The following is a 72,089-nucleotide window of genomic DNA, read 5'->3' on the forward strand; positions in this document are numbered from 1 at the left end:
ATTCACGGCGTATTAAGCATGGTGAATGTTCCATATTCTTTCTGTGAATGTGAAAATATGAAGCAAATAATAACTAAGCATCTTAATTTCGATGTTTCTCCCATCTGCTGAATCCAGCTGCTCAGTATAAAAGGAATTTCTTGAGGTTTAACTGCTATGCTGCTGTAAGATAATTGAAAAGCTTTAGCCTGCAAATATGTAAAAACATACAAATATTGAGATCTGTAGCATTGTAGACTTTGAATGCAGCAAAGAAAAATCATTCTCTATTCCTAAAAACAGACACGAAAGAAGTCGAGAAGGGTGTATCTTTTATCCCAACCCCATTCATCCAAAACACAGACGTTTCTTTAATAACCAAAAAAAAAAAAGATGAAGGGATGTGATTTTCCATTAATCAACAATGGCAGAGCAAGCTCATTTGTATTGTTCCAGGGTGCAATTCTGAATTTAGGACATTGTGAAGAAATGACCCCCTTACGCCTGTGAACAGCTTTGAGAGGAAAGGAGGGGGAGGGGCTTGTCAAACCGATGTTGATCGATGATGCTGCCTGAGATTATGAACACAGAATTAGCACATTAGGACTTCTATGATAAATAGACGACCAAGACCAGCTAGTCCCCAAATCACCTCAAAGAGCAGTTTGACTAACTGACTGCACCACCAGTTTAAGCTGATTTCATTGGTCACTTTGCACTTGCATTGAAGCTCCTACTCAGCTGTCTGTCAACAATATGATCTGAATTACAAAATGACAAAATGTAGCGACACAATTTATCTGTTTCAGTAAAATCTAAAGAATTTGTTGATACTCACTCTGAGGCTGTTTTCAAGGCTTTTCTTTACCCCCTTTTGTCATCGGTCATGAGTATTTCCAGCTAGTGTTTGCCAAAGGAATCTGCTCATTACTGAGGCCAACAAATCTCACACAATTCTACATAAGGAAAAACAAACTGATTTGGCTTCTGATAAATTTTGTTAGCTAGAGGGTTCAGGTTAGCGTCCAACTTAGCTGGTTACTAAGCTGGATACAAAGACAGTAGATAGACAGCCACTGTAAAGTCACCCATTCATTTGTGAAGTACCACTACAAACACCTTGCATTGCGTGTTTTTCGTCAACACCATCTTGGTGTATCAAAATCAGATGTGGTGAGCTTATCTGACACTATGTTCACTAGCTTAAGACTCGTGATTAACAAGTCATTTTTCAATGAGCATATCTGAAATAATCATCTTTTCTGACTCTTGGAATGACCGTGATTTACAAAATGGACATAACAAACTGGTTTTATCCAATGACCTGAAACCAGATAATTGTTTATTGAAGTTATAAAGCAAGGGTTTATGTTGCACTGATAGGCCCCTGCTGGCCACTAAAAGGAACCTATTTCTTGCCTTCATTTATCAGACCTGAAAGCTACGTCTACGTATAATTGTAATCTAATAGTATCAAGCATTAGCCAGTGAAGTGGTGAAACTCTTCTGGCTAGAAATGATCATAGGTCAAGGTTGGAGCCAAAACTAGGAACTACATTAAAAGGTCATTCAGTTCATGAGTGGGGTGGCTGTGACACAGGAGGTAGATCAGGTCATCTACTAACCAGAAGGTAGGTGGTCTGCATGCACAGTATACTTTGGCAAGATACTTAACACTGAGTTGCTCCCGATGCATTCATCACAGAGTGTTTGGGTGTGTGTGTGAATGTTAAGAAATAGAAAGCACTTAGATGTAGAAAAATAGTATATATAAAGTGCTTTGAGTGCTATAAGAATCAGCCCATTTACCATGAAGGGAGCTTTGGTGGATTTTAGCGATCAAAACCAATCATGATGTCTTTTTTTCTCGCTAATCTTAGCTTGCCTCCGAACAAAAACCAATTGTTAGCCATTTTACAATGGGTCATATTACATAGCTATGTTGGATGGCTTATCTTACATTTAACTTTATATTTATTTATTTTTACCTTTTCTTTTATAACTGTAACCCCTGATATCTGCTCATTTTCTCATCCACCTTCATGTCAGCTAAACTCCCAACTGCTATCTTTACTCTGATTATGATACGTACAAACATCTCTTTCTCTAATTCTATCGTCTGACAGGTTCTCATTTTCTCAATACTCGCGTATTTTTCTTCTTTAATGAGACTACCGCAAAAACTGATGAATGTCTCCAGCTCCTCTGATGATGGTATTGGCGGTGAATGGAATAATACTCCTTACTTAATTAAACAACAGTAATGCTGTCTATACTACAGCGTGTACAATCACTGTGTACTATACAATCTACTGCTGTTTTCATACATATGGAGTGATGATCAACATTTTACTCACATCAAGTGGACTTTCTGACAGTAACATTAGCTGAATTCTGTGGTTTTTCTGTGGTATATTTTGTAATCTTGCAGTCTTGTGTAATCATGACTCCTTCGTGGAGACATTCTCGTTGTCTTAGCTGTCTTCATTAGTACCCCCTATATAGACTAACAGTTTCCACCTCATGTTAGTTTGTTGTTGTGTTAGTATGCAGTCAAGCTTTTCAGCATTTCTACTGTCCCTTGGATCTTTGTGTTTCTTTGTTTCCTCATATGTCTAATTCTTTCCTTGTGCATGACCTAAAGCACACATAAAGCTCTATAATAATAAACTGGTAGTAATAAAATTTAGTTACGAGTATGATTGCACTTATTATTGATTATTTCAGCGATGTGTGGTTGGCTGCTAATATGAACTTTTTAAAGCATTTTTTGAGTATGTTTGAATATTGGTTAAGATGGTTTTCTCTCCAATATAGGCTATATGATGAATATGGCTTTGTTTCTGTCTACTCTGCTGTCATCAATAGGCCTGCTGTAAACTTACCTGAAACACAGTCCAAAGCAAACACAGAAAAGGCTTTATGAGGGGAGAAGGAGCTATTTCAGTGTGCATAACTGGCTGCACACCTACACCTGATACCGCAGATATTAGGGTGGAAACCTTTCAAAGCATGAACTGGGTGTTTTTCAGCAGTTTCTTTTCATCTGCGTTCAGCTGTAGATATGAATTTATTTGAAAATCTAAACAACCTACGACTTTCTTTTTGTAAATGTATAATCATAATCTCCTATTGACAGTATGTGAATTTTGTCTAAACTAGAGTCTCTTTGTAAAATGAAGCTTAAAGTATTTCCATGGTAGATCTGCTTTCTTTGGCTGACTGCACTGTTGAATCACACAATACTAACCACACTGACTTCTATTACCATTCTCCAGCTTGCTTCTCTTTACTAATTTTGCCCTTTGTTGACAGCTTGAGTGCAGAAAAACCACAATGTTATACATTCACAAAAGGTGTGAAATCTGATATCAATAATAATGTCGACTACATGGATTTATCCGCCTTTTGATGTTTTCGTAGGAGCTGATTCTGATATGGCAGAGGCGTAGAGGAAGAAGACTGAGGAGAGTTATTTAGTGCATGATGTGTTGAATCAGATAGAGAAACTTGTATGAAAAAGCCACTTAGACACCACTGAGCAAACACGCAGTGATCCAGTGTTTGAGCTTGTGGACTAAACGAGCAAACAAATACCATGTTAGCTGAAAACTTTCCAAAGCTACACAACATCACACAATTTTTCTTTATAGCAACAAAAATGCAACTCTTCATTTAGGCTCGCTGAAGATCCATGGAAGCTGCTGCTCTTTTAAGGCAGTGCAGCATTTTGGCCATAACTAAAAAAAGCCAAACAACTAAAATATTCATCGGTATCGTCGTTCATGCATTCATTTATTCATAGAACTTTATTAATCCCGAAGGAAATTCATGCATTATGTAATATAATACATATCAAAACAATGACTCACCTTGAATTTTGGTACAAGTGCCAATGTTTTCATAATAATTATTTTGATAAAATTTCCTTTACTTTGTATTCAGGTGGCTAATATTGTTGTTTCATGTAAAATATATGGATTGTCACAAGATTTGAGGGAGTTATTCATTAAACTGGTTTGGTCACTTTTAGATGTTATAAGAGTAGATTTAGATCTGAGGGATTCTCTTTCCTTTACTCCTCCACTCTGCCATATTGCTGCCCATAGAATTTACTTGCAGGCTATGCTGGCATCAAAATTAATATTATTTACTTAAATAGAGAAAAAAGCAATTCATATTGCCAGCCTGACACTAATAAAATATTTAGAAATTTTTTGAAAACATATTGAAAATCTAGAAAATGATCACCTGTAATGTAAATCTGAAGCGCAGTGCAGTGCATGTATGTGCAGCAAAACTCGCGCTCATAATAAACAATAGGCAGCATGGCCTTTTAGGACTAAAATGACTGTAGGTAATAATGTGTTGAGGGTAAGTGAAGACCTCTGGCACCCAGCGAGACCCCCAGCTCTGCTTCTTCCCTCCCCTTTAGCTGGCCCCTTCTCTCTCTGCAGGCACTGAACAAAGAGAGAACCCAAACAATGGATCACTCTAAGAGTTGAATGGCTTTGCGGGTCAAGCACTAACCCCCTCCCTCTCCCTGTTTGACAGAAACACAACCCACACTTGTTCTGCTGAAGAGAGGCTGACCCTCCCGGCAAAGAAATAATGAACACTGTCTGGGCATTAAACTGATAAAACTACGGGGACTGGAATCAGTTTGGCAGACAAATCACCTCTAATGGCGTGAGGCTGGAGCCTGTCTTCTGTCCTGTCTCTCTCCTCTTCATTACAAGTCTACTGTACACTGTCCAGGCATCCATATAGTCATGTTAAGCTGCTCAACAGAGTTCATAGCTCAGGACGTGACCTTAAAGAGCAGCTGTCCACTCTTTTTCTTCAGGCATCACTCGTTTTTTACATTTACTTCATTTTCTGTTTTCAATCTTGGTTGCTTGTAATGGTGTTGCAAACAAAGAGGCCATCATATGCAGTCAACTGGAAATGTGTTTGGGGAGTTATTTGCTAGGCAAATTGACTGATCAACTGCCACAGAAGCCTCTGTTGATAAATAAAAGCTCCGCCTATCACATCTCTCGCAGCATCAGGGTTCAACCCAGACATTTGCATGTTTCATAGTCAAATTTGTTAAAAATACATTTGCAAATCATTTCTAGAATTTATTGTGCACCTTCTTCCTGGAGTTTCACAGCAGCTGGCAGGTTGTAAATCACATCACAGAAAGATGAAGAATTTCTTTTCAACTGCTTTCCTGTGCATGTCTGAACCATCATGTTCAGTTGTTGTATGGATTTAAAAACACAGTCAGGCATCTGGTGCTGTAAGGTTAAGGAATTGTTTTAATGTTATAAATTATGTGCAAATGCAATTAGATCCAGGTCTGTTCATAGCCCCGGCAAGGTACGATAAGATAAAACTTAATTATCCCCATAGGGACGAGGGGTAAGATCATCATCATTTACTGATGCCTCCCTCCTCCACTTCTTCTTCCTACACTTTAACTTTGCTCCTTTTTAGCTCTCTAACGCCTGTATGGTGTATCAACTGCATTTGAGCTCCTGTCATATTTGTATATGGCAGCCATGACACTTCTGCGGAGCTCAAACGGTGGTTTTAAAGCTCCCTGTCTGCATGGGCAGCTGAGGTCTGGAGGCATCCAAGCTGTTCAGTCTTTCACCTTCGCTCGCAGCCCCTCCCCCAGGTCAGCGGCCATACATTAGATCAAGCTAGGCCTCAAAGGGTCAAGCAACCAGTGCCAATCATTCCACAGTGCACGATACGCAGGAGGGCAAAAAAAACTATAAGCCTTTATAAAAAATATTATCTCTTTATCATTTGGTAGTCAGTATGTTTTCCCTGATATGGTATTTATCCCTTATTTGCATTAATGTCACGAGTTGAGATGCCAAATTTAATCTGCCTTCAAAATCTACTACTAATAAAGAACTGTGGTAGAATTTTAATGTTATATGTGCAATTTCCTGATAAATCTCCCATATAAAAATAGAACTGTTTTTACATGCTGTACAGGTATTTCTGTTTAATGTAAGCAGTTTAAATAATTCATAATGGCTATTTTATACTATTTCCCAATGTTTAATGTAAATTAGCAGTCATTTAAAAGTGTTCAATAAAAATAAAAATAGTAATAGTAATATTAAAATGGCAACAGCAGTGTGACAGACATGTATACACCCTTTTCTTTTTTTAACCCTGTTCTTTCCAAGCTCCTTACAATAATAACAACATAGTGTTTCTGACTGTTCTCTGTGTATCTATGCCTGCATATACTCCAGACTGCACTGTAAGGAAACTCTATGGCTCATTTGCCTCTGCTCCTGCACCCTGAGAATTGACTGTGTAAAAGAATCATCCTCAGCTTGAATCTATTATCACCTGATCCTGTACTGTTGCAAGTCTGCCAGGTCCACGGATAGAACAGTCTCACGTTTAACCCTTTCCTCTCTGCTGGATGGCATTCTCTTTCCCTGACTATTACCAAGAGTAAATGTTTTTCTTCACCCTCTCCAATGAGTAATTTTTGGTGTCGAACTTGTCTCTAACCTTTTCCTACCCCCTTTTGTTTGGCTTTTGTTTGGCAACAGCTGTTATCATGGATTTCTTTTTCTTTTTTTCTTCTTCTTTTTTTTTTTGGTCAGCTGTGATTGCTTCGGGCAAAACAGGAGCAGATGGTGTTTTGCTATGCATGAATGGAGCGTTAGAGGAGTTGGACTGAATAGGCCAAGTTTTGAATGGTGTCTACACAGCACCTGCCTCTTGTAGCAGCAGGGACATCCTAGTGGCATGATCTGTCTTGGCTTTGCTGCCATCGTAAGGGATGAAAGAAAGAAACAGAGGGGGAACCTTGTTGGGTACCGTCCATATTTATTGATTTTCCTGCAAGTCGTGGCATAATGTGGTGTACAGTCAGTTTGAGTTAATTGGATGTGACACAGCATGCACGTGTAATCTATCACTCTAGTCTCCTGGTACACTTTATCAGTTTTGTTGCCATAGAAACATGTTGGCTCTGTAATAGCCTATATTAACAGGCTAAGTAAGTTGCAATAAAAGGCAATTTCAGAGTAGGGATCCTCTGCTGAACACAAAGCCTATAAAATACTGATGAAATAAATCGGAAAGTGGCAGCAGGGGGAGAGCGAGCTGGATTTTTATATTCTTAAACTAAACAAAGTCCAAATAAAAAGAAACTGCTATCATTTCCATGCAATGCAGGGACATCTGTCAACCTCTGGGGCATGATGATCTGTCACAATAAAAAAAAAGAAGCTTTTTCAAATCGCTGACAGCTTGCTGAGCATTTTTTTAGAGCAACTGTATAATTCAACTGAGGATAAATGCTCCAGATGCATTTGGTCTGCAAAAAACTGACAATGCACAATAACAAACTGAGCTAACCATAATAATCTGAAACAAACCAGTCCCTAACTCATATTTTCACTGATGTTACTGTTATAAACAGTTTTTCTTTGGACTTTCGATGTTTATTCCATGACCTTTATTACGTTGACTGTAAGGTAGTAGTGGCTCTCTTATCTGCTTTCCATTTCTGCTTAAGCTACACTCAAATACATGGTGTTTAAACATTGTTTAAACATTAGATAACAGCAGATTGTGATCTGTTTCAATATTCTATTTATTATGATCACATACAGTTAATCATTTACTGTTGTGGGGAAAGAGGATTATTCATTACTAGCACCAAGTCACCAGAGTACAGACCAGTGATGTGCGTTTTTCTTTTGGTGCATGCTAACATGGAGGTATCAGATCTGTGACAGCGTAGCAGTGCACAAGCTGACAGAGGTCACAAGACTGGCAGATCAGACTTACCTTAACAGAATTCAACAAAAGCAGGGGATAAGCCTAATGGCTGAATCACTCGGTCTCCAAGGCAACATCATTGTGCTGAATTCCGTGGATGGAAAATGTGTGTACACATGCATGTTTCTTGTGCAAACGTGTTTGCGAAAGATCAGAAAGATGGAAAGGGAGCAAAAGAGTATAAATCTAAATATTTATTTATTTATTTATTTGTTAAATCCGTTTCCCCTAAAATTCAGAAAAATTTTATTTTTAAATTAAATCAAAGTGCTAAATTAACTGACTAAATCAGAAAGGTTGCAAAGGGTATCATAATATTTACACTAAGCCTATTGAATATTCTATTAACTTTGCTAAGAGTCTTTGTCTGTGGTGCTCCTTCAGTCTGGCAGGTCAAAAGTTCTCTAAACAAGCGTTACCATTGGTCAGGGATGTCAGCAGTCCGGGAGACTAACAGAGCAGCCAGCAGCCCCTTCCAAACAAAGTTCACTATTCATCTCAAAGGTCAATAGTTCTCTCTGTGAAGCTCATCAACGCAAGGTCAAGAATTCTTTAAATGTAGTCAGCCATTTCACTGGAGGTCTGATTCCTCCTAGTAAACAAAGCTTGACATTGGACTTGTAGAGGCAGATGTCTCTGCACTCTATTGGATCAGGTCTTATTAGGGGAAAAAAGGGTTGTTTTTCCTCCTTTTTCTTTAGGAGACAATGTATAGGTTGCCGTATCATAGTGGCAGGTTCTGCATCTGCGACCAGACTGTGCGAGTGACTGCAGCGTGGGTCTTATGGTCAGATGGTCAGTGTCAGCAGGGCTTTTGTTAAGCTCATATTGTATCTGTGCAGTGAACGGGAAAATAACAAAAGAGCCAAATAAATCATTAAAATACAGAATCCCTTAGCTTCCACATCTGACTCCTTAGTCATCCTTGGCACTGTGCCCACCAACTGACCTCAGTGGGGAAGAAGGGGACAATTAGGTCACTTCATGACTGCATTACTCAAATGACATATTAATGTCATACTGCCCTTCATGCATTTCATCAGCCTTAGTTAATGATGAGGACAGGAAGAAAGAACTGCATAAGTTATTGACTGCTTCATTCTATGATCATATCATATTGCACTGAGGAAACAAATGATCTTATGGATACAAGGCTGATGCATAAAGCAGGTGAATACATTTATTTATTCACCTATTCAGATGAAGCCAGCCTTCATGATCCGGGGATGTATAGCAGTGTATTATTCTTGTAAATTATGTGTGTGTGTATAATGGTGTTTTGAAAATATCTGTAACCTTTTTATTGCACAGTCCCATAACTCCAACCCTGGCTATGAGATATTTGTACACACAGTGACCGCAGTACTGAGGGGTTATGGAATAACAAGAAGCTCCATGCATTATTAATGGGCTCTGCTGTGAATCTGTTCAGAATAATAACAGCGATTTCCCAGAGCCTCATTACTGTGTGTTTTTAAAGCATGTGCTTGGTATCCATGGACACCCGCTCTCACATTCTCTTCTTCCCCCTGTATTGAGATTCAGGTCATGCACGGCACTTGCTGTTTTTAATTTTCATTTCATCATAAGCACTTTAAGACTGTTGCCAGTGCTTATTTGCAGTTTTCCTGCAGACCTCTTCACTCAGGCTTCTGACAGGACAGATGCTGCAATTAATCACGGCAGAGAAATGGGCATCATTTCCACACCGAGCTGAAGAACCAATCACCGCAGCAGCAGAGGCAGCAGAGGCAGGCCTCCGCTCCAAATTACAAATGCCTTCCTAAAACTAACTAATTGAAAACAAACCAAAATGTGAAAATTCTATCAAGCCGCTATCACAGAAGCGCAGGAGCGAATTCACTTTCCTAATTTGTAACTAACATTAACCCGTGTTTAAAATGTCTCAGCTGCCATTGGAAGAAATAAAGGCCCCTTCTCTGGGCCAGTGGATTCACAGCCTATTGTGAAGATATGATAATTATTGTTTGCCTGCCTTCCCTCCCCCGCTCACCATATTATTCAAGGGAGCACAGCAAACCCCTGGGGATGTCTTGGAAATGAAGTGATTTTAAAAGGGAGTAAGAAAGAGGCAGAATCCAGTGCACTGGTGTGTGAGAAGGGGACTGTTATTGAGACAAGTACCAGTTACATGCTGACCTCGTCCAGTATCAACACTGTTTTTACACACAGTAACAATGGACTTCCATTCAAATCACTGAGAAACAGCACACAGTATAATAAAGCCAACATGAATGCTCATTTAACCTTGTAAAGTATTGTTCTCATAGATTTACTTCATAGAAAACATACAAATTTATCTTTTTATATCTGGTGAGCGCTATGAATATCTATAACTGCGGTTCTCTTCAATAACTAACAAGGAAATGAAGAAGTTACGAATAGAAATTATGATTAATATAAATTTTGAAAGAAAACAGTTCCTTCAAATAAATATTTGTGATTGAGAGTTTAATTTTCAACAGAGACACAAAGAAATATATAATACTTCATACAAAATTATGGCTACTATCATATTAGTGGTGGAATGTCTCTGGATTCGTCTTCATGGCTGAGCAAAAACTCCAACATTAATTTACTTTTTCTATCTTGAGCAGAAAACAACCTTTTCAGAACTCCATACGGATATGCATCGACTCTATGGACAGTTTTCAAATGCAGTTGGTTTTTAAGCAAAATACAAACAAAATTAATTGCTGCTATTGTAACTCATAAAAAAGTATAAAAGAGCAGAAATGCACTATGTGATATAGCAATCCACAGGTCGTTTAACAATGTTTTAATTAAAGCCTCACATATTAAAACTTTACAACAGGTGATATGAAAAATGTACAACATTTTCTTGTTTCTTTTTTTCCCCCGGGACTTCTGTACAGCTGGCAAAAATACCTCCGATGCCTTTTCAGTTGGCTTTGGCAGTGCAACAAACTGGCTCTGCTAGTTTTCTTTTTTCCATTTTTTTTTTTAAACAATGACAGTATCAAGGAGCAGAGTAAAAATACATCAATCCCCAAACCATCTGCCTTGATCCAGAAATTTGTATTTACCATAAAATATCCCCTTTGTTACACAAAATAAAAACATAATTTAATTGTTAAACATCTGAAGTAAAAACAAATAGATTAAAGAAGACTTTTTTTTGGGAGGGTGCCAGTTACACACTTTTCGGCAAATCATCTGGTAAATTACTGGATAAAGGAGGTCTCGCCTCTTCCCACTCTACAAAACATGTACAGCAGATTACAGCTACAGAGTGATGATGGGATGAAATAAATGATTTATGGCAGTTTCTCTCTCTGTCGTTTCAGTCGTTCATCCACAAATCTGGATCCCAAGACCTGTTATTTTCAGTTGCCCTCATTCTTGAAAAGACACTGTCTGCATTTGTGAAATGTTTTACATTTGTGTTCCAACACCACTGGGCCTCCAACATCCGATGATCTGTAGAGTTACGTCTGCAAGAATGATGGGTGAAAGAGAAAGGTTGGACTAAAGAAAGTTTGCTATATACCGGCCAGTGTGGGAACAAAGACGAATGGTTACTGGTTTCCAGCAAGGATCCTGTGAGTCATTCAGTTCAGGCAAGAGCTGATAAAAATCCTTTTGATGAAACGCATTCAGAGTGTCCTCACACTGCGCTGAACTGACAACTCTGGCCTCATAAATAAAGCTTTATTGTTAAATAAAACAGTGAAAGATTTGCTTCTTTCAACATACTGTGTGTCCAGTCAGTTCAAATTGAAAACTGAAAGACCTCACAAACAAATAAACAATCACTGGGTGCTCGCCCTAAAAGGCTTCCGTCATAGCTTAGCCTATTTTATAGACAAAAACCCAGTTAACATATTAATCCCCTGTACACGCATGTGCATATCTGTCTATAACAATGGACAAGTTCTTTGTATAACATTCTAAATCTTACACACACTTCTTAAGTGCAACTTAGAAAAGCAACATGTTTGATGCTTTTTATTCTATTCCTGTTCTTTTAGATAGGACTTCCATTTGGCTCAGTAAATGCTGACCTGGGATAGGACCTGGGCATGGGCCTGAATTTGGGAAGGATGCGGCTGCTGCTGTGAGGCTGGCTGCGGGCTGCCAAGTGATGCAGAGCCTCCCACTGAATGGGGTGTACCAGGAGAGTGTTGAGGTGGAGAACACTGGGCCTGGTGCTGCTGCTGCTGCTGCTGATGATGATGATGTTGCTGCTGTTGCTGTTGTTGTTGTTGCTGCTGCTGCTGTTGCTGCTGCTGCTGGAGTTGTTGAATTTGCTGCTGATGCAGCTGATGCTGCATCTGCATGTGCTGCAGCTGCATCTGCTGCTGCTGTTGTTGCTGCTGTTGCTGCTGCATGTGGTGCTGCTGCAGCTGTTGCTGGAGATGATGTTGGAAATGCTGATGCTGCATCTGCTGCTGGATTTGCTGGTGATGCATCTGCTGCTGCTGCATCTGATGGTGCTGGAGGTGCTGCTGCATCTGCTGCTGCTGTTGCTGCTGCTGGAGCTGCTGCATTGCATGCTGTTGCACCGGTTGCATGGGTGGGCTCATCTGAGAGACTGCTGTGGACTGGGCACCTGCCACCATGGACCCTCCAGCACCCATCTGGCCGAGCAGCTGTGGAGGCATCCCAGATGACATGTTCTGGTGGGAAACTGTAACAGAGGTCACGATTTGACTGCCCCCTAGTCTCATCTGCAGAGGCTTTGGGGCAATGGCCCGTGGCAGGGCTTGTTGAAGAGCCTGGGAAGCTGATGGCATGGAGGGGTGCTGGTTGAGGGGTGACGGCAGCACCAGGCCAGGGGACAGGCTTGTGGAGGCCAGGGTCTGCTGCACTGAGCGAATTGTCTGGGCTTCAGCTGATTCTGCTGCAGCCTGGATAAGTGAAAAACATAAAAACTTATTACGATTACAGATTTCACCCATTTAAAATCCCACTACCTCCCTTTAAATGGGTAGCATATAGTATCTAGTAACTACTTCAGTCATTATAAGTCCTCCACAACTTCACAGTGCATAATATGACACAATGAACTCAATAATTCACATCACCTTTCTGATAAATTCACACATTTTAAAGGTGAAAAGAAGAAATGGTTTCTCACCTTGGAAACCAGGCTCGCACGGTATGCTGCTAGAGCTTTTAAATATTCTTTCTTAGCAGCTTCTGTTTTGCTTTTGTAAACCTGTGATGACACAAAAATGTGTGTGAACAGAAAATTACAGCTTTTAAAATGGCAAATAATAATAATTTAAGGTAGACTGCATACTACTTTAGAGTGGCGCTAAACTCTGTAGTACCTGCTTCTGTTCCTCTCCAAGACCATCCCACATAGATGCCACAATCTTTGACACTTCTCCAAAGGTGGCATTAGGATTCTGACCCTTGATAGCAGCCTGAGTGTCTCTAAAGAAAAGGGCATAAGCTGACACCGGCTTCTGGGGCTCATTGGGATCCTTCTTCTTCTTCTTTTTCGGGGTCTTAGATTTCTTTGTGGGATCAATGGGGGCTGGTCGTTTCTCCCCAATGACCTGAAATGATGGCAGGGTTAACATAAGGACAATACCAAAATTGCTCTTTAACAGAGTCTACTTTTTACTGCAACCTTTTAATACAGTAATCCAAATCATTAAAAGTTTGCTCACCCTGTTGGCTTCATCCTGCTCATCCTCATTGATGGAGCTGGAGGGTGAGGGTGTTGCAGACTTGCTGGCAGGAGGTGAGGGGGAAGTGTGGGTGATGTTGGGTCCTGCCATGTTTAAGGTTAGCTGTGTGTTGAGCTGGGATTGGTTGATGGTGGTCAGCTGATTTCGTGACATCATACCATTGGGGCTGTTCATGCTGATGATGGACTTCATCACCATGGCTGGGTTGGATGGATATTGACGTAGATGACCCGGGCCAACGTTCTGCAAAGAAATTCACATAATGGCAAACACCACTTGTTAAAATAATTCAATAAAACTGTACTTTTTAAAAATTCATGTTTTTGTTGACTGAGGCCCTTTCTGTTTTTTTCCCTGTACAGACTTCATGCTGCACCTAATTTGTTTCTGCTATCCAGCTTGAATAGCTGCTCAGTGTGACACCATGCTGCCCAAAGCTTGAGAACCTGTATTCCTTTACCACAGCAGAAATGGGGTCATTGGATTCTGTGGGTTGTTATGTAGCAGATTACATGTCATGATGTCCTGGGTCTTAAATGTCTCTATTACAAGACCTGATAAATTATCTCAACACCCGAGGTGCCATCTTTATAAGTCAGTAATAGATGACTACACAGCTTGGTTGATTCATTTCAAAACTCTATTGTATGGAAATCTGTGACACAGCTTTAGACTGCCCAGTCCCTGTAGGGGAACAGTGGACTTCAAATGCCACAGTAATATTACATATATGTGTGTGTGTGTGTGTGTGTGTGTCAGTTTGTATGCACTACTTTATTTAAGGTTATACAACTCCGAAGTTGGCACCTTTCAAAGATCATGCTTCACTGTTAAAGAGTGGAAAAAAAAATACTTGTACAGATCAACTCCATAAATCAGCCAGTTGAAGGAATGAAGCTTAAGAGGTTTGGACAGGTCCCATCCATTCTGCCATCCAGGGTATAATGTAATAACATTTTCTCTTTCACCTTTTCCTAGTAAAACATTCAGTTCTTGAAAGAGTCTTAAAGAAGGTACAGGCGAAGTGTTTGCATTGATTGTGGTGAGGAGGAAATTACGAAGCCTGCCAGCTCTCCAGAGGGAAGACTGATCAGACAGCCAACAGAGCTGACATGGAACAGAGAGGGGATGTGAACACAACAGAAAAGGTGATTTGTTCTCCCTGGGTACATCCATCTGGTATTCAGCAGCACAAACTCAATCTCTCCCAACATCAACACATCATAAACCCACGCACCTGGCTTTATTGAAAGAACCTTATGAATGCCCGTCTTTGAAAACAATATTGTAACACCATTTCAGACAGAAACATATTGGATCTACAATCCATTTCTTTCTCATATGCCATGTCTACTGCTTATCATAAATACAATCTATGAAGTGAAAATGGATTTATATTTACATGAAAGAGCGGGTTTCAACAAAGAGATGAGGAAAAGTTGGGGAAAGAAATTTAAAAACATATTGTTATTGTTCTTCAAATATGGAAATCCTCACAAATAAAAGCTGCAATAAACAAGCCTGCAACCAAATGACTGTGATTTACATATCAGCAACCCACTATGTTCCAAGTGCTATTGTCATCTTCATTACTGGGAACACGATGGCTCACCGTTTGCTCTTTGCTCGCTACGAACATCAAAGATGCACACACTGAGCTCATTAGTCGTGGCCATCTGTATAATAACACTTTTGCCCAATCCTTGTGGTGCAGTTTTGACTTAGAGCAGTGGCTCATTTTGCCGTTTGGGATGTGGTGAATTCTTTGAAATGGCTTCAAATTAAATATAGTGCATTAAAGAAACAAAGAAAAAAATGTTTTAATGATCACCTTTAGACACATCATTATATCACATTCAACACCCTGCTAAATATCTGGTTTTACAACATATTTCTGCAATAACCAGAGTACCAGCAATTTAGCACCTCACTCTACAAAAAAGCAACGGCAGTTGCGTCACTGAAATGCCAGCATTAGAACATCTGATTTGAATAAAAACATAACAGCTAATAAGTTAGTCGAAGAAATCATCTTAAGTAACAGTTGTCTTGATTGCGAATATGAATCTGATACTAGGGAGGTTTATTTATGTCCCTCTGGCTCCTCATTTGCATTTTGATTGCAGCATTGTCTGGAGTCACAGCAGACATCCAACCAGATAGTTTGATAGTCATCGTAAATCTGCAAATAATTCTTTATCTTGGGTACACAGTGGCCAGATGTGCCCTCCTCAATCAGATTTGTGCGTTTCTAGGTGTGCTCCTATCTGTGTGTTTGCACATCAAACACTAACAAGCTGAAATGTACTCTCTAATCAATAAAAGGTTTTCTGAATGTAAATTCAGTTTGTGCGATACCCCATTGTGTTGCTTTAAAATTGCAAAGCTGAAATGACTAACAACAAAATAATGATTTTTAGAATATGCTGCAAAAAAAGAAGAAATAGATTGTTTTGTTTTGTACATTATCACCGACTTTAACCACTCTGAACACAGCAGCAGCATAAAGTGTTCTGAAAGCTAGCACATGAGTGTAAAAAAATGTTTATTATATTCATTTATTTATTTTTTGACAATGCATGAAACCCTTTCCACAATAAACGCAGGTCAATAAAACCAGCAGCGGAGCTGAAAAAAAAAACACAACATTATGCATTCACCAAGTGATAAAAATCTCAACACCGATGTCAATGAAAACAGACTCTAGTCTGTTCTTAAAGATATTGAAAATCAGAATTTGGGAAGAATTTATGAACAGTGGCACCAAGCTGTAACAGGCTGAAAAGAATGTTAACAAGTTCAATTTCCATTCAATCAATGCCAGAGCTCTTGGAAATGTTCCGTGGCAGGAGAGGAGTAAAATCATCTATATGTTAATTATAAGGATGAATCCCCCAGTAACTTTCGCCAGCATGAAAGGTCAGTCCTATTAAAGATAGTTTATCAGTGCTCTGCACATATTCCTTTACTCGGCTTCTAAACGGGAACATCATTTTATTTTTTTTTTCCCTTCCATTTTCTGCAACCTGCTGAAGTCTGTGCTTAAGCCAAATGAGAAAAATGGAATTTTGAATGCCGGTAAAGGCTATAATAGCACGAAGATAAATTGTTTTTCTTTCCTCTGCCCTGTCTCAGTCAAACACACTTCGCTCTCTTTCCCTCTCTGTGGTGTGCAAACTCACTCCATCCATCTCGCCAACCTCTAACCCCCACTTAAAAACAAATCTCTCTCCTTCTCTCCTCCCCCCTCAAACTGCAAGGCCAGCAGGTCCCCTCCCCCCTTTGTCTGGTGCAGCCACTGACCCATACCCCTTTCCACCATTTCTCCTAGTGCATTATGGGTATTTAAAACTTGTCCAACATGACATCATTTCAGTTTGTGAGCTGCCTGAGAAAAGTAAATTACAGAATCAATCATGCAGAAGGTCAAGCTGAGACTTCATTACAAGTATTGCATGCCTGCATGAATATCTTTCATTTCTGACTGACCCAATATGTCACAATAGCTGTCTGTCGGGAGAGGAAAGAAAAAAGAAGAAGAAGAAGAAGAAGAAAAAAAATCCCTTAAATTGATGTACAACTCATGTCAGTGCTTCTTGGCTTGGAAAGGAGATAAGAGGACAGTGTAGAAAAACATGCTTTCTGCAACACTGCTCACATTTTCCATTTGATTCAGGATATAGTGGTTTTTGACCAGTCAGAATTGTGGGTATTATACTCACTCACAATCTACACAGTATCGTGGCATATCAAATCATGTGAACGGCAAACTACAAATGGCTTTTTCAGACTTACTTTTATCTTGCATGATGGATGCCGTTCAAACGCTACCATCGCTTATTAGCATATCTTTGCTGCTGCAAAGCTAATGACATGTGAAACAGCTAGTTGGCAATGAAAAATATATAATGCATTACCACATAGTGGTAAATGTAATAAGACAGCAGGGCTCCTATCTTCTAAATATTGATTTTAACATCTAATACAACCGGTTGACTAGTGTAGGTATCAAATCCAATCAGAGAGGACACAGAGCCCATTTCACTACATGCTTACACGTGTCAAGAAAACCCTCAAATGTGGTGAAGGCACCAGGTGTTTTTTGAAATAAAACCCAGAGACCCTTGCTGTGCAGCAGGGAGAAAATCGAGAAGAAATTGTGAATAAAGCAATACTGGCAGCTCTAACTCCAGTACTATTTGGCACTATTGAGACTCAATCACAAATCAGGAGGACACATGCTGGGAGACAAAAATGAGAGTCAGAAGCTTGTTAGGAGAGCAGATTAAATAAATAATGACTTCAGATTCAGGGCTTGCCAGGCACATTGCAGCTGAGAAAATGTATTTCTCTTTGTAGAAGCCCAGCATCTGTGGCCAATTTGCAAGACATACGCTGAACATTAAGGGGAGAGGAATTAGCAGAACACTTGGCAATGCAATGACATGGAAGAAGCTTTTTGAAAATAGCCCAGGTATATTTGCTGGTTGGGTTTCTCATTAAGTTCTGATAAGAGACAGGCTTTCATACAGGCTAAGTATTCTACATGAGTAAGCTAGCACAGAGGAAGGAAACCAAGACAAGAGTTTGGGAAATATGAGCATGGTGGCTTGATGAAAAATGTAATTGCAATAGTGCACGGTTTATTTGTTTGCCCCTGAAGCCATAACAAATAACACAGAATGTAATCATGTATATAAGGTTGTCATTCCTTTATCAGTGTGCTGACAAAATGACAAAATACCCCTGTTAGGGCCTTCGTAAATCATTGTCTCTATATATGGAATACAGTGAAAACAGTGCTGTTACTTATCTCATTTAGTTGCATTCTCTTCTCAAAGCAAAGATAAAACCACAGATGAATAGAATTTCTAAAGGCATTGTCACAAGACTTTTGGGGATCAATCCCATTTACAGGAAAAATGAGGGGCCACCACAAGTCTTCCTGCGGTACAATGTGCGATGACTGATAACGAGTGAGTAGTGTGCCGACGACAATGCCACGAGGCAAAGAGTAAAAACCCACATTCTCCCCTCAGTTTTTAATAGAGTCTCTGCACAATCAGAGACATGAGCCATGCAAATGGTGTTAAAGAGGAATAATGTTTGAGAATCAAATCTAATCCTCCAGCAAGTCATGAGAACAGTCAGGAATGTAATTGTGTCAAGGTTCCGTTTCTTCCAGATGCAGAAAGCTTAACTGACCATGAAATGAAAATTCTTTAGGCAAAAAGCCTTCAGGGGCTCACTTACTGTATGCAGCCGAGATATTTTAAAAGCTGCAATTATTTCACATGCCAGAAGCATGGGAGCAGGAAAAAGAGCTGTAAAAATGTTACAGTCCTTTCCCATATGGAATGTAAATAAATATACCTAATATCACTGTGATTCAACAAATGTGTTAGGGAGAAATGGGGGCAGAGGGTCTAAAACACATTACATTTATTCACACACACTTCTAATAATAATAATGGCGCCTCATCTCAATGCAATCTGATTTGTGACTCACAAAGCAAATGCACCATCAATACCATCATCTTTTTGCTGATGCCTTTGTCCTTTCAATTCTTCCCTCCTAAATGAATCTTCCATTTTTGTAATGGCTCTGTAAGACAACTAGGCAGCCAGTGACATTTCCATTTTTCCTCCTCAGTGCTTCCATGATTGTGGCATTTGAAAATGCCTGTCCAGCCTCAGACAACGATCTCACAATCTGTAGCACACAACAGTACCAACATAAAGAAAGTGATTATTTCACTCTATAGTTCTATGTTTAATCAAGTGCAATAATATTAACCAATTAAAATTATACGTATCAACATTTTACTAGTGGGATAATTCTCCCCAGTCCTAAACTCTAAAAATAGCATGTGTCGTTACTGAAGACCTCATGTGACACTTTGCTGAAGCGCAGATCAGCATTTACAGCAGGAAAAAAAGGTTTCAGGAGGTAACATGAATTAAATATGAGCATGTGAAACTGTGGCACGTTTGGGTCCCATTTTCACCGTCCTCCTGGGGATGAATGAGCATTGTACTCTAACACCTGTGATCTATTCACATCTGTTCACCTCATATAGAGAGGGATCATTCACATTCCTGTTTTGTTTTTTTTTTATTTTTTTAACAGATAAAAAATGCTCACAGTAAGTAACATAATATCATGACATTTACTCAATGTGATCATATACCTCCTGTGTTGTAAACAAGGCCAGATGCTGTGCCAGATGCACCGACAATAGGAGGCATGCAAAACTCTGAAGGTGACATTACAGTATGGTTCAGTAAAAGGGCCTTCTTATAAAGGTGGATTAGTGCAGCTCTCCAAATTCTGTCTTAAAGTCTTTCAGTTTGGATACATCATCAAAAAATAAATCTGGAGAGTAGGACACTTGCTGGAGAAGCACTGGTGCAAGATTTCTTATTCTAGATAAATGAGAGCAAGATAATGTTTTTTTTTCTTCACTTAGTTGTGAGATGGCAGTGCTCACCACAGACTGGCCGTTGTTGACAGACACCCCTTCTTGGTCCATCATGTTGCGTGAGATGGTAATCGAGGGCAGATCCAGACTCTGTGGGGGAAACTGGGGGATTAAGGGACCCCTGTGTGGAGCTGGGGGCTCAGGCATTGCTGGGAATGGCGAGTCCACTTCTGACAGACCCAGACCGGACTCTGTCTCAGGTGGAGGTGTAATGGGAGGAATCTCAAACTCCTCATCTCCCAAGCTGGGTGTATGAAAAGTCTGCAAGAAAGAGGAACAAAGAAGAAAATTATGAAACCCACCAACACAAAAGAGGCAGGAAGCATTTGTTGAGGTGGGCCTTATCTAACAGGCTGGAAGGAAACCTTCAGGGATTAAATCAGATGACTTTGTTTAAGAGATGGAGTGTTTTAGTGGAGTGGTAACACACTTTTCTGTAAGTGCACTAAGATGTAACATTTCCTAAACCTATTAAAGTCCACTTTAAGGAAAAAGAAGGAAGAAGGCGATTGTGGAGAAAGACGTCAAAAGCAAAAATATCAAGCAGCAATCATGGGAGAGAGAGGATACATGATAAAAGCCCTTAATCTTGGGGATGTTGGGTTGAAGTGCAGTGAAAATACACGTCACAGGGAGATGGGTTTAAAGAACATTTTCAAAGATTATAACGCTTGGCCAGAAGTGTTTCTTTTTGTTCCCCTTGCCTGCACCCTTAAATCTGCTCATCAAACAGCCTAATCCTTCTGCCTTTCGAATTAAAGCTTTTGGTCACACTTAATTTGCTTATGTGCCTTCTTGGAGATGGAACTGTTCACCTACTTGGGTCTTGTTTTCATCTATGCATTGCATTAAGCTACCCTCTGCAAAGCCAAAATATTCATACCCTCACAATGACCACACTGCAGGTTCACATAAATGCAGGGCCTGCTATCTTAGGTGCTAGGCTTGCTGTGCTTCCAAGTAACCAACAACCTCTTTAAAGCACAGTTCACTTACTGAAAGTAACATGGTTTAAAATGCTCACACTGAGTAAAACAAAACTCATGTTAAACTCCAAGAATTCTTGGAAATGTTAGACTTTGGGTATGTGAACAAAGAGAAGCTACAGGTAGTTCTGCATCAAGAATCTGCTTGAGGTTGATCACAAACACCACTTTCTTGGCCCTGCGTCACTTTTATAGCAGCGGTTGCTTGTTAAGCCTCCTCCCAAATCCACATCTAGTTCCTGAAATTTCTCAGACAATCATGGCATGAAAATAATTGCCAAAAAAACAGAAGGAAGCAGGCACTTATGCCAATTCGAACAGCCACAGATGAGTTTCCCACATGCCGATTCACCTTTTCACACACCTGCCTGTAATTCTCAGAGGGATTGAGAGTCCTAGAGATGTTCATGCATTGCTTTTTGAGATAAGCTCCTTTGAAAAGGGTCCCGTTTTTCCCTTACTCTTACCACTTACTCACATGTAAAGCATCATTCAACACCCTGTAGTTCTGGCATGGTGTAAAAACAGGAATGGGGACCTTAACCTCAGCAGAGGTGAAGATGTGTTATCTAAAACACCTATGAACCTGATATTAACAACCCTGTCTTCCTCTGCTCTGCCTCTGGTAGGTAGGGGATAGAATAACAGAATAGAGACAAGGGAGGGAATATGCCAACACAGACCTTGATTAGGGAGTATTAATGTTCCCCTTGCTTGCTTTAGCACACAGACACTTGAAACTAATTCATTGCCTACTCAGGGCAGCTGTCTTGACAAGCACTGATGAATTCCAGTGGTGGGAGAAGCTAATAGAGTTTTTATTCTCCCCTTTTCTTTCTCTCTTCCTGCTCCCTACCACTGCTTCACTTTTCAGTGCTTGTTTCATAGCTAGAGAATCAGTTCTCCTATCGGAAGGAGCTAAGGTCATATTCCAGGCCTCTGGCTCTCAAAGTGTGAAATAAATCACAAGCACCTTAGGAACATTTACTAACAGTCCACTGTTGTCATATTATGCTCCAGTCCACTCAAAAACCACTGAAAGTTAGTTCACAATAATGCCTGTTCAGCAGCATGTGAATGAAAACCCAGTGTACGTTTATAAGGTTAATAAAACAAAACTGTCATGAGTCATGGACAAAATGTTCCAGTAGCACATGGAAAAGATCAGAGATCGTCTATCATCACAGCCGTCATTCAACTTTTTCAACTTCCCCCGTGGAGCAGGGTCAATCCCCATACCAGCCTTCAGATCTATCGCCCCAGTCTCATCTGGATCACATCATGCAACAATCTGAAGACATTGGCACTCTATCATGATCTCTCTAACAGGAGAGTTTCATCCTGTCTTGTCCACTACAGCCAGATACACTGCTTAGGCTGTGATTCTATGGCCACATTCATCCACGTAAGCCCTGCGGGGATGTTTTTGAGGGGGGGGGGGGGGAAAACATCACTTGCATTTTTTTGCTCTACTCGACTATGAATACTATTTGCTGATCTAAGTAGGTTTCCTGTGGTGTTACACTGTGTAAGGTAAATCAGGGCATAACTATATAGGGCACTGGCTCCTACATTCTGGTGCATTGTGGCCTGAATTACAAAGCCAACCTAGAGATTTGAGACAAATGTCAAAGAGGAAGGTTGGCTGAGGTCAGCTACACTTTTGTAAGGGAGCAGTACAAGCATGACTGTGACCTTTAAGTGAAACACAGACATGTACTTGGTGGAGAGGAATGCTGGTGTTTAGTATCTGCTAAACAGCATGGAAGTGGAGGATAGCGAAAGCAAAAATCACAGTGGATGTGGGAAGATGGAGCAAGATCAGTATCACAGTCTGCGCCTGTATGCTTTGCCTCACTCTGTTAATGATGATACAAATTAACATCAACACCAGGGGCACTGATAATGGAGACATGGAGTTTTTGCCTCATATAGGGGGGAGGTTATGGAAGATGTCAGCTGTCTGTGTAGAAAAGGCCCTCTCCCTAGGGAAGAGGTGCCAGATTTTACTGGATCCCACAGAGTGTTACAGTGTTGCACACTGTCTGGTGTCATTTCACATAAAGCCAGTTTAATTCTTCACCAGGAGCAGCTTAGGGGGCTCTGATCGGAGATTAAGAGATGCACAATCCACTTTCTTCGCATCACCAGCCTGATTATCCATTTAAATTGTTCTGAAAGGCTCAGCAGAGCCAAGTGCCAAGCCAGATGCTGGCTTGGGAAGTGCAGGCATGTACATGTTAAGGGGTGGGCAAAGCAGAACACAACAGACAGAAAGAGAGAAGGATTGTGTGTGTGTGTGTTTCCATTGGCAGACACATGGTTCAGTGGTCTGAGGACAGACAAGGGCTTGTAACAGAGAGGCCTGATGTACCCAGCATGAGCATCCTAAGCAGGTGTGTGGGAAATCCCCCAGTTCTTAGAACCCATTGGAGGTGGATCAGCCCAAATTGTACCAAGAGAAATTCTCAACAGTTGTTATATTGTGCTGGGTCAATTTTCAGTGTAGGATCTATGTGATTTTAGATAATCAATCAATCACAGGAAAATTTACAAAAATGTCAAGCTTAACTCAAAGTCTTGTTGAACAGCATCCTAAATGCTTGCACTGACAATGCAAACAATTTAAATATCCCTTTTCCCATTTTTACTTGTGTCATAGTAAAAACACAAGTAAAAATGGTGCCATAGATAAACTTGTGTCATAGATAAACTTTAAAAAGTTAAGAGAAATGACAAATGTAACTTCAGTTTATTAACTTGAATTATGTTTCATTTTGTTGCACTTCACTTTAACAAAAATGTTTAGCTTATGTTGCTACAAGAGGAGCTCTGAGCAGAGCAAAAAGTAGAATGATACTAGAAAGTTGTGCATATCTAGGAACTATGACTTGATTCTCTTCACATGTGTTTTTATAGTTATTTTATTTTTGTCCAAATTACTTTGTCTAGTAAAGATATTCCATAGTTTAGGCAGAACCTGCTTGAATATCTTTTCTGAAATACGTGGAACTGAATGTTTCAGCATCAGTCCCCTTAGTTTCATAATAAATATATGTACCAAATCTCTTGGTAGCCCATGCTTTCCTTTTCATTTTCAAGATGTCACTGAAAGCCAAAAATGTCAACCTTATTATGGTGCTCAAGGACAAGTTATCCCCAAGAGTCCTGTTGCTAGCATGCAGTGGAAAAGAATGAAAGCACAAGACTTTAGTGCAAACACAAAATGTTGTCATAAACAGTATAACATTGGTTTATAGAGAATATATGAACTACAGAAATATAAAAGGGATGTGACTGGGATGGGAATCACTGAATTTTCCCTTCCAGTGGATTATCCCTGCGGTGCCTTGGAGCTCTTTCAATATCAGAACAAGAGGAAGAAAAAGCTTTTCAGGCAATATTTCCAGTCGTTCAATAAATGTAGTAATGCAATTCACGGATGTAATAACCAAGAGTTGTTAAAGGCAGCAGCATGCAATTACTGCATATAATAGGCCTCAGAATCAATAGAGGCTGGACTGAGGATCCAGTTTCAAATATCTAGACAGGCAGAGTGCAGCTACTCAAATGACAACATCAACCATGGCACCCCTAATCGGCACTATTTCAAATTTGGATCATTTGTAGTCCATTTCTACATATTTATAGTTCATTACATGATGCTAATTTGATTGGGAAAGTAAAGTGATACATCTGAGTGGAACACAATCTCAGTGTACAGTATCCTTTTCACTTAGGAAAGTAGTCGACCTTTCTCTCCTAGGATGTATGCTTTACCAGGCACACCAAGGTCATCTTATCTCATTCTCTAAGTGCATAAGGTAAATGATACAACAGCCATCCAAACAGCAATGCGAGTCTGTCGCTCTGAAGCAGAAGCAATCTCACACACTGTGTGCAGTTTTAAATATACAATATCCACTGTGTAAATAAAGAGTAGCTGGATGTAAACAGGTTTGCATTTTTTGCTTTAAGTCATTTGTGGTAAAGCAAAACATCTGTATATATAGTAGCTTTGAAGCAAGGAATAACCCATGCTTATTCTTACACATGAAAGAGTAGGCAAAGTATCCCTATGGCTCGATTTGAAAACAATAACTAACCAAACGTGTGGGCATAAATTTAACTTTGCCGTGTTTATCATGGAGCCTTCATAAAGGAGACTTCCTTTCTTCTCCTGTAGCCACAACACAAACCAGACACAATTGGTACATTTAACCAGTGCTACTGTACATATGGTGTGAAACCTCACAACTCAAAGTGGAAATCACTTTAATCTCACTTTAGCTCAGATTGCAACAAACAATACTTTGGACACTCTAAATCTTGACAAGAAAACCCTATGCTTAAGGCTTCTTCTTGCTCTTTCTTTCCTTCAAAGCACAATACCATCTGTGCCCTAACACTGGAAACAGTTGTTCCTTTTGATAAAATGCAAATGAGCTGGGCTGTTTTTATTAAGGAGTGCACCCCCAGCCCATTCCCCCCGCTTTCACTTACTGCCACAGTGGGCCCTCACAGCTGGGGGCTGAACGCTCTCCAAGCAGCCTGTGTCGGCATGGTCCCTGCTGCAGTGGGCCTCAGCAGCCCGTGGATACAGAGGATGCGCCCACTCAGCGTAAATGTGGGGGAAAATTAGACTTCTTCCATAATACTCTGCGGCTTTGTGAAGCAGCCACTTTATGAACATGAGGTCATGCGCTCCAGACACTTCTGTGTAGCTGCCCGAGTTTGAATGTCACAGTTGCATCCCTGCTGCCCAACTGACATGAATGAAAACAATACGGTTAACAATGACATCTATTTCAGTATTTTGGAGCTACTATGTAATGATGCTTTGCTTTGGGTTTTGAAGCCAGATCAATCTCCCCTGCTAAACTGGATGAGATTAGACAGTTTGAACCACAGAGGATGATGGGTATTTTTGGTGCACTTGTCTCTAATGACAGGGCAGCCGAGTGGGTGGAGGGGGAATAAAATGGATAAATTTAGCACACTGTTAGGACTGCTATGGCTCACAGAGTCCGTTATATACCTCCAGAAGAACAACTGCTCCCTTATTCTTTTCAATGCTACAGTATAGTACACAGTTTTTGCAGCAGCTCCTCAGCCAAAGATTGCTGGTGACATTTCACTTTCTGTAAGTGCCAGGAGATAGCACAGCTCAAAGAGTGACACAGCTATGGAGTTTGTTTATGCTTCTTTATTACATCTTTGAAAAGAGAAGGAAAACAGGTGTTTTTATCCTCAGCTTTCTGAGATATCACTTCATCTTACAGAGCATAGTTGAAGCAGTCACATCACATTAGCGTCCGCTCTCACAAGTTACAACCAAGCCTGAAGAGGTTTTAAGGAGAGGAGGAACAATTTGGATGGTAAAAATTTATTTCCTGATTGAGATGGCAAAATAGTCATTCATTTCCAGGAATATTTCCTATCAGATATGAAGCTTATTCTGACAGTTATTCATGGCACTTCTACCGTATCCCATTATTTTCAAAAAATTATTCAAAGGCCAAAAGCAGAGACTGCTTTATTCCATAACATGTATAAAAAGGTGTAAATTATCATTTTATTTAGTCATGTTTAAAAAAAAAAAAAAGACAAACAAAGACTCATTTTCACACCCAAATTTGTTTACATTCATGGAAAACAGAGTATACTTACATCCCCAGCAGCGAGCAGGGCACCATTCGCCTCAGCCATGTTCATGTAGTTGTTATTATTCTGGAACTGGAAATGAAAACAAAGAGAAAAAAAAACACAATCAGCCGAGTGGTGTCCAGATAACATCCAGTGTAAATCAACTCACTTCCCTCTCATAACCAACACCTGTCACTCAAACAGATTGTCATACATGGCTCTGAATATTTGCACACTGGGTTAACCCCTGTCTCTACATGCATAAGCACATTCTGCCACTCTGCCATTATTGTGACATGATGAGAGGCATTTGAGAGGCCCTGGCCAATTCAAACCAGGGTAATGAGAATCTGGTCCAGCTATTCAGCTCTTATGGGATAGCAATTAAGGATATGTTTGCATCACAAAGCCAAGTATCAAGATGCAGTGGCAGGTTATTAACTTAAAATAACCTATGGGAGAGGAGTGATACTGGGGGGAAATAAGGAGGTAGAGGGTGTTTTTATTATGGCTGCTGTACATTTTAGGTCAACGAGAACATTTGACTAAGTCCATGTTCATGAAGAAACTAATTTCCCCCTGATCCGTTACAAAAATATGTTTTCTACTTCAGCATTTACATATTAATAGATACAGTCTTTAGTGGTGAGTTAGAGCCATACTGTAAAGACACATTAGTGATTAAGGGAGCTGATAAGCTATCAAAACCCTGTACTTTGGAAAGAAATAACATGTTTTTACAACATCCCCCCGCCCCTACCAACCCACACATGGCCTGTTGGCAAAATGGCAGCCACTTCCTTTCTTCATAGACACAACCATGCTGACAGGTAGGAACAATGGGACATAGAATGAAGAATTATGGGCTAGCAGCTGGGCCCACGAGCACAATGCACCTCTCTGTGAGTGAGGAGAGCAAACCCCAGCCTACACAGCTCAGAGGAGAAAGAAACGCAGCACATTTGCGTCTTCATGAGAACGTTTTACCTGTTTTTAACAAAGCTCTGAAGTCATCTCTTTTGTATGTTTATTACAAAGTCACTCTCTTAAAACATCATGAGTGAAAAAACTAATAGACGGGGGGAGAGGGGAAGAGGGAACAGAAAGAGAGCGAGGCAGAGAGAAAAATGCTTCTTATCAGAGCAGAAGCCAAACAATAGTGGAAACAAATTAAGATCAGAGCAAACTGAGAAGTGCATTAATATATTTTCGAGCCCTTTGTGGTTTTCTTTCTATACTCTTTTTCTTCTGAGTGGTTAGTATGCGAATGTAATTACCGAAAGAACTGCTGCTAATCAACTGCGAATGGTATCCATTAATTAGTCTATGCCCTGGAGAGAGAGTTGAGAGTCAGCAGCAATGTTAACAGTGTTGCGCACCAATGAGAACAGGGAGCCACAAGCTCCACTAGCAGTTGCTGAAGCAGGTGGTTTGAGCCACCTAGGCTTCCAGTGCCATCTTACCTGGAGCTGTCCTACTAAACTATATCCGACTCAATTGAGTTTACATATTTGAACAAACGTATAAAGACACACACACACACACGAGCCTCTGCTGGAAAAGTAACTGTCAATTGCTGGCACTGCTTCGCTTCCCAGCTGTGTGGAACTTTGAGTCATGACATGGCTAGGTTATGTCAGCTACTCAGCTTGTAATTAACCTTATGCTGGGCTTATCTTGGAAGTGTTACTCCGTTCCCCTTCTTCTTTTAGATAATAAATTGAAGTCTCAAAGATATCCTTCTCTATTCAAGCACTAGAACATTGTTCTGATTGTGGGGGAGATACGGCTTCATGCAGGGCTGCTTCCGCCTCTTCTTGCCCTGTGCCTGAATGAAAGATTTTTTTTTTTATTTGTTTATTTTAAATAGGGGGGGCACCAGTTGCTCTCCAATGCAAATATTTGCCTGAGAATTTAGAGGGAAAAAATTCACAGTGAAAAAGAAGGAACTTTGATTTTTACTTAGTTGCCTTGAAATAAAGAAAAATAATTTGCCCTAGATTCCATGCAAACTTCCTGCTCTCATTAATAGCCATTTTCAACTCAATTACTTGTTAATTGTTACACCATTTCGTAACGCAGAAAACACAAAAAAAGTGAAAAAAGTGTGAGTGTTTGTGTGTTTGTCCAATAAAACAAATATCACACAAAGGCATCCCTGAATTGTAAACTGTAAAACAAAGATATTGATCCAAATCACTTCAGCTTCATTACAGAAAACATGATCAAGTCAAGTCCATGTGCCAATTAGCAGTGTTAAACTCCCTGGGCTCTGTCTCTCTGACTCATGTTTTACTGTGTTTCCAGGCCCCTTTAAGAGCAGTTCAGAATCTCCTCAGAGAACTGTGCCTAACATCCCAAGAAATGTCCCCAGTTACCAGTATCAATCTTCACCATTAAAAGCTGTACCATGTCGGGCCGGAGGCCTCGACGGACAAGCAGAGCAGGGAGTGGAGATTGTTATTTTTATTCCCAATTCATTTCTGGGGTAGGGGCCATTTTGGGCCCATGTTTGCGGCATTGCCGATTGAGTCAAATGCCAGATTAAATTAAGTGTGATTGGAGGGACCGCGCAGTTGACGGTAAGGGACCGTGCTAAAATGGGTCAGTGTAGACAATGAAGGCCCTGTAATTAAAATGATGTGACGAGCTAGAGGAGAGCTGTGGCTGCCATGTGAAGAGTCAAACAACTGTGTGCCTGTCCATATGCAGACCTAAATGAAAAGTTTGGGAAATCTGAAGGATGGGATCACTTGATTTTTGGAAGATAAAGGCTCCTAAAATACAACAAAATGGCTGTAAATGTCTAGCACTACAGTCACAGCCCAGACAGGTTTGCTACTTGCAAGAAACCAGGCTCCTCAGTCTTCCCAGTTCCAAAAAAGTCAGTAATGTACTTGGGCTTTGCTTCTTTCAGCGGTGGGGAATCACGAGGAAGCCATAGAAAATGGTGCTTTAAAATAGCTTTGGGGTAGAAGGCTTTTACTAACAGAGTGAATTCACAGATAAAGGTGCTCTGTAATATGAACTGTGCTAAGAGTCAGACATGGCTACACGGCAGCATAAAATGCTGGGTTCCCAGTGTTTTTATTTCGCCTTCTGCACCACCAGCACATTTCTTCAATAACTGTTTAACAGGAGAGAATTAAGAGCTTACATGGACCCTGATCCTGAAGTGAAAAGACTCCAATGTCTGAATAATCACAGGCATTTAGAAAAGCCAAGCAACCTTGCAGCAAATAGGAATACGTGTGAATTTCTAGATTTTTCTACAAATGCAAAGTATTGCTTTTCTTATTCGTCTTCTGACTAGATTTCAGAGATTTTTTTTTTTTTTTTTTTTTTTAAAATCGCAGTGAATGTTTCAGTTATTCATTATCAGAGCCAGTAGTACCAATCAAAATTTAAACATGTTTTTTTTCCTGACTAAAGCCAGTGTAATTTTGCTTGATTTTTTTCCAGCTATCTTTTAAATCCCACTGCAAGAACATTTGTATGAAAGAATGTCCAGTGGGAAATAAGGTGTTTTACAGCTATTACAGCAAACAAAATTATTTCAACCTCAGGGTGAACACAATATTGCACCAACATGACCCCCTCTCACTCCCAATATGATGGAGTAACCACACAGATCCTATCAGTAAACATGAACTGGACAACGAAGAATCCACAGAATACAAGCCTGAAGAGCCTTTGATAGCACAGCTGCCTTCTCTTCATGCATACAAATGAAATGTGCATATGTTTTAGTGCAAACATCAAATATTGCTTTATCAATGGCAATTAAATGATAAAGCATGACTGGGAAAATCCAAGGTGACAGTTTTCACCAGAAAAGGGAGAAACATAAAAGAGTGTTTTCTTTTATTTTCAAATCAGCTTCAAAAGACTGCTACTTGGTTTTACTGTACAATCATAAAGTTATAATATCATAGCTGTCTGTCAGCAGGTAACCAAATTGGACACATTCTTGCTCCGTACTGAAAACCGCCAAACTAATTCAATCAAGAGCCTGGGCTTTTCCAGAAGCAAATCAACTGCTGACAAACGATTTTACAGTTCAGCTTGAGCTCAGTAATCACAGCCTAGCATGTGTTCTCTGGAACATGACACTTGTGCTAATATGTTCTCCAGTGGTCTCCATAAAAGACAGTGAAAACACCACAGTTAAAACGCAATCTTCACTCCCAAGTATCCCACTGTAATTTTCGATGTATTATTTTATGCAATTTCCTTTAAGGCCCTGCCCATAACAAGGTTTAGCTAACTCTCACACTGAGTGCAGGAGGCTGGAGATTCAAAAGAGCAGCACTGTTTCCTTCCCTGCAATACTGGTCGGACTGTGTTGTAGCCTCTGGGAAAGTTATCTTGCAGAGGTACTCCTCACCAAATACATGCTCATTTACAACCCAATTCAGCATAAACACTCTGCAGCTGCGTCTCTGGTGATCACAAGGCCTATTCATGCACAGCAGGCCACTGTGCATGCAGAGGCAAGCTGACATATATAGATATATTTCCTCCTATGTGTGCAGCAGTCAATTTGTAAAGCAACTCCACAACACAGCATGTCCACACAGTCAGCTAGCAAGCTGTGTTCTGATCTGCGGGCCGAATCGATTGGTAATTCAGTTTAAAGCTAAAATCATTACTCCCCCCAGCCCAGCACTGTCTTCCACTATTAAGACTGCTAGTCCTTAACTACATAAGGTAGCATTGAGGGGAAGTTCATTGAAAGCATCTCAGTCTTCCTTTGCCTCTCAGTGGTAGTACCCCTACAACAGTGCAGAGAAGCTGGTGTGAGAAAAAGTGGGATCTGAACTAAGCTGATGACAGTGTTGTTCAGGCTGTGTGGTGATTACCCTCCCTTCACACCACACAGACCACTATAGTCTCAGCTAGAGGTATCACAGCTTGCTTTACTTTAGTAAACACTGACCTGGAGGAACAGTTTTCAACCCCTGCACAGATATCAAACCTCTCACAAAAAGACTGTTTCCTGCCCACAGAATGGTAGGGATTCTGCTCCGACGGTGAGACACGTTTATTTAGCATTCGATCAGAGAAGGTTAAACAGGGATCTTTAACTTTTGGACCGTGTAATCATTAAAGTCTCTAAAATAAGAAACTTTAGGGCATCACAGATGGGGTTGTTATAAGCAAACCCAAAAGCAGAGCCTCTGTTCTTTAAATTACTCCAAACGGCAAAGGAACACTATAATTCCGTCACAGCGCATAAAAATAAGTTTGCATGTCCAACCAAAATGACAAGCTTAACTATCAAAATAAAGGAAAAAGTTACAAGTGATTTCACAGCTCAGCAAATATATATTATATTTTTTCAAGCTTCCCAGTCATTATGGCTGTGTTAAAAGACAGTAAAAGGCGAACTATAGTTTGTGTATTCAGCATGTTCCTTTGGGCAAAATTTATATTCAGCGCAGACACGGTGTATGAGAGCGATAACACGGAGACACAAAAAGACCAGAGTGAAACAGCATTTGTAAAGTCAGGCAGAAAAGTTGTCAATGACTAAAAGTAAACATCTGGAATATACTGCATCTGTTTATTTTTATTTTTTTATTTTTTTTAAGAACACATTTGACCTCAACCACATTTTATAATGGCTAACAGATCAAGTGACAATGTGAATTACCGATTTCATATTGAAATTTACATTTTTCCAAATAAAATACCTGCTACTAAATACAGATTCCACAAAAAGACTTTACAATGTGTTTGTCGTTCACCTATTCTCTCTCTCCCTCTCTCTTAGACACACGAACAACAAATCAAAGGCAGTGCAGCTGCCATGCATACCTACTATTAGAAGGAACTGGGTGCTCAGTGTCCTGCACTTGGGCATGTAAGGAGACCAAGGATCAAATCTCCAACCCTGCAATTAGTGGACAATCCACTCTACCTTGAATTATGGGCTCACTAAATTAATAGGATTTGGTAACCGCTATGCTAAGAGTACAGTGCTTTATTAGATAGTAGATCTGTCAGGTTGTATTTATGCACAGTTGCTTTGAGATGTCAGGCATCAGGGGCATCAACACATCTTTAGGAGGTAATGTAAAATAATTATAGAAAATGTCATCTCAGTTTAGTGTGTTAGGATGCTTACATTTGCTAATGAGTACTATACACATAGTTGTCACGGCTAATAGAAATGGGATCAGAAATGGGTCATAAAACAAAGGAAAATCTGGTGCAAAACTGTTGTTACCATTGGGAATCATGAATCTATGGATGTATGTAGGATACAAAATTTAACAGTACTCCGTCCCGCATCCTGTTGAGCTAATCTAGTCTGGACTAAAGGGTAGACTGACTAAAATGGCCAATGTTAGAGCAGCAATGCCTACATGACTAAAATTAGTCCTTGTTACTCTTATTTTATATTATAAACGTAGCCAGTCGCTTTAAAATATAAACTTCTAAGACTTCTGCTTTCTTGTGTAAATGTGGACTTTTAAGTGTAATTTACAGTAAATGTAGCTGGACTAATTTAATAGCATAGTTGCTGCTAATATCACTTCACTAGTTACACAGTAGACCTAAAAGCACACAGAGGTTCTCCATGGCTACTGTTTTCTCTGAGGCCTAAGACTTGCAAATGTTGCCAAAACAAAGATGGTCTCAGGATTTGTCATAATGGACCAATAGCCTGAGCTCAGCAGCCTCAATAGTATGCAGGTCAACATCCAACATCCCATTTTTTCCCTGGCTGTTGAGTCTGCTATGTACTCTCAAGAGCAAATCCTAAAAGAAAGCGCGAGCTAAATGGGGTTCCATCTTTGATTTGGCGGGGTGCAAAGCCATTGGCCCACAGCCACAAAGGAGCTTAGGCAATGGAGAGGGCCTCAGAAACATGGTGTTGCTTTCTCACAATTGCTGCTGTTGCATGGACACACGGCTCTTGAGGAAGTAACATGAGAGAGGCTTGTCTTGTTGGTGTTGTCTTGCTTTTACTCCTAAGCCATGTCTCAAGGCTGTTTACTTTCAGCAGCTTTGATGCAACTCCAACTCAAGATGGTATCAGGGTGTGGATTTTAACCTAAGCTTGTCCTGTTCTGCTTGCCATTCTTCTACTTCAGAGCACAAGGGTGCTATCAGGTTAAAGAAGCTAATAGTATTTTTTTTTTTTAATGGTCAAATGTCAAAAAAGTAGAAGAACAGCTTTGTGCCAGTGGAAACAGGTTTGCTTCTGATGGCACTAATGGTTGTACTTTTTCCCTGATTTGTCAAATGGCTTTGTCACTAGGACTTCACATAAAGATCCACTGAAAGCTGCAGGGAGTGGAGCACGGACACTTTCCCCCCCCCCCTTTTTTTTTTAATTCCCTGTGTGCTGTTACTGACTAATACAATCATTATGAATGGCTCTGGGAATGTGCACAGTCAAGAGCTTTTAGTGCTGGACTCAAAACAATCCTCTATTTCTTATCTGCTAATGTTGGATATAAAATGATGTAAAAGCCTAAAGTGGTGAGAGCATTAACATCAAACTATTCAGTCCATTAAAAGCCTAATGTATTCTATAGCGTGTTTTTGAGCAATGTTATCAAGTAATTAGCCCAGTTTAACAGTATTTAAAGCTATCAAATATAAAATCTATTTGTTTCTTTTGAGAAATGTTTACAAAAGGCATTAACAGCAAATAGTAAACTGGAGGGTTAGTCCCATTTTTCATCATAATTCTCAAGCCCATTAAAATCTTCATGTATGCAACCTGTGTCTTTTCTGTTATTCTTAGCAGAAGACCAGTATGCACAAACCAGCCAGTTGTTCAATCTCTATAAATCTGAAAAGCACAAACTGCTGAGCAGTGACTCGTATATCAGTCTATTATATACTACAGGGCTGACTGTATTAAACAAATGGCTAGGCCTGCAGCTGGAAAAGAGAGGCAATATAGAGAGAGCAGAGGTTATTGTCTAATTTAAATCTTGGCTGCTTTCCCAGAACTGTACCACATTCCAATTTGTGGCTGTGTTGCTTGGCGCTACTGACAGAGGTCCGGCTGCAAATACTCTCGGGCTCCTCTCCAGAAATGCGTCTCCAAACTGACAATCAACAAGTTGGCAGAGATTAACGGAATGATGGGAGCAAATTAGGTAAAATAATGAAAATGCACGAATATAGATGCCGTGCTCTGTTATTTTCTTCCACCTGTGGTTGCAATAATGTATCTATAATCATTAAGACTTGATGTGCAACAACACAGGCTCATAAAGAAAGCCAGTACATTGCTTCTGTAATGTCTTTGAGTTCCATAATGAAATAGCAGCTGGAAAAGACATCTGTGAACACATAGTAGTTACAGAATGGTTGAGTGAGCTCTTAGAAGCAATTAGCTGTTTCAAGCATTTTCTCCTTGGCATACTATTGTCCGTTCATCTGCTAGATTGACAGCACACCAGGACATCATTAGCAAACCTGACAGCTGTTGAGTCGCAGACATTGTTTTTCTTGTGACAGCCACCATCAGGCTAAGTGCTTCACCAGTGTTTTTAACAGTATTTAAACTCAAAATGTCACTTTAACATTTCCTACTTCAAAAGCAGCGTGAGATTAAGATACCAGCTTTGAATAATTACAAACACTAAGCCTCAACTTTGATTCCGTATCATTGCACTGACATTTAAAAAGATTCGGAACAAAGACACATTACACATCTTTTAGTCATAATGCAAAAATTATTCCTCTCCTCGGTGTGAAAAGACAGGTTGGAGATCAAAGGCGTATGAAAAACCTAGAGGTCTGCTTTGTGTGGAAGTGGCATTTTTTTATTTTTAATTTTTAAATGGAGAACATAAGTTAGGAAAGTGTTTACACATTTTTTTTAAACAAAAACTAATGCAAAAGCATTTGTTTAATAAGACTTGTCAGTCTGTGGCCAATCAAAAGCAACCATATCTGGACTTAATTTCCCTAACAATGGTATCACACAAGAGAAAATAATCATATACATTATACCTGTAAAAATCCTCCCTGTACAGGTTTGCTTATTTTCTGCTTTGACAACAACTCCCTTTGAGCTATTTTTATCTAATTTCAGTGCAGGCGGCTAAGGGGAAAAAAAGGGGGGTCACTGACATTTTCTGTATTTGAGCCTTGCCCTCTATTTTAGGACCATGCTGAGTTCTTCCACTAAAATAAATGACAGCACAACAATCTACTCTGAACTCGCACCTTTCCGCGCACATGTTCTCCCATCACTCTTCATTTATCTTCATTAGGTTTGTTTGACCCATCACCAATCCTCTGCCAGTGTAAATATAAACACTACAGTCCGTAGAGATCATCTCTATGTGTGATATCTTGCAGAGGTGAAGAGCAGCTAAATGTAAATGGCCGACATGTATGTGAAAATGTTTCTCCACCCACTCTGGAGTAGTCGTGTAACAAACCTTGAAAGATAAATTCCACCGATCCAATTAATCAATATATAAACAAAGCCTGTAATGAGAAAAATCAGTTATTTCAACAGGGGGCGCCATGCTGTAAACTACCGACTACAGGTTTAAGCAGGAGTGCGGAACAGAAATCCCACTGTCAACTTGTCATCGGCTAATTTACCTGGAGCCAGAGGGGGAGATTCACTGGACACATAGGGAGAGTTAATCTCTTCATTCATCTTTCGCTAAAGAGATCGACCCAATTAGCTTGCCACATTGACTGACAGCCCTTGTGTCTGCTTTTCTCCCTTGACTTTTCCCTTCCTTTTTAAAAAAAAAAAGAAAAGAAAAAAATCAGGAGTTATGCAGTTTATGCTGGCCCCAGCTGAAGGCTGTGAAAATTATTCGAGAGTACTGTACAACAGTGAAATAATCATGATGGCTTTATTCAAATATGTCGAGTCTGAAATATTCACCACTACAATTTGCTGTGACTGATTAGCCAATGGAAGGGCTGCTTGGGGATAGCTCTCCAGAGCTCTGTAATTGAGCGGATTTGACTTGGGAGAGTTTTCTTCTCCTGATAACTACACATTCCCTTTTGAAATGTACTTTTCCTTTTTTAGCCTTTCCTGGGAGCCAGTGAACATCAGAGTTATAACGCTTGCAGAAACAGCATGTATGTAGGACAGTTTATATTCTGATCGTCATCTGTTTAAAATGTGACTCCACATTGTGTGGATTTAATCATTTCCCACTGTATCACTGGTTGAAGGGCAGAGAGTGCAGAAACATCAGATCTGTAACCTCAAAGATCAGGGACAACAATAGCCTGAAGGTCTGCCACTGTGACCATCCATTTGACATAAATCTCTATGTTCCAATACAGATATTGTAGTGACTATTTCCCAAGTGCACCTTTATATTCTGCAGTTGGTTTATACGTGTGAGGACTCGCAAACCAAAATCAGGAATAGGAAACAGTGCGCAGAAAGAAAGAACATCAAATGTGTAACAATGAGCCGTTTCATTTTAATTCTGTATGCATAATTATAACATTAATATGTCAATCCTGATTTTGTCCGGTTCTGGAGACAAGGCTACATTTACAAATATCTGTGTGCCAAAACGTACTGAAAACAGCTTTCTTCTTTCACATTAAATCTCATTTATTTTCTACAAGGGGAAAAAAGAAAAAGATGTTGTTATTCTTTTTCAAAAACACACCACTAATGCTCTGGGGCATGGTTTGTCATTGTTATTCAGTGCTCGCTCACCTACACTTAAAACATGATCCTTCTGGATTTTAATTAAGCACCAAGGTACCTCCCAGGGGGTTCTGGCTTGGCAAAGGAAACTACTTTGATTTATGTACTACTTTGTTGTTCCTGCTTGAAGCTTGCATGTTATGAGAGACTGTGGTGATGAATGAAAGAACTGGACAATTATTCTTATTTGTTAATTAGTTCCTGTTGGGATTCCAACACTAAAAGATGAACACATCGTTGTCCTTTCACCTGTCAACGGCTATGTTAGGACTGACTAAACCGAGTATCACGCTACAAGCTGGGTGCATGTTCGTACATGTTTGATTGAAATTGAATGTTAAATCAACTAAAGCTGTTAGGAATTTGCCTGATTGTCAAGCATGCCAGCAGAATAATGCAGCAATTTACATGCATCCCACTCTACCCACCCCACCCACACAGCAGAAAATGGTACAAATCAGCAAAAATACTTATTTGCAGAACCCGATGCAATGCTATTTCAACAGCAACACTATTCAAACAGAATTTACTGGCTGTTAAACAAGCAATTAACAACAGCTCGAGAACATTTAGTAGAAGTGCCAATTACTGATAAACCTCTCAGACTTGGGGATATAGGAGAATTTGACACCATAGTCTTATGCATTAATGCACAAGGCAAAACAGTAAACCCATAAAATATTAACAGCCGCATTCAAATCAAAGTGGGAGCTGACGACAAATCTCTCGGTGTCACTTGAAAGGGAAGTTGGCCAGGCACCTCAGTGACACAAGGATGGTTTAAGAGGAAGACCTTGTGCAAGCTCTGCTCTCCTGGATGCATATCAGAAGCTAATGGAGTCTCAAAACTACAGGGGTGCTGCGGGATTGCCACGATTAGCTCGTGGAACTGCTGAAGGTCACCACTGCTGAGCTGAGCAGCCACAAGCCTTCATAAAACCATGCAGCGTATCATTATTTTCAAAGTGTTTCATTATGGACGGTTAACCTTGGCTAACTCCAACCTAACACTTTAATCAGATGCCTGTAATGCTTTTGAAACATTGTAATCATTCAGTTTCTCTTCTTGTTTATCAGCGGGGGAGAAAAATAATATTGGAACTCCTTAAAAAAATGTTTTCCAAGGTTGTGCAGGTATTTGAAAAGTTACACTATTGAGTCAGAACCACCACAGATTAGAAACTCGATCAGTTTCCTTGGAAGGAATGTCATTTAAATGAATTGTCAGTGGCTGTCCGCAGGAGGAAAGCCCTGGCCAATGTAAAGGCCTCACAGACCTTGATCTTGTTTCTACTTCTGCCATCCCACACTACGACCACATGCGAGAGCTCACAAGCCAGCAGAAACATACATGCACATGACAGTAAACAAGGACATGCTGTGAATGAGCCTCAATTTCACCTCAGAAATATCAGAAGTTGACTCAAGAATTTCATGGCCTCCATTCATAATCCCGCAATTGAGGTTTCTGGAGAATGGACCTTTATTATGTGGTTGGAGCTTTTACTGAGGCTGTGTCCATTGTTCCTTTTTATTGTGGAACTGAATAAAAACTAGATAGATTCATGAATACTGCATGATTTTCATCAAATAGAAAATCTCTTGGAAGAACTCTCAAAGCAGTGTTATTTCAGTAACATGTTGAGAGCTGTTTATTCAAATGAGGACAGCTGATGGGCAATTATAACCAAAAGAATAATGTCAGACGGAAGACAAGAGGGTTTTTTTCCTATTTTGTTTTTTTAAATGCTGAATATTTTTAATTTGCGTTCCCCACAGGATTTACTCCTGACAAATAGAGATTAAAATCTTTCTGGATTTATGGAAGCCATAAAAAAAGCTGTTGGTTGAGGGCGAGGAAAAGATTATCATCTTAGATCAATATTGAAAAAGTTCAGTGTGCCGTGTCTCATTCTTCAGGTCGGGTCTGCGCAGAAATAAAGAGTGATGGCAAAACAGGCAGCTGAAATACAAGTTATTGTTGTTGAATTCCTGTGGCCTTGTTAAAGAAAATGGATACAAAGACATTTCTGACAAACCAAGGTATGAAAGACATATTAAAGGGCAAACATTTAAGAAGAGCCGTTTCACTCCCCTTAGGGACTAAAAAGAAAAAGACAATCCTCGAGCAATCAGCGCTGTGTAATGAGAGCTTGATTCACTGCAACTGAATAACGATGACAAAAAAACCCCACAGTAGTCATATCAGAGGATTCCTCTCAGTCTTAAGTATGTTTATAGAAGATTGAATCAAGCTGCTGCAGGTTGAGATAGCAGATTTTTAACTCTGGGGACTATTAAAACTCTTGTTTAAGGGGTAACGCAGGTCTGTAGGCAGCAGTATTCCTGCTATGGTAGTTATTACATGAAAAGAAAATATCATCTAACTGACTCACACTTTGTTTGAGACATCGTGTAAACAGGGGACAAAACGGTAATCAACGTTATACATTTTACCAGAAAGTGTCAAATACATCTAATTTTTAATTTTTAAAGGAGTGCTTTCATCGTTTCCTGCATGATAAACAGGTTTTCTTTCAAGTTAGTCTTCCTTTAACTCTGATGCAGTTCTGCTTGAAAACATGCTATCCATTTCGCCATTCAAACAAAAGTTTTATTTACCTACATTATTTAAGCTCTTTGTCCAACGGGTCTAAGGGATATTTGCACACCTGCTACTATTGTCAGTCCTTTTAGTGCAACCTGGTAACAAGCTGCATTATGGGAATGTGTGATGTAGGAGGGGGGCAGCAGAAAAAAGGGAGGATTAATCACACTGTGTAACAAGTAATACTACACACCTGCAGCTCATAGCCCTGTAATGAGAGAGAAATTCACACTCAACCTGATATATGAACAAAGGTTGGGATCATGAATTATAATATCTATGACGAGGCTGGTTTCGTTTTAACAGTTAAAGCAAACTGAAGCATATAACAAATTCAACCCCCAACCAGCGTTTATCCTTTTCAGTAAAATATCTCAATTTTGAATAGTTTTTAGTATTTATCTAACTCAAAGGTCATTTAGATGCAGAAATTAGGAAAAGCTGAACGAATAAAGTCTAAATGTGAAAACAGAAGCAATAAATTCAACCTGCACTGCTAAGAAAATATTACCCATAACTGTATGAGACATCCATCAGTGGCCTGTGCGCCTGACAAAGAGCCAAAGGCTTAAGTCAAGCAAGTCAAGTTAAAAGGAAAACTGCAGAATGTTTTGATACAGTCTGTGAGCCCATTAAGAGAATTGGACATTAGATCTATGAAACATGGAATGGCTGCCTCTCTGGAAAGCTTTAAAAAATGAATGCGTCTTAACAGCGAGGCTAACCACTAAAGGGACACAACACTTATTGAATCAGCCAACCAGAAGTGATTGACTGATCCTTTTGAAACTGCTTAATTCATGGTTAAAAACTGTTTTCTGGAGCACAGGGGGTTCTTCTTCCTCCTTTTAATAAGTCAGCAAGGTTGAAGCTGTCAAAAATGTAGTGAGCCAAAACCAGATTAAAACAGTTGATCATAGTGGAAAAATCTCTCTTAAGGGGCTCTGTCTTGAACAGAAATGGGCACAGCATTGACTCATTCAATAGAACTTCTGAAGGTTAATGATATCTTTGGCCTTACATAACTTAAAGGTGCATTACACTAGAAGAGGTTGGTGTTGTTTAAGAATTGTACACAACAACATGTATGCAAGGAACCATGCTATTGGTAACATATGCTAACACAAAACCTCTTAGTTAATCCTTCTTTTCAAAAACCGTTTACCATTTCATTGATTTCCTGTCATATGATCAACAAGAATCATAGACACCATTCAATAAAAAATATGATCTTGTAGTGCTGTACCTCGGGATTACAGACTACAATCCCATGAGGATTTGGGTGAGTGCTACTTTGCGCTTCAGGCAACCTCTGCAATGACACAGACACCTTTGACATAACCTCACAACCATTAATTTTTCCACACTGTCAATCATTTAACTTATTGTTTTGAAACTAAAAAAATCGTACATATTGCGTACCTCCTCATGTCACAGCTTAACAAACCTCTTGTACGCCAACTCTGTTTGGTATTTGAGTAAACTCTCAGTCTTATCTTAAGACATCAAACCCTAAAGCTAAATCTTAACCCCCTCACTGACCTGGACAATGTCATCTTTTCCACTTTTATAGGGAACTCTGTGGTCTAGATCAGCGGTCCCCAACCTTTTTTGCGCCACGGACCGGTTTATGCCCGACATTATTTTCACGGACCGGCCTTTAAGGTGTCGCGGATAAATACAACAAAATAAAACTAGTACCGGTACCGAAAAACAGAAGATTTATTCATAACACACGTGAAAAGACCCAGGAAAACCGAGTTAAAGATAAAAACGATAACAAAATAACGCTGAAAACCGATAAAAACCCTGAGCCTCAACTCTCGCGGCCCGGTACCAAACGACTCACGGACCGGTACCGGTCCGAGGCCCAGGGGTTGGGGACCGCTGGTCTAAATGAGTTCCATCTTTTGGTGTATCTCTGAGTTATGGGTGCTTTTTAAGTGAGCTCAGCTCATGCTAATGCTTTGCCATACAACTTCAACATATGTTTTAATGAAGTCAGCAGTGAAATTATTACTGTCATTTTTCATTTGGTCTTTAATGATGCATTAACTAATTAGATATTTGAGAAAAGTCATAACACGGCTCCACATGTAACTAAGAACTTAAAGATCTAAATGATGTTAATTTACATTTTTTAAAGCTATCCAAATGAGAACAAGTGTTGATTTATCCAGAAAGTCCTTAAAACACTGAAAAGAAAAACAACAACTCTTCTGTAATAACTTACCATAATATTTTGTTATGATTCATGATTTGAACGGTGTAGTAATGTTGTTTACATGACAACACTGTGCATCTGTTCTCTTTATACCACTGGAAGAGATGTTTTTGAAACAGCCACATAGCTACACATAGTCAAAAGGGAGAATTTTTTGTCATTTTATTAAGCAGGGCGAGGACAGATAACAGTGGAGTGGATCCATGAGGTGAAACTGTACGCACAAGGAAAGCCTACAGCATAAAGACACTCCATATGCAAGCATGATTTCTTTTTTGCTTTTAATGTGGTTTCCCCTATTTTTCATTGGACATGAGATTACATCAAGGCCAAATCAGCACAGCAAGATGGTTCTTGTCTATAGAATGGTGCCTTATGGTTTGCAAATCCACCAGTTGGGAAATAACTTCATAGTGTGAGGTCTGCCTAAATGAACCACGCTGAGTAATGCACAAGGAGATGCAATGAAGTGGATTTATGAGCAGTGATGGCAAGATTACAGAAGGTCTTTACGAGTGCTGATCTGGGTAATGGTCTATGTCTGTTGAAGATTTCAGAGCTGGAGGATTTGTCACATCCACCTCATAAACAAAGTGGACAACCTGATGTTATGTTTTCCACTCTGTTGGATCAGATTGTCATACAGTTGCAGAATGCTTGTGGGATCAAAGCAACAACCATTAATGTTGCTCAGAAGAAATGGCATGCAGAAAATGGAGCTGGGCATTTACAAAATACGTGTAGTGCTGTCTGCCACATATAGCAGTCATTCTTACAGACAGGAGCTCCAAGTGCAGAGTGCGTCTTCGTGTAGAACAAACTAAAAATAACACTCTCTTGTCTCACTGGGAAAATTAGGTGTTTAATAAATCTGCTGAACTACATCTCCTGACAAGCTACAATTAAAGGACTCAGCAAAACACATCAGCTATTCACTTCTTGGACATTTAAACATTTAACATGCACCTTGGAGTCATATCTATCAAGTGTTGAGTTTGACAAAGCAGACAGCCTCCCTGCCCCTCCCCAAGACACACACACACGGCATTACCGCACACACACATTTAAAGTTGTGTTTGGATATGTTTAGAATGTGTGTGATGAAATGGCACCAGCTGTGTACACTGGAGAGATGCACAAGACCCCCTGGTTAAGGGAGTTAACCCCTTCCCTCCCGCTGGAGCTTAAGTGACAGCAGAGACAAAAGAAACCTGACGTACTATGCTTTGGACAAAAGAGGTTATTGCCCAGGGGTTAGCTAATGTGAAGCTACATTAATTCACTTCCTCCAGACCTTAAAATCTGTGTTGTTCCTGGTTTCCTTACATATGCATGTGTCAGTAGAGCTCATATAAACTAAGTAGTTCATGGCCTACGGCCCATTTCCCCCGCTCAGTAAAATCCTTTAAGAAGTGCATCATTTTGGGTCTTGAAGAACTTTCTAATCAGGGAATAACAGCAGAGCTAGTCTGTCATATTATAGCTTATGGGTGATAAAATACAAAGCCGACAATAAACAAATTATCCAGAGTCCTTTATCAATATGTGGTCGAAAAACAAAAAAATAAAGCATGTGTAGCTAAAGAGGATTTGTCATCAAGATCATTTCTCAGAAAAGACTTATTATGCTGCACATAAGGCTGTAATCCTTAACAACGGAGTCCAAGTTGATTTGGCACTACCTGTTGTTAATAGTCTGTGGTTTCATGCAACAGCAAACACAGCATGTGCATCTAAAAATCAGTGTACAGTGCAACCGCCAAACTATTAACCCTGTCTTAATCAGTAATCAGTTTGTTACCTTTGCAAGTTAATTGGTTGGTGAAACATGTCTATAGTTTGGATTTTTTTTTCCAGACACAGTCAGCAAATATGATTTTTGAATATATAAATTGTTAAAATGCTGACAACATTATTAAAAAAAAAAAAAAAGCCTAGTCACAAATTTCTAAGATGTTTAATTATAGTTTGCCCTTTCCTTTTAAAATGCTTCATTAAGCACAACTGTTGTATGTCTCTTAACAGCACTACACAGCAACACAGCAGAGATCCTGCAAGACTCCCCCCCCTTCTGTAGCTTTTGTCATGTACAAAGGCTATGGAATCTCATAGCAATGTGTTTATCTACATCCCTCTGCTATACTGCCATTAAAATACTCCAATGTATGGTCAATTCTCAACTGCAATGAATTATAATGTCTCAGTGGTGCTGGTATTAGTTTTCCAAATAAACCTTCAGTGTTAGCACCAGTGCAGGTGAGGAGTTTGTATTAACATCTGTTGGTGATTTCTTGGCGCCTGGAGGTAATGAAGGCCCACATTAAATGGATACTGTATCTGAAACATTATTAAACCTTTAGGAAAAAAAGACCAGATGGCAATAAATATGGCTATAACAGAGGGTCTCTTTCAAGAAACCATTAAAGTCAATCACATTTGACTTTAACAAATACCAAAACTAGTTAAATCCAAACAGCTCTTTGTCTTTGGTTTATGTTGTGCCTGACTGAGGAGCTTGCCTAGAGAAAACAAGCAGCCTTAACCATGTTGCATCACTGAAATCTCTTTGAATAATAAATAAGTGCATATATATGTACGAGCTCACACACAGACTTAAAGTTTATCAAACTTCAAAAGGGAACTTTTATAAATTTTACCGACTACAACCAGGTGTTCTTAGAAGAATTCAAAGAGCCAGGAAAACCAATAGTCATTATCAGATAAATTGAAAACAACGCTACCTGAAGTAACAACCAATCAGTAAAAGTAGGAGCCTTGGTGTTTTTGCCCTTGAGCATACCTGTTCCGTGTTCACCCTCGAGTCAAGGTAGTTTAAGAGAAATAGACCCCACTGTGACAGCCTCGTCACTCACCCTGCACACGCTGTAGTCAATGTTTATAACCCACAGAAATAAGCCTTTACAATTTCAGTTTCAATAGAGAAACCGTGTTTAATTTTTCCAAACTGCAACAAGGGAATTTTTCTCACAAAATAGATTTTATATGAGAATTATTCAGCTTTGTGAAGTTGTGGCATGTTTCTCTTCAGCACCTTCATCTCTGTGCCAAAAAAAGGGAAAGAAATGGCAGCTTCATTAGTCATGACTGCAGCACCTAATTAAGTTTGTGCCACTCGTTTGGATTTTTCTGTAAATTTAAAAGAATCTCTGATGTTTGAAAGTGCCTCTGGGCCCTTCTGTCTCTCTTGTCATTAAAATTGAACATTTCCTGCGCCAGCATTTTGAGTGGGTATTGCCTGTTTTCAAATCAAAACTGTAAATCTAGTGAAAGTTTGGCTGCTCGCAAAAGGTGCTGTGACAGCTTATAAATAGATTAAAGAAGTAATGCTTCAGCTCTGTGACTTGTAAGCATGCCACATCTTTTAGATGACTAACCGCTCTGCATTGTGCTACCTTTCAGCAAGCTGATTCAAATAAATTGGAGGCTTATTTGAAAGATGCATGCAAAAGAGCCTATTTGTTCACAGTGGAAAGGCATTGTAATTAGCATGAAATGCATGCTTTGTACTCTCTCTCTCTTCCTCTTTCCAATGTAACTGGTAGAGATACTGGATAAGCACCTTCTCACCACCCTCTCTCTCACTCTATGCCTCCTTTTGCATTGTGGCCAATTACTGTTACAGATGGAAAATTTCACTTGACCCGGGGATTTTATGAGCAGGAATAAAATCGCACTTCAACTTTTACAACAATTCAAAGCAATGTGGTTAAAGTTTCTTGAGGCTGATGAAGACATGATGAAATTGGGCACATATGACAACTTGGCCAAATGACAAAGAGCTGATGAAACACTGAGACAAACCTGGTAACTGTTTTAAGCAGCATCAGATTGCAAACAGAGCTGCATTACGGGGCTGAATAATTTGAGAGGGGGGTAGTGTGTCGTGTCTGAGTGTGCGTGTGTGTCTGTGTGTTTGGGGTGGTGGTGGTGGGGAGGGGGGGGGGGGTATTATTGTTTAAACTTCATAAAAAACTGTTATTTTTGACTGCCACAATGATGTTCTCTCCTGCTGTTATACAAGAGAGTCAAGTTAGTGACTGATCACAGGCCTAACAGTGCGAGTGTTACATCACTGACAAAACATTACAAATCATCAACTGTGTTTTACATAACCTCATAAGCTCTAGTTGCAAGAGTTATTAAACTTCAGCTTTGTTCTTATTCACAGCTCGGACACGGTGGCGTTTGTATACAAATACGAGGAAGCGAACAGATCAACATGTAAACAATGCAAATACATCATGCAACCTGGCAGTGGGAAGATAAAACTGTAGTGCACAGTATGACAGTCAAGAGTTTAACTGATGCCATGGGTAAGATAAGTGCACAAAACGGCGCAGCGCTGACAATGAATAGATTCATACGGAACAGATACTGAGCTGTCCATTCCTCTTTCTGCTTGTGCATGCTTTTTTCCCCTGAAATGTTAATGAGGAATATGATACTTGGAGCTCATTCTAAGAACTTCTTGCAAATGCAGTGAACAACATGAACTGAAGGCGGTTTGAAAATGAGGTTAAATACACAGTAGTTAACCAAAAGACCAACAACCATTTCTTTATCGTGTTGTCATTTTATTTAACTGCATGACGTGGACGGTCATGAAGAAGAGCAGGTACCTGACAGCCTACATCTTTTTTTTTTTTAAATCACATTTGAACTGTAATGACGGGATGTTGAGAAACACGGAACCCTAAAGGCAACAGCGCCCATGACTGTGGAGCACATCAGTCTGGTGAGAGTTTAGCAGTGCGACGAGGTAGGTTTGAGCTGGACAAAAAGTAACACTGTGCCGCTACACTTGTCCTGTGCTCCCGTTTCCTTTCCTAATGAACAACAACAAAGTTTGCGGCAAGAGAGGAAAGTACTGATTAGGCGGAAAGAGAACTCTGATTCAAGGAAGGAGGAAGTGAGTAAGGGGAATTCTAATTAAATCAACTTAATATCGGTCAGAGTTTCAATAATTAAGCTAAAAACAGTGCACTAGTGGTTCCAGTCCCAACGTGATCGCACAACAAAAAACAACACTACGGCGCGAAACGGGAAGGATTTCTCACCTTATTGAAGTTGTAGTAGCCCAAACAGTGGGCAAAATCCAGGTTTGGTGGATCTCCCGGAATAGAATTTCCACCGGCAGTCGGATAAAATCTTACATCCATGGTGTGTGACGGAGCCGCGCAGCTGTAGTTGTAGCCTGCTCTGCACGGAGCTCAATTTGTTTCTGCCGTTTACAATCCAAGCGCACAGACAGATGGAGAAAGAAAGGCGGCGAAACTGACCCAAGCTTTGTTGGGTTAAACGAGATATTACGGTAAGAGAAAGGGGGGACAGGTAAAGTTTGGATATTCCTCTTTTTACACCTTACACCAGTCGCTTCATTTCTGTGGAAATCCACATGAACGCTGGACTGAGCCCAGGAAGCTGTCCCTCAAAGAGCAGCAGACGCTGTGTGCCCATGCATTTACACACAGCTGCTGCTGTATACAAAGAAGCCACGAGACCGGCGAGTGAGCGTGGGTCCACCTCCTTTTTCCTCCTTCAGACGCAGAGAGGGGGAAGGAAAGGGAAAAATGAAAACTCTAGGAAAGTGGTAATAAATACCACGAAGTAAAGTCCGCGCGTCAGGATAGCGCTCAAAAATGTGCCCGTGTCCTCCGCCGTGTTTCGCAGAAGTTTATTTTTCCAACTTGTAAAACTAGTTGGTGAAGCAGTTTGAGGAAGGAGCAACTAGGTGGCCGCTCGAGCCCATCTGCTAAACACAGGTTTTGTACAACAAGCTGAACAACACTCCACAGATGGTGCAATTAGTGAATGTGATGTACTACACTGAGTATCTCCGTTCAGCCTTCGGCTCTGCCTGTCGTAGTGATGAACAAGGCAAAATGTGTGAACAAGCCAGCCACTCCCCAAACACACTAAGCCACTCCCATGAAAACACTGCATTTAAGTCCATGTGACATGTTGGCATATGATAATTAATCATAATTATGAGTCTGTATGTGTATATTTTCTTAGCATACCTTTTTATGCCCTTTTAAACGGTGACTTTCATAATGAATGGCAGGTTACATCCAAATGTAATTTTACATCTTACTCTGTTTTTACTCTGCCAAAGCCAACAGGTACGATAGCTCCTGCAGTTTTTCTCCCGTTTGTTTTTCCTTAATTCTGCGAATTTTAACCTTCAGTTTAGTTTTTCACTATGAAGCTTTTACAATCCACGGTGATTTTCCTCCCACTGCTACTGTATTTCATGTTAATGCATATTTTATACACGTTTCTGTCTGTGGCAGTTTGTCACATATGTTTTCAGAACTGACTGAAGTGTTTTTGATTTTCAAGTCATATTGGTACTGGTCACAGGGCACCGAACAATATACATAAGTAGACAAAAATGATACACCAGGTCGACATTAATCCATAGTTCAATGATTGAAGAAAACTTTACCTTTCCTAAGCTGGAAGCTTGCAAAAAGAGATGAAAAAATATAATCAAAATATACTTTTTTCTGGTTGGTAACCTCTACACAAAATATTATAGCAATAGCAGAAGGTTCTGTGGATTCAAAACATTTAACAAGGTTTTAAATAGGGCTAAACTGTTCAACACCATATATGAACTTCAATAGCTTTACTTTAGACAAGTAAAGATCTTAAAACTGGTTAGTATTATGGTATAAACAACTTGAAAAAGAAAAAGGCAAAACAACTACAGATTTATCCCAAACAATCAGAAAACTGCTTTTTGCTGTCAGTAGTGAAGTGTCTTTTATGGTTAAATTCCCATGGTAAGTTAAGTTGAACTAGTTGGAAGTTTTGGTTTAAAATTGGCTGGAAGCACCATATTTTCACTAATCTTTTATTTACAGCATGTTTTAAGTGCAGTACAGAGTCTCCGCTGGGCAAATATGTTTTGAAAGTGCAGGTTGTGAAATCACAACTTACTAGTATTACAAATGAAGCACAGCTGTAAAGTTACAGCAGTGCAAACTGTCCATTGCATTGTCCATGGAATGTGCATGTTTTCAGCTGGTAATGCAGAAAATGTATACATTTTTAAATTTTGTTCGTTTGTTCATTTGTTTGTTTTACTTGATTCTAATTTTCTGCTCATTCTCTTTTACATTGCTGAATACACAGCAGAGAGCAGAGAACACACAGCAATACAATTTAATCTGTAAAATGAATTTCACTCTAATCTGCTGACAAACTAAAGAGATTTCCACATCTCCTTTATTATGTTATGTGACAGCAACCTTTTAATGTTTAAATGGCTCCAGTTTGGATGGATCCACACAGAGCTCTAATGTGTAGTCATCATGTTAGAAACAAACAGCAGTACAAAGCGCTGGCTCGGAGTTCAAATAATTAATTTGAAATAATCTCTTATGTTATTTTCAACAGCATTACATTTTATTGTTCGACATATTTATGCTCTTTATAGATTTGTATGGCTATTTTCATCATCTCTGGTAACATTTGTCTGATAACTTGAAGTAGGCTATGCTCATAGGGATCATTTGTGCATGCAATGCCCCTTTTTATGTGAGTGTATACAGAGCCTGCAACAGAAAGCTTTGCTTAACAGAGAATGTTGATAACCACCATCAGTTTTGTCAAGTCAGCTAACGCAAAGAATTCCTGGCTGTGTTGAACTTCCCACCCAATATACCATCTGGTGTGGGCTAGCCCACCCACAAAGCTTTTTGCTCACTCAATACACACCAAATCAAAACTTACAAAAAGTATTTTTTGTTAGTTTGTTTTGTTCACCTAGTGGAAATAATAATAATAACAATAATAATACACAAAACAGGAGTACCATTTCTAACTTCTTACTGAGTGGGAAGCCCACAGGCCAGCTCCAAAATCTCCTGCTGTACACCCTTTTAACGTCGTCATAGGTACATATGCACAGAGGTTTAATAAGCCCGCTTGTAAAAACTGATGACTCAACGTGTTGTTTATGTTATATTTTTATTTTTCTGTCTCAATTTAAGCATAGGTCTGGTTTACAAGTAGCTTTTGTGTTGTGACACTCTCTCTTGCTCTCCCTTGGTTAAGCTAACACTTTTAACATAGCGTAGATCTTTACTGACATTCTTTGGTGGGAGAAAAAGAGCTTCTGTGTCTTTACTTGCATTTCTGATTTGGTGCAGGGCACTATAAGAGTGCCGAGTATTGTTTGCATTTACTAGCTTTTCAATTAGATGTGTGGAAAGTGTTGAATTATTATTAATATTCTTATATATTTGAATAAGCAGCATAATACACTCTTTGAGTAATGAAACAAATTTCTCTGAAAGATGCCTATATTTACATGTGAGCTAAAGGGTAAGTAATTTAGTAAACAAATTATATTATATGTTTCAATGAATATGAATTTTAATTGTATTGTCTTGTTTTTATTGTCAGTGTTTTAAGTGTAAAGTAGGCACAAAAAAAGCTCACAAGGTTGTTTTTACAGATTTTGGAGAGTCTGTCTCTGCAATATAATTTTCAGTGTTCTTCAAGCCTGTAGAAACTATCCTACAGCTGCTACATATGGACTAGAACAAAGTAGTTTTCTAAATATTACTTTAACATCGTGTAAGATTGTTTATTATGTTTATTTTTTTCCCATGCAGAAAGACACTATTCCCAGACAGAGAACCCAGTATTTGAACAGGGACTCAAACCAGCAACTTGAAGGTTACTAGTTGGCTGCTCTGACCTGTTCAAGTTGCCCATGTATTATTTCTAACACAGGATGCAAGAAATCCACCCTGAATGTAAGTTACCAAATTTTCTTGCCAGTGATTTCTTAAAGTCTGCACAGTTACAAAAAAGTAAATTTTTCAATAAAAATAAAAATTCACGGTTAGGGTTTTTGATTTGAGGAAGGGTTTTCTTGGTTCTGGCTTCTGTCAAGCTTCACTTAACCATACTGACATAATGAATGAGTCTACACACGAATAAATGCACAGCCTGAAACTCATTATGTCCATTGTATTCACAAATTAATAAAAAAGACAAAATCATTTGTCTGATTTGAGATTGATAAACTAACCAGTAGCTGAAACTAATTATCACACACAGCTTCTGTCAGTGAGATTAAAGAGGGGACTGCCATTCTTCCAATGTCACCTTCAAACATAAAGACTAATATATAATTAACAACTAATCACTGATAAGAAGAAATACTAAGGAGCAAAAAAATAACTATTATTCTACCAAACATCCTCCTGAATTTGTGTGTACACATACGTGCACCTTTACTCTTTTGTTTTTGTTTTAATCAAAGAAAGCAACATTTTTATTGAAGTTGATTATTGCAGTGATGATTCAACCAGACACATACGTATGTATCCCTGGCCACTTTACACTATCTTGTCCACTTCACCGCTTTGTTGCGTTGCTCTACTCGAAACACTTACTCTGTCCTTGCAGTCTGTGCACTATCTACCAGCACACACTTCTCAGTTTCTAAGTAAGAAGACAAGACTGTGCAAGTGTTACTTTTAGGATGGTGCAGGAAGCTGTTATTTCCAGCTAGAAAATCAAAGACATTTTTGAGCAGTACCCCATAGCAGTGGGAGGGAGTATGTGTATGTAAGGAATCCGTAGTTTACACCTGTGAAAAATTCTTTGGAGAAGAAGACCATGCTTTATACATTAGTAAAACAAAAATGTTATAGTAATCTGAATTTACAACTAAAGAGAGGGTTAAAGTGAAACTTTAGGGACTTACTGCTCACTAGAACCCTAGTTGTGCAGTAAGGACATAAAAAGTTATTCAGCTGTCACAGTCATCTCTGCACTGACAAAAGAAGACATCAGAATCAAGAAGAGAATTAATCCTCCATGTGAATACATAAGCCAGATTTTGTCGTTATGTCCTATTTGTCTGCAAGTGTCAGGTTAGCTTTATTTCCCATTAAATCTCTGCTTTGAAGTGTGTCAATTTTTTTTCTTGGATTCTCTAAATGAACACGGTCTACTTCATCACTGTCTCGTTAATAGTGTAGATTACAATAACACAACTTTTTGTTTTATACATTTTCTTTCGGTGCTTTTTCAGTTATGTTCAGTTGTTCGTTGATGTAAAATAGAATATTACATGAGACATGTTAAACTCTGCAGCTTGCTACGGCACATTATTAATAATTATTCCTGCACGTCACACGCTAGTTAAGAAAATAGTGAACGCACCAATGCCCTATACAGTACATCACTGTAACATAAAATAGCTTTTTTCCACTTTCTGTCATCTATATTATACTGCATTTCTTTACATATTCCGATAACATTATATAATTATATATAATTTGTCTTTCCTAGATAGGATGCATTTGAGGAGCTGTTATGAAACAGAGAAAAACCCTATGCAAGTGGGATGCGTGTTGGCATGTACTATATGCAAGCTTAATCAATGACATACAGTGCTAAACTCTGCTGTGCTGCATTGGAGGAGATAATCCTCATTTGAACGCTCTCCAATGCTTGCTTAGAGATGGTCAACAATCCATGATAGTCGCCAGGAAATCTACTTTGTAATTATGGACACATTGATGCATATGCAAACCATTTTTTCGTCATGTTCTCGTTTGATAGTGGCTCTTGCATGCATAACGAAGCAATGCCTTCACATACAACACACACTGATACGCCCACCAATCAAATCTCATTCACTCATGCACATACAGGCACATAAGAAAAACCCACGCAGTCTCCCACACACCACATATCAGATAAGCAAGCTGCACATTCCCAATTCAGCCTGGTTGCTGTTGTTATTTATTCCTGTTTTTAATGTTGTTTGGCTGTGCAGCCAGGCAGTGGAATTAATTTCCTTTCTGATGGTTGAGTATCAGTGTCTCAGCCAGATGAATTATGCTTTTCTACTATATGCGATTTCCTCTCAGCCTGGCAACACTGGAACCATTTGGTAACGTGAAAACAAATTATCTTCTGCTGGCTCCTGCTCAGATTCAATTAAAGCTGTGCAGAGTAATTATATGGAGATACAAAAGAGTAATAAATGCAAAATAATTAATTAACCTAATAATCTTTATTTATTGCAACCCCCGCTTCATATTAAGTGCTGAATTCTGTCAGTGAGTGACACCTTCACAAATAACTGCTGTCTGATGTTAGTCATTGGAGCCCCACTGAAGTCTGTTTTTGTGTAAGTGTCACAATATCTCACTTTCATCTGGCTCGGGTACCTGTCATCCTCAGAGCTATTATGGTTACTATCACCTTAATTCACAGTGTAAATATACACCCTAATGCTGAAATTTGTGTTTAATTGTCAGGCGGAGACTTACCAAAATGATAAAATAAGGCGAAATCAATTCAAATTGCAAATTGCAAAAGAAAACCAAACTACCAGCGAGCCCTGAAAGAAGTTGAAATATCAGTGTAAGTGAAAGCGTTTACTGAAGTTGAGGTATTATTTTACAGTAAGTGAAAGTGTTCATTGAAATTGAATGGACCTGCTGAAAGGACCTGAAGATTCAAACTCTTAGGACTGAAATCCTGAAAATGTGAAAAAAAGGAGAATCTATCAGTATGCGATTAACACAGCAGAAAGCACTTGAAATGTCAGTTAAATGTCACTGCAAGTAGTTGAAGAAATAAGCGTCATGTTATGGACAGTAAGTTGTGCTATAGTTGGAACTGTTGAGAAACATTAATTAATTTGTTGGTTAAACTTAAATTATTAGTGGGAGAGAAACAGGTGGGAGCAGTGCAATTATCAGATACAATTTAACTAATGAAAGGAGTTAAAATTTTATTGAAGTATGTGCAGTGAATGAAGAACAGGGCTGCTGGAGCCAAGCACATTGTTGTAGTTGCTTTCAGCTGGTGCCTTTAAATAGTAGGTCTGTGCATTAGAAATCTGAATCTTTAAATTCTTCCTAATATTGATAATCAGTCAACTGAGGTTAATTACTTTGTATTTATTTGGAGTGTGACAGAGATAGGGCACAAAAAACCTTTGGTAAAATTCAGAGTGTTTTCATCTCAGGCAAACATGATAAACGTCATTAGAGGAGTAAAATGGCTGAACAACTACACAGCCATTTCTGTGAAGTGTCACTGAGCAGTCACTCCACTAAAACTTAAAAAAACACACACTCACACACTCATCACTGGCAAATTTAAGTCTGACACCCTCCTAGAGATATACAGTGGCCCCGAGCCACACACTGAAAACATGAGGGGGTAACACACTACACACCTCACAGCAAATCACAAGTTTCATTACTGTTCTGAATGGCATGTCCCATATAAAATATGATAATAATTATGCTCTTCAGTTACCATTCACATTTTATTAAAAACCTTAAAAGGCTGTGAGGCCAAAAGAGGAGAAGGCAATAAAACCTAATCAATGATGTTACAGCAGTGATAATCTGTTTATTAGGTCAGAGAACATGTCTTTTTGTAGAGAATAGCTTTTAGGTCTTAAGTCATTATGCGTCACCTTTATCCTTCTATTGCCTTCTGGACAGACTATTTCCTTAATCATAATCATTACACCATGAACGTGGAAAAGAGGTCTGCTTTTTATAAAGAGATATAAGATCTGACTTTAGTATACCAAGTAGTTCAGACTATTTTATCTAGTTCAGATGAGAGTATACTGTATATGTCGCTGGATATTGTATGAGTGAAGTATTTAAAGCTTGATTAATACAACAAGTTACATTAATTTATGAAATGATTTGGATGATCTACAACTTTTAATAGAGCATTTTGGCTTATTTCAGCTTATTGTTTTAGATTAGAGCTAAGCGACTGGCTACCCACAACCAACTAATATGTGATAACTATATGGATCTGTTATTTTCTTAATACTGTTTAATGAAGCCACCAGGAAGGAGGAAAAGGGGAAAATCAGCAAGAAGATTTATGTTTGAATTGAAGGATGACATGCAGAGAGTTGATGTGACAGATGCTATAGGGATATGGTGGAATGCAGACAGATGATCTGCTGTGGTAACCCCTAAAGGGACTAGCCTTTAGTTTACATTAGTAACACCCTGGTAGGTATAGCTTTAAAATGATCAGTAGAGAAACACAAACACAATTTTTCCATGTTTAATCTATTTTCATCTGTAATCTACTAAATAAGTGTTTTCAACAAACTTGGCTTTCCCATTCTGTTTTTTCGCACTTCTGTCATGAAGCTTCTCATTTATTTGTGTCCATCCTTCAAATAGCTAGCATCTTGTGGCCACAGTTGGCTGTTGTCTGTGGATGCAGCGTTAACTCTGTTTAACTCAGAGTCATGGGAATCTTTAGTCTCTATTGTCTTCATAAGTGTGTCCATGCCCCATTGACAAAGGTTGGTAGTGTGCAAGACAAGCTGCCACTGGCTTTAACTTGGCTGTTCTGAGATCAGTTACAATTAGTCCATTCTGTGAAAACAGCTTTATTGCTAAATTTACTAAAGGAAATGTTATTAAAAATGTGCTTGGCATTGTCAGCTAATGGTAAATGTTTTTGATAACTGTAGAAGTAATAATATTTTACAATTTTTCAGTGAGAAAGGAGTGTAGAAATAAAAATATCCTTGCAGAGTGCAGCATGTTGCAGGAGGATGTCAGCATCCAGAAAAAAAAATAAAAGACAAAATCTTGAAACGGTATGTTTTAATCTGGCCCAATCTGTCTCGTTAAACAACGGAGGAAGATTTGTATTCTGTGTTTGAGGGTGGTGTTTTGTTTAGATTTTATTTATCTCTGCTTGCCTTGCTGTAAAACTCACCGCACACCACTGCATAATATCCCACCCAAAACCCCATGTGCGCCCTTCAACCACGAGGTTTGCTTTTCATGTTGAGCTGTTGGGGCCAGTATAGGCTATTACCCTTATCAGAAATGATCGTCCATTAAAGCACACAACATTACTGTTAGACGTGCTTATTGATTTTTTTTTTTTGTTCCTCCCCTTCTACTTAATATTCTTATTGTGTTGTACCAAAACATGCATACATAAAATACATAATTTAATCAGTTGCACACAAAATGAAATGATGTGCACCACATCCCAAATAAACTAATAATGAATTAGTTCTGCAGAAGAAAAAAAAAACACTTTTTGTTGCTGGACCTACTGCTGGCTATTTTATTGCACTTCTTAGGCCTGTGTGGACCAATAAGGAACAAGGACTACATACTGACAAATCTACAGGACACTTAATTACATTATTCTCAATTAAAACCTGAACTCAGCAACATTAGTCATCTTAGCTCTCGTCATTCATACTAATTAGCACTTGCCTTCCTTGCCACATGCTGAAAGAGGATATTTCAATATCCCATTAAGCGATTCCAAGATATGCCCTTGATTGACGTTCCCTTAAACCCGGGAAGTAATTACATTATACGCTTTGGTTTTCTTTTAATAATTTTAGATTTCCCCAGGTTTTTTGAGTTTCATATTTAATTTGTGTTAGATTTATCCATATCTACACTGCGTAAAAAGAAACAGAGAAACATAAATACAAGACATCCTGGGACACTCATTCAGTTAATGAGTAAAGCTCTTAAGCATTACTGCATTACATGACTTGCAAAGTATTACTTAATTAGAATAAATCCAAAACTACACAGTGACCACATTTACACAAAGCCATTTACTGAGTTATAATATAATCATTTAGCTAAATTGACTTCCATATCTGTTTAACTATATTTAAGTGCCACATTTCTACAGTATAAAGTCTTTGCTTCACTCAGTTTACTCACTTGCTTAGATGCACAGAGGCCTAAATGGGTCCTCATGCTGAGCTGATACAGCACATACCTAGATGAGCTTCCTGAATTTGCATCTACCTCACAGTCAGCAGATTTCATTAGAACCCATTCGCTTGGAAAAGAAAAAAAGGAGACTGAAAAATGCATACAGTAAAGACTAATAAGAAAAAAGGAAATTCTTGTGTAAAATGTGTTGCTGGTGAATTTTAATAATGCACTTTAAAAAGTTTTGCACCTCTGTTGAACTGTGGGTGAAGGTGACATCTCAGAGGTATAAAACATAGATTAAAATTAAGCAAAATGCCTTGTAAGGAAGTGGGAAACTATAATTATATAAATATATTGTGATTCATCAAACTGAATCTTTTTGTCATTATACCATCGTGGATTGCAGATATTATCCATTTAACGACTGCTTTGTTTGGTTTTTATTTGCCTTATATAGCAAAGTAATTAGAACCCAAACTTCATAGCTTAATTGAAAACATGTGCATGTAAACCTCCATGCATTGTTGATGTCTTTTAAAATATTTACTTCAATGCAACGATTACTCCACAAAAATGTTAATTACTGGGTGTTTTGACAGAACATCTGTTACTCCAGAAAGGTTTCCTCATGAAATTTTTTTATAAATGTGTCCCATGGCGCTGCACATATTCTAAATGGTCTAATGTAATGAGTTTTTTGTAATGAATGTCCAAAGCATGATGATGAATAGTTCTGAGCTCTTATTTGCAGAATGCAATCTGTTATTCTGTAACACGTCAGGGCTAACCTTTTTTTCCGTCTCATAGTCTTAACATAGATTTCTTTGGAAAGCTTTACATGTAAATTACAGTGTCCACGGGGTAATTGTCTCCTTATAATACAGTGAAGAAGGAAACTGTCACCAGACACAAAGATTACAGCCTATCTCACCACAGTATAAGTGTCAAGATACAATGAAGATAGGGGGGGCATAAGAACAATTACAAGAATATTAATACATGAAGGGATTTTAATGCATCGTAATTTGTGATCTGGATTTTGCTCGCCATATTGCAAGTCCAAGCATTTTTCACTAAATCATATTGTTTAATCAAAATCAGTCCTTCACATAGTAATTGTAGCTATCCCTGACCTTTTCCTGTATCATGGCCTAATTCAGGACATTATACATTTGTTTGGTGATTCTAACTCCAAAGTACTGTACAGTACAGTACAATACAGATGCTAGTGCTGTAATATCAATGTCAATACAATGCTATTATAATCAGTATTAAAATGTATTCAGTATAAGTCAATCACGCCCTTGGTTGTGGTTAATGTATCTCCTTTGTGTGCCCGCCCACAGCCGTGACCTTTTTAAGTTACAGAATTCACACAATGAACATTTAGTTCCTGTCTCTTGTATAATGGTGCCTAAATGGGTTTCTTTTAACAGTACAAAAAGTGTTGATATTAGTAATGTAAACCTGTATTGGAAAACTGTTTACAGACTGTGCTGCAGCCACACCTTTGTTATATTAACTCCGATAACAGGCAGTAGAGAACTGAATGTGGGCATATGCAGACATAGTAGGAAATGCAGATATGCTGATATTTTACTGTCTTGTAGTTGGACACTATGATGTGAACTGACCAGTCTTATCATTGTGTAAGATTGCTGTTACCTGGCAACTTTGCAATAACTATGCAATAGCTTAAAACACACACTCATAGCTAGTTTTTAATGTATTTATTTATTTTCTAAAGACACCACCAATGTGGTGCAGTTAATGGTAAAGAAACTGTGTATGTTTAATTCCAAGCTCCACACCACACCTACTCTTGTTTCTTTAGTTAATTCAGATACTATATAAAGGGGAGGATACTTATTGGGTTGGTTCTGAATATTTGCAGTAGATCGAAGGTTGTGAGCTCCAGAATCATCTCATAAGGATGTCATTCTCAGCACAGGGGCTTGGCATTGACATGTCCCTTGAGAGAAGTGGTGAGAAAGGACATTCAGATTGTTGGTATGATGGCTGTAAATGCAAAGGATACGGTGAAATGGAGGCACATGATCTTCTGTGGTAATTCCTAAAGGTAGTAGCCGAAAGAAGAACATTCATGTTGTCTAAAGGATGAGGATGAGACATATTTAATCCCTACATGCTCTTCTTGACCATCCTTTTACTCATCCTGTGAATTATGTTATAATCTGCTAGTTGAATTGGCATAACTTTTTGTGCAGACATTGATAGCTTCTATGATTAATCCTGATGACTTTAGTGATCGTTTAATCTTTCCCTACTAGCACCACGAGATTCAAATTTGTAAATTTTAATAAAACGTCTGGCAAATCAGTTGATGGACTTCCATAAAACTTGGCACCAACATTCTTGTCTCCCTCAGAATAAATGTGTTCAGTTTTGGTAATCTCTTCACTTTTCATCCAATGCAATGATCATCTATTACTTTTATTTTATTTGACTGAATAAAAAGAATACTGTTTCTAGACTGAACTTCTAATTAGAAAATTAAAAATAGCCATACCTAATCAGCATCAGCATGCTAACAGTCAGTATTGTCAGCATGAACATTTTGACATGGTGCTGTTAGCAAAGCAGCTAACCACAAAGCAGCCCAGTCTAATAGAAATGCTCTGTGGCTATTGACTAATCTCAGTGATAGCTGTTGCATCTGAGGTTTGATTGTTTGTTGCCATTAGCTTTAGTTTGGGGCCATAATTCTTTCCACTTGAATGTATCAAATAATATTTGAGGATTTTTTAAATCGTGTTCACATGCATTGCATTGGTCTGGTTTGGTATGGTTACAACAGAGTCTAATCATTCCCAGTGTATTTTAAACTCTACTGTGATTACAGCTCAACTTTCTTTGAAGGAAGAGGGAGAAATCTGTTACCAAGTCGTATTCACCCTCATATGTCCTCTAATCACAGTAATAATGCTGATACCTTCTCAGCATCAAAGACAGGTTATTCTATTTGATCCAGTGTGACCGCTCTCTAATGCCTGTCACTGGCTATTTTCTTATGTTTATATCATGGGTTTGGAGGAATCCTTATGAATATTTATGCTCCACCACAACAGAATGCTCAGCATGAAATGAAATACTGCGCTGCTTGAGGGTTGTTTGCCGTGAGACACAAATCTAAATCTACATATTGCCCATTGCATACAAATAATAGTGCTATATGCTTCAACCTGCAGGACGCATCCACCTATCTCGTAATCTAGTTGAAATATTAAGATCCCATCTAAAGTGGATATTTTTTTCTTATCAGTTATGCTCCCCATTTAGTGTTTAATTTACATGTTCAATGGGTTTTGACTCTTTGGATTAAAAAGGATACATGTATTACTTCTTAATTTCTTTTTAGACACGTATGTCTGTTGCCTGACAATCACATCGTGCACAGTGAACTGCATTTTCTCTTCCATGGTCCAATAACTGAAGAAAGGTTCTTGATTTGTTTCTCCCTATGGCTGCAAATCTCATTTTTATAGCACAAGATATTATGTGCAAACCAATTGCAAATCCACTTTTCCAGTCTACTTTTCCATTATCACTATAAAATCGGAGCTCATTTTTATGATGGCTGAATGTTGAAATACATTAAAATGGGTCTGAGAATAGCCTTGCCCTCTTGGCCGTTGTCTTTTGAATTAAATGTCAACACAGGTGTAAAACAAAATGTAACCTCATATTCTGCTGAATATAAATGTGCCATTTACTGATATAGATGAGTCTGGAAGAGAAAGAGGCTCATAAATTAACTAGGGGCTGTCCGAGGTTGAGTGACACATCTTTGATTTGTTGCAAGCAGTTAATTTCAATCCAAACCCACCAAGCTGTAATTTCTTGCTGTATCTTGTCTTCTAGACTGCCATGCAGAGGAATAAGGAATACACCACCATCAAATAAATGACATGTCACGCAACCTCTAAAAGTTACACTTTTGCTAATGTAAGTGAAAGAAAACACCCTGACGTCACACTTTCAGCTGAACAAACACGTGCGGTCCATCCTTTAACTAGTCAAAACTAATTGTTGGTTGTTCATGGGGATGACCAATTTGTTGATTCCTCCACTCATATTTTTTCATTGTAATTGATTTCCACTGTGCAATTATTTCCAGACAAATGCAGTATTTTCAGTAGAGCGGTGTATTAAGTTGTGCGAGACGAGGCTCAGGAGGGCAACCAGTTTGAACAGGAGAGAAACAGAGGGGTGGCTGGATCTGAGCCATGACCCTTCTACTGTCTCTCTCCAAAACTGTCATTTCCATTAGTGTAGACTCACTAGGGCCCTGACAAACTCTCTCATCCCCTCCAACTCTATTCGATTGGACAAGCACTGGACTGTGTCGTTAAATTCTTCATAAATGGTTGTGTTTTCTGAAGCATGAATAGCCCCATACAGTTGCTTAATGAAATCAGTATATGGTATAGCACTGGGTGGGTGGTAACAAGTTACATGTAATGGAGTTGCATAATTAAATTATAAAATAAAGGTAATCATCACCAATTACTAATCAAAAGTCCAGAGACTTAAGTCCAAAAGATCAATAAAAGATTTGATTGTAAACCATTCTTTCTCTTTCCTTAAATCTTTTCATCGAGCAAGCAAGGCCACTGGCTCAAATTTGAGTGAAACATTATTAAAGATTGGATGGCTTGCAAAGAGATGTCTCTACGTATAGACAGACAGTATGCACTAAAATATCAAGCTTTCTTTTCGTTGAGTTCACTTATTTAAATTGCTGCAGCAACTCTACCATATGATCAGGGAAGAACCTTTCAGTGCTGCAATATCTACTTTATTTTTCTAATGAAAACAAAAAGGGCTTCTAATATTACATTTATTGTAGTTATATGGAAATAGCTACATTAATTATTAGAGTTTTAACACAGTACATTTCTAAAATAACCCTGCTGACACAATTTACTTATAAAGCTTTTTCTTTTCGTTGAATATGAAGCACGAGTTGGCAACAATCTCAGTTGGTGAAAGCTGAATTTGTAATAACGACAGTTTTAGGTTAATTTCCTGTAGGAGAAGTGTGACCTATAATGCTGGACATACTATGCATATGAAACAGAAGAGAAGAGAAGAGAAGAGAAGTACAAAGGATGAAATGGTCTCTACAGGCAATCCATTTACTCCTAAACACACCTTGGGTTATTGAGAACGATAACAATGCAGCAAGAGCCTTTTGTATTTCAGCGCACAGACACATGTTTCTCCGAGACTGACATAATTGCCATTCTTCCTCTATTTTCTATCTGGGCAACATCAATCTCTGTTGCTGGTCTGTCAGAACTGTCGGAGGCACGGAGCAAAGTCAGGCTTCCCGTTCAGGGCTTTGTGGAGTGCTGGAGCTATAAGCATGAGATGCAGCTGAGGATGAGAGATCATACAACTGGCTCAGCCAAAAGACTCCATCCCCCTCTTTACATCATGTGTCACCAAATAGATTTAGTGTAAAACTCTGACTGTAGCACCAAAAGCCCATACAGGCTGACAGTAACGGATTGATTGTTGTTGTCTCTGCGATGTCTGATATCACATCAATAACATCTAAAATGAAATTGCAAAAGCAGGGACCAGGCTGCAGTGCATATGGACACACATCAGATCTGATGATGATATGAACACTTTATATAAATAAGTATGGTTTGGAATCACATTTGAAAAAAAGGCGTATTGAATCATAAAGTATGAGCTTGTGCAGTTGGTTCCAAAAAAAAAATGAAATCCTGTGCACTGTGAACATAGACTAATCACTGTTTCAAAATTTTTTTCCACAACTTTGGGATGAAAAAGATTGTTTGAGGGGAGAAGCAATATTTCACTGGGTGAAATAGGTGCAGGCAATCTGCCTTTGGAGTGGAGAAGGCAGCAGTGTTTTATAATGGAAGAAATTCAATGTGACATGTCGAGAATGAATTGCTCAGTCAACCAGAAATATCCCTTGTTCTAATGGCTTGGGACATTCAGTGGCGTGTTCTCTCCTCCTCCTCCCCCTTCTCTTCCCCACATATTTCTCTCCATCTCTCCTTCCTTTCTATCTCACTCTCTGTCTGTATAAACACAACACACATCTGTAATGAATAAGGTTATAAATAGTTCTTGATTGCTTGAACTATTCCAGAACGTGCAGCAGCCAAATTGAACCAGCTAGTGGAAGCAGAACATAAATGACCTCCTGAAAAAACATTGTGAGCAATATCAATCCTGACCTTAATAGCAGATTATCTTGCAAAACAAAGCTGTCTCCAAGTAGTTGCAAGTATAAATTCTTGTAACTATTTAATGCAGTTTGTATGTGCATCTGAGGGATTTGAATACACGAAGAGCACAAAATAAATACACAGAAATAGGATTGAATTTGAGGAAAGTATCTTAGTATGACTTACCCTGTTTATACATTGTTGTTGATAAATATAAAGTCTGTAATGCAGTGTTGCTTCAGTACACAAGTACTTACATTTCTTTATACAGATTTATAGATTAAATCTGTATTGTTCATCTCCCTTGTATTTGCAGCCCAAAGTAATTTCCCTGGTGAATCACTGTATATCTGATTTTGTTTAAGTCGTATATGTTAAAATGATGAAGATATTTTCCAAGAAAAATAATTAAACTCCAAAATTGCTATGTTTTACGACTATACAGATACAAGCCTTGCATCCTTAAACGTTATGAGCAAAACATTTTAATTGAAGCCTTTTTACAGAAATACACAAATATACTTAGACATGCATTATGTAGGCTAATTGCATCTTTAATTCTGCACTATTTTACAAACAGGCAAATGCAGGAAAAGAATTATTATATAAAAAGCCATGTTTTCATTGTCCTCTGTCTAAATTTCTAACAAATTGAACAGCTGAATTATAATTATTTTCAATTACGAAGAAAAAAGGAGAAAGAAAAAATAATGAGTTTTAGTGAGATGATCACCACATGCCACCAGAAGAACTTTAGTGCCCCTTGGCCTTGATTCCACAAGCTTTTTAAAAACTTTACCAGACGAGTGTTTATTGTTTCACTAGATTGACTCATCCAGAATCTTCAGTTCAGTTTCCTTTGATACTCTGTCTTGTGTTTGCAAAGGCTATAGCATATCAGTTCACATGTGGTTTTCTCTTTTGAACCATTCAGTGACTGTTTGTGTCCCATGCTGGAGGGTACTGTCATCCTGAAAAAGACCTCCCCCGATCAGGAATGTTTCATTATAGGATAAAGATGATAACCCTGATACACTTTATGTTGATTTACAGTGGCCCTTCCCTTTAAAGAAGCAAGTGAAGCCAACCCATGCGGGTCAGGTTTTCAGACTTTTCATCTGGCACCCATCTGTACATTCATTACAAACCACATAGAACTACATGACACCAATACTGGCTGGAGCCAAGAAGATATGTGTACATCTAATTTGGGGTCTAAGTGTACATACACTCACCAATTGCATAAATGCCATGGTAATTTCTTTGAACTACTCTGGTTCAAAGGTGGAATAATTGTACATAAGGTCTTTAAAAAAAACAAAAATTGCATGCAGAAGTTTGAAATTATTTTGGATTTTCTCTAAACAACACAGGGTAGAAACTAAACATACACCCTCCCTAATGTTTGGTTGAATGTCCCTTAGCAATTTGTGTCCCTTATGATATGGACTATGCTTAAAATCACAGACCTGAAAATTTGTAATGTGGTTTTATTGGAGGCTTTGGATATACCATTCCAGAAACTTAAGGAGCTTGGCAAGAAAAGCGACAGGACTTCTTTAAGTTTCTTGAAGAAGTTTCAACAGATGAGGAGTAAAAAGCCACTTTTCTTTCCAACCTCCTTAGATTACATGACCTGGATAACTTAGAACCTACACAAATATTCCAGAAGCTTTATGTTAGCTTGCTTTCACCAAGGAAGATACAAAGGATCATAGTTTGTCATTTCTGGACTTTGTTGTGCACATTGATGAGAATGTAAACCTCAACACTGAAGTTTACAGAAGTCACAAATGTCTGCCACCTACAATCCAGTTTTGAGGTCCCTTCCTTGGTGCATTATCACCCACTCACATCTTGCGTCAGTTGATATAAATAGGTCACATGATAGGGTAAGGCAAGGTCTCGCAATGTTTTCACCCAAAACCACTGCTTATAAGAACCCCACCCTTTTCCTCATCTTGGCTAATGTGATGTGGAAGATGATGAATAGTGGGTCACCTACCATCTTAAGCGACAACACCCACTAGGGCTTAAATACCTGGGACGCTCCACTATTTGGTCATAGAACTAAAGAAGCTACTCAGATGAGAGGTGAAACATCTTCAAGAAACTTAGAGGTCCAGTTGCTTTTCTTTACAAGCTCGTTAGATTGCCGTGACATGGATGGCTCAGAACCTGCACAGACAACGCTAAGCCAAGAACCAGCCCAGCAGACAGACCCTGAACTTCAACAGGTAACAAACTGATGTGCAGTCAGGCTGCTAACTCCATTTCTACCTGTTCATGTTTCCCAAATAGAATCACTGCGGCAATCGCTTTTGTGGAATGTGTGAGAAATGAAGAACATTCAAAAACTGTGGAGCTGATTCTTGTTATCTAATCCGATCAAGAAAAGCCCAAAACTACCATGACATTCATGTCCATGGTGAACAAATGGTTAACCAAAACTTCGAACACAAGTCTGATTAAGTGCTAAGGTGCTAAGCTTTTTAATATTTTCATATTTTTAAGATGTCAACAGTTTCTTTTAATTAAAACAGAAAACATGTTTCAACATGTTGAGGGGACAACAGTGAATTAAATACATTTGCACTGACAGAGAATATATCAGTGGAAGATAACAGTTACAAGGAATGAAGATGGCTGGCTTTGAAATTTTGGAAATATTAAAAAAAAAAACCTGAATACTTGCTTTAGTTATTACCAGTTACGGTGTTTTATCAGTGCTAATGCTATTTTCCAGTGATGGTCATGGCATAAAATTCATTAAAGAACATATAGTAAAATATAGTTTTATCAACACAATCATGCTAAATTGGTCATGTTGCACTTTTATCTGTGAAGTAGGGTGAAGATAATGTGGTGAGATGAATGTGCTGCAGCAGCAGAATTGTATTTTCTCCAGGTCACTGCAGTGTTGTGATATGTGTACTCTTGCCACTGATAAAGAATATGTATTCTCTCCTCAGTGGAGATAGAGGATACACCATCATGTATCCATTCACATTATTGGTTTTTGAGTATATACACTATATGATTGGCACTTAAGCTATTCATCCAGACCACAAAACATATCTTACCTTACATGAAATATGATTTCTTGAGAAGTGTAATCATAGGTTGGGAGATTGCTTTCTATTATCTGGGAGTGAAAATGATAAATTGGTGCTGGGAGGAAAAATGTTTCAAATGTCGGTTTCATCACTGAGCTATTTTCTACACATGCTCTGTTTCATTGTGTCGCTTGTCTCATCAAAGCATTGTTGAAGATTGCGATGATTCTCCTCTCTTTTCGGCAAGATTTTTTGAGGGTCAACACAGCATCTGCACTGCCCTGGTCACAGGATGAGTTTGACTGCAGTCAGCACAAGGAGGGGATCTGTGCTGTTCACTGAACACTTATTCACAAATATTAGCTGTAGCCAAACTGTTAACAAACATACTGGAAGCAAACGAAACTTGGAGGCTAAAAGTATCACAGGATTAAGATAGGGTGTCTGGCTCCTGATAACAGGAAGTAATACATTACTTATTAACCAACATTCACACACTGGAAGTTCAACACTATAATTTTGTACAGAAGCTACAAAAGAATGCTTGTTGATAGAAACTACACATCTGTTATCATTTTTACTTAATTAAAAAAAAAATACATTATTACAGAAAACCTATTTTGTTTTAGTTGTAATTATCAAAGACAAGATGTAACAAAGAAAGATGTGCCTTTCCAGGTGGTATTGCTGTAACTGAAACACAGTAGTGATGCAAAACAAATCCTGTGCTGTTCAGTGTTTTTCTTATTGTCGATAGGTCATTGTCTGTTGCATAAAAAGTTCAAAAACAAGAACAAATTGATCCTATTAAGAAATGTTATCCTTGCCAACAAAGAGACAGCTTATAAAAACCACAGTAAACATTGGCTTCTGCCATTTGCATGTTTCTACTGCTGCAAAATTCAGTGTATGAGAATAGGTTTCGATGAATACACTAAATAATCATGTCTGAGCAGTTTGTACTAAAAACTAGGGTGACCAGATGTCTGATATCAAAACAAAAATATATACCCATGATCCATTTTTCAAGAATTAACATTACCTGTATACACCAGGTTGCTTTGGTCTAGAGGTCATTGAGGGTGCAGGAAAACCATATTAGAAGGTATTAGAAAACACACACAGTTAGGTTTTCATCTTTTCATGGAATTTATTGGCAACAGTATAAATATACAATAACTCCAGCCTTTTCCTTTTAAGCTTTTATATTTACTTTTGCATGTGCTTGGTGCGTAATGGGATCCTTTATGGGGGGGGGGGGGGGGGGGGTAAGAAGTTATGTGTGGGTTGTTTTTTTTTTATGCAAGCACAGCAGAAGAAGAGCTGGGTAGTTAGCTTGGGTAGTGATATTTATCATGGCTGAATAATGAAAAAAGCATTACGTTAGACTAGCAAATTCCACACAGTAATATTTCACAGTATTTGAAACATTGTTTTAGTTACTGATGATTTGTAGGGAATGCAGTCCAATGTATTTATTCTTTTATTACTGTTTAAGTGAGAAAGAAAAAGGCAGTAAGACACTATCATAAATATACATTCATAATTGTTAGCTTATGTTGGCTTAAACGCAAACACCTGCACTGTCAGATGTGTAGAAGGGTATCTAGATGGAAAGTATGACAGAATTCCCACATTGTTTTTTATGGTGCACGCAGTATTGCAGGTGTTTATGGTACAAATCCACAGCCGTCTAAAGAGTCTCAGGTCCAACAAAGTGGGCTGTAGAATTTGTTATTAGATCATTAGCACTGAAAACCCCCTTCGTCTTGGAGCTAATGCACTGCTGTCTATTCATACAGACTCATCTCCTCCTGAGCTCTAGCTGCGCTAAGCTAATACTCTCTGAGGCGTTAACATTAAGCTGGGCTACAATGTCCGCTGGAGGTGTGGAAAAAGGGGGCTCCCTGTGCAGCTCCCCATCCAGCACACTGTTTAGAGTCAGCACACCATTAGTCAAATCTCCCCAGCCATGAAAAAAAGATTGGGGGGTGCTGGGGGGGTGGGCAAAACAGAATATGCATGCATAAAATTCAACACATTTGTTCCCATGGCAACCATTCAGCATGTCATTCACTTGTCAAGCTGCATCAGGGCCGATGGGGTCCATTGTCTGGGTCCTGGTGAGCATGGTTGCCTGGAACAGACCAGGCCCCCTTTTCCTCCCTCTGAACGACATCCAGGTCACTCACCACGCTGTTATTTCTCTTTAATTCCAATTCAGTTCGTTTTTCATCGCTAATCACACGACAAATGACCACCATGGTTAAAAAAAAAAAAGAAAAGAAGGGGATAAAGCAGTGCAGTACTGAGGCATGGCTTTTATGATTCTTATGAATAGGAGGGAGGGGTACGGGATTAGGGAGAAATTCAGGACCACTACTCTCAGAACAACACCTCAAAGATTTCTCCACTATAGTTTATAGATTTGGTGGGCGGTGAAGGCAGTGCAGAGCCTCAACGTCTATGACTGGCTGTCAAGATTAGTTTAACAGTCACAATAGGAGAAAAGGCCATTTGACTTCTGTAATGTTTTTTCAACATGCTCCACAGTCACCGTTGATTGGCACTGCTCAAGCATTTCCCCTGTGAACAGTACTGTGCTGCTTGGATGTTAAGCTTGTGCAAAGGTTGTTGTATGTCGTACACGCTTTAAAACGCTTGTTCAGCTTCATTGTTCTTGTCTTTTTCACACAAGTATTGTTTAAGACACTGAATGAAAGAGAGCAGAGATACAGAACAGTTTCCAGAATTTTGTTTTCCTCTAACACGTTTCGTGTTTGAGCTCAACACAAAACAAATGCACACTTCCTCCTTTAGTTAATAATTAACCTTTCGCTCTTAAACATGACCTGCACATTTGGAAAAAGCCAACTGTGAGGTTAAACTACTCTGAATGAAACTGAGAACGTGTCCTGCGTCTGGTGCTAAAGCTCAGTCTTAATTTGGACTCACTGGAAGAAGAGCACTTCTTTCTAAAGCTTTTATAACATATTGTCTACTGTTCAGGTGCTCACAAGTAACACAACATTGACCTGTTATTAAAACCTGTGTGGTAAAGGCTGTTCTCCCTGCTCTACACATGAGGACGGCTGTAAACTGAAGCGTTCAGTCAAACAGCTGTTTTTCAACACAACAGCATGACTGCTCCAATCACCTGCCACGGCCTAATCAATATAGATCAGTGGAGATAATATATGATATTGAACAGTGAGTAAATCTGTGTTGCTGTCAATTCGTTGAAGCAATTATAGATAAAGCTATATTAAAACAAGAATTCAGTGTTAGCGTTGTGTTTAACATAATAATACATATTAAAACGTTTTGATTTGTATTATTTTTGGCAATGTATTCGCCCGCACTCATAACTCACATGGCTCTGCACCTTCAACAGACACCACTATAACCTTCATACTTAGCTTTTCCAGAGATCAGGCAGAAGCACAGCTGTAGCAACTTGTAATACTATTAAATGAGACTTCTCATAGATCATCTGAGAAGTAAAAAAGGGGGATTTCTTTTTCTTTTTTTTAGTAGAACCGTATCTCAGAGCTACAGCAACCAAATGATTAAGTCTCCACAGAAGCATTACTCTAGTATATTAAAAAATGAAACTGACATACACAGACAAACTGCATAATAATACAAAAGACAGTGTCCTTGAAAATGAAAGGAATGATAAATTACCAAATTGCAAAGTGAACAGGAAAGGGCAGTTAATCAAAAATGTGCTTTTACAATTAAAAGGAGACAGTATTCTAGAAAGAATACTGTTCATTCCTGTGCCCTGGTGTGTGTGAGGCCAAAAGCTTATAAAACATTTCAGTGTTACAGGTGATGATCAAAATGTACTCAGTGCTGTATATCATTATGACTGGAGCAGCTCATTAATGCAGTTGATTAGCTGAGACAGAGTTTGTTATTCACAGACAACAGTATAACATTTTATGATTTTCTAAGTTGGAAGCACAATGACAAACACATTCGTTTGTGAAATAGGACTCAGCTGAAGCAAGTTCATTCAGTGTTAAACCTTGAATATTTTGATTGTTTTTGATTGGCCATCTTTAAATGACATCATCTCATACCCTCCTTGTGTATTTCCTATAAATGTAGCTATTGTTTTGATACTGTAACTTTGCACTTGCTACAGTACCTTCAAATCAGTGTATAGCTATATACTGTGAGACTTCCACGCAATGTGAAAAAAAGATCGAGGCCATTTGGTCCAAATGGAATACTAACAAAAGAGAAATAAAAAGGGTTTTTAAAATATTATATATTAAAAGACACTATCTCTGATAATTTTATACGCACGTCTTTTCTCATTTAAAGGTACAATTGCAACTGAATGACAATGTCACAGTGCTACTAAATAAATAGCAGCTGTTTGTGACTTTATTGTAGATGCAAAGAGCCCCCCCCAAATCCCTGCAATGGAAATGCTGACTGCAAAGCTGCAGTTATTAAATTTACTACTACACGTAATAAAATGTCAGAACAGATTTACAGTTTTGCGAAAATTTGGTTAACATCCAAGAAAAGAAACAAAGCTTTAATAAGCATTAATAAGTAGTTTGTTACCTAATCTGTTACCTTTATGATATCACTTTTTTTTTTAAGTGTGTGTGTATAATTTGAACTCATACAGACTGAAAGGTCTGGCATATCGTCATGCCTTATATGTATGAGAAACTAAAAACTGGGTGAGTGAGAGCAGGTCAGTCTGCCGTTTAAAAAATGTTGTGTTTATATTTAGGGTGGTACACATAGCCTGTATAGGAATTATAAGTAGGCTAATACCACAGGCTGAATAATGAAACTGAGACAAATGTGACATCAACAACTTAAATGAACCAGCTTCACTAGACAACTGAAGCGGGGCTGTTTTAATCAAACAATTAGGTGGGACTTTTTTTTAATATGCAAAATCTCATTATCTTTTACTTTAACAAATAAATCCCAGAAGCTTTTGTGTTTGGTATATTGTGGACACAGTGTGAAGTTTTTCTTTTCAATACTTCGTGCATGGTTCTAGCAATAGAACAATGGTAAAAAGTTAAAGTTAAAACTCTCATTAAATGGTCACGTAAGAGTCAATTTGTTTTTTCATAGGGGCTGATGTGATTGAAAGCAGCATAGAATACTTTGACAATCACATGAACAGATCAAGGATAAGCCGCGATGAATAAAAAGACCCGTAGGTGCACTCTGGCCCTGCTATAAAGTGAAGGGTGTGAGAAAATGGCAGTTAAACAGTACCCAGGTTTGGGGCTTCTTAATAATTTCTCCTCCATGCTGAAAGTTTGGGTGTGGGATTTGTGCCTAAATAGACATGAGATGTGCTCACCACCCCTGCTCACAGCCAGTACCGGGCCTAATGAGGCATTAATCTGAGGTGTGGGATGTTGCTCTATAGAAAAGCACAGGGTCAGCAAAGCACAATGAAGATGACAACAAAGACTGCAGAGGCAGTGGCCCAAAGGAGCATTTCTCTGAACTGTATGCTCAGCAATCACTTCAAAAGCACGGTGACAGAATATTCACCAAATTTCAATGGAAAACATATGAAAGGACCTTTGAACACTTTTGTTTGTAGGTTTTCCTTTTTTCACATGGGTGATTAACCTTCCTTTTACTACCCCACCCCCAAACATATGCGCGCACACACACACACACACACACACACACACACATTAAATGCTAGGAGTCCTTGAAAATAGCATTCTATCGTGTCTGCTGTTGATTAAAATGCTTGCTCATTAAATTTAGTTATGTTTCTTTTAACAAACTGCAATAGGTCATTTTTGCTTGGATGGTTGTAATCTGATAATAATGTTTCATGAGTGCAAGACTGTCTGACTTATTGTTGTAGCATACAGAAAGAAAATATTTGAGATAACGTAGACAGAAACCAACTGTTGCTGACCCTGTTTTAAACTTCAATC

General features: G+C 38.9%; 1 protein-coding gene across 1 annotated transcript; it reads right to left on the reverse strand.

Moving 5' to 3' along the window:
- Positions 1-9,896: 9,896 nt before the first annotated feature.
- On the reverse strand, positions 9,897-47,976 carry tox3 (TOX high mobility group box family member 3). The gene is made up of 7 exons (XM_084929195.1): positions 47,172-47,976; positions 26,611-26,676; positions 19,964-20,215; positions 13,452-13,715; positions 13,107-13,337; positions 12,911-12,991; positions 9,897-12,680 (listed from the first exon to the last, which is right to left on the reverse strand). Exons 1-7 carry the CDS (start codon positions 47,271-47,273, stop codon positions 11,820-11,822), a joined length of 1,857 nt encoding a protein of 618 aa, XP_084785321.1. The 5' UTR covers positions 47,274-47,976; the 3' UTR covers positions 9,897-11,819.
- Between the last annotated feature and the right edge of the window lie 24,113 nt (positions 47,977-72,089).

Source organism: Perissodus microlepis, chromosome 1, assembly GCF_051167445.1.
Source record: "Perissodus microlepis isolate ML-2025 ecotype Zambia chromosome 1, ASM5116744v1, whole genome shotgun sequence".
Lineage (NCBI taxonomy): Eukaryota > Metazoa > Chordata > Actinopteri > Cichliformes > Cichlidae > Perissodus > Perissodus microlepis.

What these genes read in the sequence shown, in the direction of transcription:
- tox3 (XM_084929195.1), bottom strand. Translation starts at nt 47,273, where the DNA reads ATGGATGTAAGATTTTATCCGACTGCCGGTGGAAATTCTATTCCGGGA. An exon ending in GCTACTACAACTTCAATAAG is followed by an intron (nt 26,677 to 47,171) that starts GTGAGAAATCCT and finishes TTTCATTTCCAG; the next exon opens with TTCCAGAATAATAACAACTA. An exon ending in GTGCGAGCCTGGTTTCCAAG is followed by an intron (nt 12,681 to 12,910) that starts GTGAGAAACCAT and finishes TCACTTATCCAG; the next exon opens with GCTGCAGCAGAATCAGCTGA.